Source organism: Cyprinus carpio, chromosome B3, assembly GCF_018340385.1.
Source record: "Cyprinus carpio isolate SPL01 chromosome B3, ASM1834038v1, whole genome shotgun sequence".
Taxonomy (NCBI): Eukaryota; Metazoa; Chordata; class Actinopteri; order Cypriniformes; family Cyprinidae; genus Cyprinus; species Cyprinus carpio.
This window is the reverse complement of record NC_056599.1, coordinates 44004438-44076526: the sequence shown is the minus strand read 5'-3', so window position 1 is coordinate 44076526 and position 72089 is coordinate 44004438. Positions and strand designations below refer to the sequence as shown.

Sequence of the window (72089 nt, the reverse complement as noted above, 5' to 3'; positions counted from 1 at the left end):
TAATCATGTTAGAAATGATGCTGTTCTTTCAATTAATAAAAAAAAAAATCTCTTTTCAAAATTATTATTATTATTATTATAATAATAATAATAATATAATAATAAAAATGTGTTTTTTTTTAGTAACAAATCAGAATATTAGAAGGATTTCTGAAGGATTGTGTGACTGGAGTAATGATGCTAAAAATTCAGCTTTGAAAGTTAGCTTTGATTGTTCCTACTAAACTGTTCAACTGCACTCGCAAGTGAATCTCAAGTTATTTTGTGGGATAATTAAATATATTCTAAATAAACTACAAACATAAAAATATATACATTTATTTCGTCCTCACATTCTTTCTTGTAACTTTTCACTCTCAGTCACACACCTGACTGTGTCTTTGTCTTCTCAGGTGTGAGTCACACAAGTATTCATGATAGTTGACGCCTACTCGCATATGCCCTTTTGAAACAAAAAGTGACTTAGAAAATTTAAATCAATATATTGTTTTCTGTGAGTGAGTAAACAATGATTTTCACATCATTTTGAAGCAAAAACTCTAGGCCACAAGCTCCAGGTTTGACAGTCTTGTGAACGTCTCGGTTACGTATGGTAACCCTCGTTCCCTGAAGGAGGGAATGGAGACGCCACGTCTGTGACCGACGAAAATGGGATATCACTTCGATAGACCAATCTACTTCGAGTGTAAAATAAACGAGCCAATGCACATTGGCATGCAATTATTGCATCCAGCTGCCGCTGATCACAGCGTGAGTATAAGAAGGCAGCAGGTGCAATGCATTACCAGCTTTTCGCTGAGGAGCCGAGCCGGAGACCCGACAGCTCAGCGGCGGTACAGCAACCATGGCGACGGGACGTGGCGTCTCCGTTCCCCTCCTTCAGGGAACGAGGGTTACCATACGTAACCGAGATGTTCCCTTTCAGTTGGTCACTCTCGACGCCACATCGGTGACCGACGAAAATGGGATCCCTACCAAAGTGCCATGGGTGCTGCCCCTTCCAGTGCCCTGTGCGAGCCGCCTGCGCCCCTATTAGGTGTAGGCCGGGGCTCGGAACAAGTAGTTCCACTCACCATTGTCAAAGCACTACCTCACTGGGTGAGATTGGATAACACTGGGAAAACGTACCCGTTCGCTTGGAACAGGGACGCTGCGGAAGCCCCATCCTTCCCGAAGGAGGTCTCGGGAGCAAATACACACATTAGCATCCGTTTAGGTGTATATGGAGAAATTTGAGGTGATTAAAACCCTCTTGGGAAGGCAGAAGTCTGCCGGGGAAACACGGGCTCTAAGGCTATACCGTGGACTATACACATATGAGTGCCGTTTAAGTCTCAATATGGAACCCAGCCTTCCATGGTTCTCACGGATTCATCATGAAGGCCTGGCGCCGGACGTTCCGCCGCGTCCAGCTGCCTAGGGTGATGGAGGATCTCAACAGGGTCTACAGTACGGACACTCTGGAGCGGTTTTTAGCAAGCCGACACTAACCGGGGCCTCTCGGTGCCACTACCCGTTTGAGGTGAGAACACAGGAGGATACTGGCTCTACACGAAGGCTATAGAATCTAGCGAACGTGTTAGGGGTCGCCCAGCCCGCAGCTCTACAAATATCTGTCAGCGAGGCACCACGAGCCAGCGCCCAGGAGGATGCAACACTTCTTGTCGAGTGAGTTCGCAACCTGAACGGGCAGGGCACACCCTGTGCCTGATAAGCCAGGGCTATGGCTAGACAATCCAGTGGGCCATCCTCTGCTTAGAGACGGCATTCCCCTTCTGCCAGCCTCCGTAACAGACAAAGAGCTGGTCTGAGGTCCTGAAGCTTTGTGTCCGGTCTACGTAGCATCTCAATGCTCGGACGGGACAGAGCAAAGCAAGAGCTGGGTCTGCCTCCTCCAGGGGCAGCGCTTGCAGGTTCACCACTTGGTCTTTGAAGGGTTTAGTGGGAACCTTGGGCACGTAGCCGGGCCGGGCCTCAGGATTACCTGGCAGTCAGCGGCCCAAACTCTAGGCACGAATCGTCAACCGAAAATGCGTGCAGGTCCCCTACCCTCTTGATGGAGGCCAGTGCAAGCAGGAGCAGAGTTTTCAATGAAAAGAAACTTTGGCTCGACTGAATGCAAAGGCTCGAATGGGCCCTGCTGTAGTGATTTCAGCACCAGAGTCAGGTCCCAAGAGGGTATGGAGGGGGGCCGGGAAGGATTTACACCTCCTGGCCCCTCTAAGGAACCTGATGACGAGGTCATGCTTACCTAAGACTTTCCATTCAACGGGGTCATGGTACGCAGCAATAGCGGCAACCTGGACTTTGAGGGTGGAGGGAGACAGCCTTCGCTCCAGCCCTTGCTGCAGAAAGGAAAGCACAACCGCAATCGGGCATCTTCGGGGGTCTTCTCGGCGGCGAGAAGAACACCACTCGACGAACAGGTTCCACTTCAAGGCGTAAGCGTGTCTCGTAGACGGTGCTCTTGCCGAAGTGATGGTGTTCGCTACCTCCTGGGGCAGGTCACCTAGGACCCTCCGCGTCCCGTCCAGGGACCAGACATGGAGTTTCCAAAGGTCTGGACGCGGGTGCCAAATGGTGCCCCGTCTCTGAGTCAGTAGATCCTTCCTCAGAGGAATCGGCCAAGGAGGGGCTGTCGCGAGGAGCACCAGTTCGGGGAACCAGGTCCGCGTGGGCCAATACGGCGCCACTAGCAAGACTTGCTCCTCGTCCTCCCGGACTTTGCACAGTGTCTGTGCAAGAAGGCTCACTGGGGGAAACGCATACTTGTGGAGGCCCCACGGCCAGCTGTGTGCCAGTGCATCCCTGCCGAGAGTTCCCTCGGTCAGGGAGTAGAACAACTGGCAGTGAGCGGTCTCTGGAGAAGCAAACAGGTCTACCTGAGCGGCTCCGAACTGTCTCCAAATCAGCTGGACCGTCAGGGGATGGAGTCGCCATTCTCCTGGGAGCATTGCTCGAGACAGCTCGTCGGCTGTATGGTTGAGCAGGCCTGGAATGTGAACGGCACGAAGAGACCCTCAGAACCTTCTGACTCCAAAGGAGGAGGTGGCGGGCGAGTTGTGACATGCGACGGGAGCGCAGACCACCTTGTCGGTTTGATGTACGCAACGGTCGCTGTGTTGTCCGTTCGGACCAGCACATGCTTGCCTCGTAAGTGACCTTTTGAGACGGTTCAAGGCAAGGTGCACTGCTAACAACTCTAGGCAATTGATGTGCCACTGCAGCTGCGGGCCCGTCCAAACCCCTGAGACTGCATGCCCGTTGTACGTGGCCCCCCAGCCGGTGGTGGAGGCATTCGTGTAAACCACAGCATGCCTGGAGATCTGCTCTAGGGGCACCCCTGCCCTGAGAAATGCAAGATCTGACCAAGGGGTGAGGGTTTTGGCGACAGGCCGGTGTAACTTGGACCCGGTGAGTGCCGCGCTTTCCACGCCCACCTCGGGACTCGGCCATAAAGCCAGTGCTGGAGCGGTCTCATATGTAACAGGCCGAGCGGTGTAAGTGCCGCTGCGGCCGCCATATGCCCCAGGAGCCTCTGAAAGAGTTTCAGTGGGACCGCTGTCCTGCTCTTGAATGTATTCAAGCAGGGCTAGCACTGACCGCGCACGTTCCTCTGTGAGGCGTGCTGTCTGTTCGACCGAATCCAACTCCATACCGAGAAAAAGAGATTCTCTGCGTTGGCAAGAGTTTGCTCTTTTCCCAGTTGACCCGAAGGCCCAACAGGCTGAGGTGCCGGAGCACCAGGTCCCTGTGTTCGCACAACTGATCCCGAGATTGTGCTAGTATCAGCCAATCGTCTAGATAGTTGAGAATACGAACACCCTGCTCTCTGGGTGGAACAAGAGCCGCCTCCGTGACTTTCGTGAAGACACGGGGAGACAGGGACAGCCCAAAGGGCAGGACCTTGTACTGATATGCCCGTCCTTCGAATGAAAACCGCAGAAATGGTCTGTGGCGCGGAAGGATCGACACATGAAAGTACGCGTCCTTCAGGTCGATCGCTGCAAACCAATCTCGGGGACGGACGCACCCGAAGATGCGTTTCTGCGTCAACATCTTGAACGGTAGACGTGGCGTCTCCGTTCCCTCCCTCAGGGAACGAGGGTTACCATACGTAACCGAGACGTTCCCTTTCAGTTGGTCGTAGGGGCTGTAAAACCCCGTCCTCATATCGGCTGGAGGGACCGGCTCTATCTCTTCCCGCAGAACAGGGGCATCGGACGCTTTCACTGTAGTGAAGCGGATACCGCTGAACTTGGGGGGACGCCGGGCGAACTGAATCGCATAGCCGAGGCTGATGGTCCGCAGGAGCCAGCGAGACGGGCTGGGTAGCGCTGACCAGGCGCTTAGAAAACCGTACAAGCGGGGACCAGCAGAAACCACAGCCGTACCCGCAGTGGGGCAGCGAGGGGTGGAACACAGGGACCCATCTCGGGCGGCTTGTGAGCAGGCCTGAGTGTGGTGCGAGTGTGGGGTGCAGGGCTCACCTGGTTCCACGGGTTGGCAGAGGGTGCGTGAGTAGGGCCTTTGTTGACGCTCTCGAACCGCCCGCTGCTGCCATCTGGCGAAGGAGGAGGATGAGTGAGGTCCGGTGTTTGGCCGTCCGCAACTCTCCGTGCCCTCCTGGGACCCAGAGATAAGGGAAAATGCTCTTTTGTCGAGAATTTGGGTAACGTCGGCCGTGAGGCCAACGGCGGGAAAAAACGAAACAAAAGATTCTCCACCCGGTCCACCTCCAGGGGAGGGAGTGGTGCGTTCACCATCTCCCGAAGAACAGTTCCCTCCATCTCTGGATCGCCCGTCTGAGGGCCACTTGCTCTTTGCGTTTTACCACCAGGTTTGGCGGGGGCCTGGACAGGCGGGGCGGCTCTCCCCACGCCCGGCTCCACGACGCTGCTTTGCTGGAGGCTGCTGCGGCTGCGGCGCGCGCGGGAGCGTGGGCGGACGCGGGGGCCCGCCCTCGGCGACGAGCTGGCTGGGGTGCTGCGGCCAGCGGACGGGTGGAGGCAGCAGCTGCCCGCCGGGGCAGGATGTGTCGGATCACCTCAGTCTGCTTCTGTGCAGCCGAGAACTGCTGGGCAAAGCTCTCAACTGCGTTGCCGAAGAGGCCGGTCTGGGACACAGGGGCATTGAGGAACCGGACCTTGTCGGTGTCCCTCATGTCTGCCAGACACAGCCAGAGATGGCGCTCCTGGACCACAAGCATGGACATCGCATGACCCAGGGAACTCGCGGTGACCTTCGTCGCTCGGAGCGCGAGGTCAGTGGAGGTTCGAAGTTCTTTCAGAACTTCTGGATCGTGACCACCCTCGTGCAGGTCCTTCAGTGCCTTAGCCTGGTGCACCTGCAGTAACGCCATGGCGGGTAAGGCGGAAGCAGCTTCCCCGCAAGCCGCATAGGCACTGCCGGTCAGACCAGACGAGTGCCTACAGGCCCGGGAAGGAAGCATCGGGTCTCCACGCCAGGAGGAGGCGGACTTAGGACACAATTGCATCGCTACCGCCCGCTCCACTGACGGGATTCCCGAATACCCCTTGGCTGCACCGCCATCGAGGGTGGTGAGGGAGGAGGAGCCCCCACTGGCCGGTTTCTGGCAGTAAAAGGGGCCGTCCACGACTTTGTGAGCTCATCATGCACTTCCGGGAAGAAAGGCACTGGGGCGGGGCGCTGAGAACCAGCGCGTGCCACCCCGAGATACCAATCATCCAGCCTCGATGGCTCAGGACGCGGTGGAGGATTCCACTCGAGCCCTACCATCTCGGCGGCCCGGGAAAGCATAGCTGCCATTTCGGGGATCCCAGTCAGGCTTTGCCACCGTCCCTGAGGGCGGCGGCAGCGCAGCCGAATCTTCATCCGACAGCTCTCCCTCCGATGCTGAGATCGACATCCGGTCGGGGGGGAGGCCCACTGGATACCGCTGGTACGCTCCTTGTAGAGGGCCCAGCGCGTTCCGTGAGTTGCTCCACTGGATCAGAGGTGCAAGAGGAGCGGTGGTCCCCAGAGGGTTGGTTCCCTGCGGGGTTTGCCACCACTGTAACCCTCAAACCGCCCGTGCTACTACCGGAAGTGGTTCTCGTCTGTCGGCCGCCAGAACGAGCCCCAGATCGCGGCATAGCGGACTCCGCCCCCCCTGAAGGTAGCGGAGCCTGGCTCGCAGCTCTGAGACGGTCATCTTCCCGCAGTGAGAACATGACTCGTCCACGAAAGCCACCTCAGCATGCATGATGCCCAGACACGTGAGGCAGCGATCGTGGCCATCACCCGGTGCCAGGTAACGACCACATCCAGAAACGCACGGGTGAAATGGCATCCTTATAAGGACAATCCGTCGTCTTTAAAAAGACACACCCGTGGAGCTCTTTTAAAGGAAATTTGCTCTTAGGAAATACTCTTTTGGTGCTGAGGCGCACAGGGGAGCTGGCCGCTTTGCAACACGACAGGGGGTAGTGCAGCCTGAAGTGTGCAATCCACTCGACGCTGGAACGACCGCCGCTGAAACGCCGTCTCGCCAACACAGAAAGCTTCCCAGAGCGTGCTGAACTCGCATTTCACGTCGACAGTTGAGGTAAGCAGAACGATACTCTCGCTCGGCTTCGAAGCAAAAAAGCTGGTATGCATTGCACCTGCTGCCTTCTTATACTCACGCTGTGATCAGCGGCAGCTGGATGCAATAATTGCATGCCAATGTGCATTGGCTCGTTTAGTTTACACTCGAAGTAGATTGGTCTATCGAAGTGATATCCCATTTTCATCGGTCACCGACGTGGCGTCGAGAGTGACCGACTGAAAGGGAACAAATGTTTTGTATGTGTTTTATGACCTTATTTCAGTGACTTCAAAATTGTAGTTTTTTTACTAACCACGCATAAACATTGTTTTCTCAAAAACACAATCATATACATACATGCTATTTACATTTTATTGTAGCCCAGTTTGTACTGATTACAGTGTTATTAGACTTAAGCCATGTATCTATTTACAAACAACTGAAAAAAGCACAAAAGTCAGGGGATGTCAAAACTTCTCCAGGCCCCCAAAACCCCCTAGACCTCATAGGGTTAAACAAAAGTGATATCCAAAGTACAAACAGAAGAAGACTTGACTTGAACAGACTAGACTTGACCTAACTTGACTTGACTATGACTTGACCTGAGAACTCACTGACAGCAGGATAAATACGTACAATACACGACAAGGAACAATGGCAACTAGTGATGTGTCGTTCTTTAATAATTAGAATCTTTAATGTGACTCCGGACGAACGTGTCGTCTGGGGGAGTGATTCGTTCAGTCATGCATGCGCAACTTCCTGTGGGTTCTGTACTGAAATTAGTTTACCTGTTTTGAGTCTTCGGGTTTTTCGAGTCATTTGTTCATCACATGACAGCTCCATATTAAACCAATGCAGTATGAGCCAGAAAGAGAATTAATTAATTAATCTCTCAAGTCTTCTGGTTTTTCGAGTAGTTCGTTCATCACATGACAGCCCCATAAGCTAAACCTATGCAAGTCAGAGCTGGAAAGTGACTTAATAACCAACTCTTTATTACCTTTTGTTACCATATATGGAAAAGAACTATTATGACAGAAATTCACACATTTATAAACTGTAAGAAATAAAAAGCTACAATTTGAGACCAGAAATGCATCATGTAATTATAAGAGTAAATAATAATTGAAGGAGAGGATGAAGTGGATGCCGCCGCCCTGATCATATCCTTCCTTCTCTATATTAATTATTTCATTAATATAGTGTGTGATTATTAATTAAGTTATTGATCAGTATTTAACCACTTGGTTTGGTGCAAGAGTGGAATGCGTAACAGTAAGCCTTTACAGGGCTGAGTCTATTTCCTTCCCAGTTCACAGGGCCATGTCAAAGAGGTCAGGCAGACGACCTCCCATCTATGTGAGACACGAGAGATTGGACAACAGACTGTGATATTAATGTATCTGCTTGATATTAAGAAATCCTGTTTTAGCCTGTATTTCTACTCTCTAAGATGAGACTTGCATAGTGTGTGTGTAACAAACCATACTGATAAAATTCTAGCTTGGGGCTAGGCAGCCTTGAAGTTCTGATAAGTTCTCTGCGTATGTGTGTTAGTATCTGTCTGTACAGGGAAAAGCTCAGACAGTCCCAGGACAAATGTTCAACTGCCGATGTCCAGCGTATCAGATATACGTCTTTGGAGTGACTTGTCACCAGAATAGTCGTCAGAAGATATGCTTCAAGCTTGTGTCCATATGTGGAAACTGTCTAAGTTTATCTAGGTTTTGGAACCATTCAGAATTTTGCTGACCTATGCATTGACGCAATTAGTTCTCTGTCAAGAGTATAATTGTTGGTGATTTTGAGTTGTACGCAGAGCGGCCTACGAACTCCATCGAGAGTACTGAAGCTGACTTCTGCTGATGAAAACTGCAAACCCATGTTCTTCTGTAAATTTTTCTTTAATTGAACGCATCTCTGACTCCTGGTCTTCATTGCGACACATCTGGTCCTTGGGTTTTAACTGTAAATTCCCCTACATAATAATAATAATAATAATAATAATAATAACTATCCATCCATTTGTAAGGTAATTAATTTCTCTATCCAATGCTGTCACATCATGTGACAAAAGAATGAAAGACTCGAAAGATGAACTAATCAATTCTCTTTCTTTTTATTAAGTAATAGGTTTAGTTTATGGGGCTGTCACGTGATGAACGAACGACTCAAACCCAAAGACTTGTCAGATAAGAGGTGAGGTGAACTAATCATAGGCTGAAGACCCAGGTAAACAATGAATTAATCTTTTCTGTTTCTTATAACATTGTAGTTTTCTATTGTTTGTAGTGTGATCAACGTTTGCATAAGTAGTAGATGTGTTATGGAAGTAACACATAACATTTTAATTACATTTTGCTAAAATTAATGAAATGACTCAAAAAAGATTAGTTCATTTTGCTGAATGAGACTTAAAGGTCCGTAAGTCGGTAAAATGATCCGAACTTCCCATCACTAATGGCAACATAATGGCTACTTATAGCAAACAATCAGGGTCACAAGACATAAACCAACCAATGGGAAACAAGGCACATGACTAAACCAACCAATGAGCAAACAGAACTGATATTCACATGACAAGACAATAACCAATGAGAACATGACACACAGACTAAGGGAGCACATGGCAAGAAGCATGAGAGCAAGGGAAGCATGACACTAGGTGTGTTCGACTTCATGCGGCGCCGCGTAAACCGATCAGTAGTATTTTATAATATATTTTTATATACCGAGCAGTATATAAAAAGAGCAGTATATAAAAATTGTTTCTCTTGCTCATGAAAACGTTTCTGAAACATCTGTGCATTTGACAAATATTGCATGTTATTCACTTCATCTGTGATAGAGTATGCAAACACCGTGAAAGCATCACTACTGGGAGCAGAAATTGTCCGACTTCCGTCTCCGCTTTCAATTCTGCCCCCAACTGCAAGCGGCTACTCTCGCCGATAGGTCTGCTCGGCGCTGCATGAAGTCGAACACACCTACTAACTGCATGAATCAAATTACAAAATAAAAGACATGAAAACAAAAACATGAAACAAACCTTAAAACCAGGCGTGACACTAATGACCTGTCTTTTGGAATCAAAAGATACTCCCAGCAGCTGTTTGCTCTCTCCAGTCAGGTAAGCATTTTAATGGAGAAATATCTAAGGGGTTGTCCTCTAACTTTCTAAAAAAATCATCAGAATAGTGGTGAATTGATTGATTAAGCAGGGCTTGACAATCTAATTAAACTTATTAAAACATATGTGAATAAAGCACCATTTCCATCCAATGAGTAAAAGAGAACAAAATCGTCACTTCCTGGTAAACTGTGGAACTAAATATCACTAAGAATATAGGCGAAGCCACTTAATATAATAATTTTCATATATGATATAAATTTTGGCACCTGCAGTAGTAGAACAGAAAAACAAAAGGTAGGTGTTTGTTATTTTGGAGTGTTTTAGTTTTAGGAATGATTTTTGAAAGATTTTGGTTTTTTGAAAGGGTTTGTGTTTTAGAAATGCTGTGAACAAGATTTTTTCGATGCTAATGAAGGAATTTATTCAGTAAATGTTTTTTAATGTTGTTTATGCGAATTTTTTTTGTAAATGTTATTATGTTTATTGTTATGAAATTTTTTTATTATCAGTTAAAACTTATGCACACATTTATGTACATGGTGTTTCCATCCAATGTTTTATAGATGCTGTGATAACAAGATCATGTGCCTACTGGCTTGGTAGTGTACTCATAAACTTAATTAAACTGATTTCCAGGTCATTTTTGCCTATTTAAAGGGCATTTCCCCCTAACCATATTAAATTTCATATCAAATTCTACATTTCCATTCACTGTTTAATGACACTTTAGGGCTGTTACTTATCCAATGAAATCATATTAACAAATGTTTATGCAGAAGAAATAGAAGCTGTCAGAGCTGTGTGCATGTGTTATTTTGGCCACTGAGGTCCCCAGAATTTCATGTCAAACATGGTGTTTCGTAATCAGTGTTATTGTTTTGCGATTTTTCTCAAAATGGGCTGTCTATTTAAGCTGATCACTTCCTTTGCATCTTTGCTTGGTTATTGTTCCTAAGCAAGTTGCTGCCATAAGTCTGCTCTAGTTCCAAGATCTATTCTTTGAAAGTATTTTTGAGTTGTTTTCCTGTGAATAGTTTTGCTGTTTTTCTCTGAGTTTTTGTTTTGGAGTTTGACTTTACTTTTTGACCCTTTCTGGTCTGAGGATTTTTTGTGTTTGTAACCCCCTCTAACCAAATTAAATTTCATATCAAATTTTTGCTGTTTTATTAAATAAAATTCTGACTTAAGTTAACAAGGGCGTCTGACTATTGGGTTCAACTACCTCCTGTGGCTCAGCGAAATCAGAAATTCAACTCTGGCATCAGAGACCCAGGTTTGAGCCCCAATGAAATCAGTATTAACAAAAATCTTTCCACTATGCATTCACACACAGTTTAATGAAGCTGAAATGTAGCATGAATGCATTTACACTGCAAAATTACAACAGCATAAATAAGGTTATGAGCTTGGTGATTTAATGTGCCCCTATTATGGTTATTGAAAGGTTCATATTTTGGTTTTGGGAGTCCCCAACAACCGAATCTCCAGACTTAAACCCTATAGAGCATGCCTTTTACCTGCTAAAGAGGAGACTGAAGGGGGTAACCCCCCAAAACAAACAACAGCTGAAAGAGGCTGTGCTGAAAGCCTGGAAAAGCATCACAAAAGAAGAATGCAAAAGTTTGGTGATGTCAATGGGTCCCAGGCTTGATGCAGGTATTGAAAGCAAAGGATTTGCAACTAAATATTAAGTCTTAATCACTTTAATCTATGTTAATTCTATCTGTTCCAATAAAAGCTGGCATGTAAATCTCTTGTCTGATATTCATCTTTTGACGTCAAACCCAAATGTTTTCAGTCTACAGCAAAAATAAAGGAATTGGCCTCACTGTCCCAATACTTTTGTAGGGGAGAGTGTGTGTGTATGTATGTATATGAATCAGAAAGAGCTTTATTGGCAAGTATGCTTGCGCATACAAGGAATTTGTTTTAGGGTGCTTTCACATCTCTAGTTCGGTTCATTTGGTCCGAACCAAGGGCAAACAATTATACATTGTAGCATTTTTCAGCTTTTTTGGTTCCTTTTCACACCACACTGATTGCTTTGGTCCGAACCAGTTGAAACGAACCAAAATGCAGTCACATGACAACATCCACATCACTCATTGGCCATGACGTATTTCCTAAACTGCTTTTCGATTGGTCAGAATTTACGTGCGGGAAAATTCCAACATAAGAGGAAAAGCCAGCAAACAACACGGAGACAACCCTACTATGGAGAGACTGCGCGGGCTGGTTTTGTCCCTGGCCATAATCTATTACATTGTTTGTATACACCACAATATGCAAACGATACATTTCTATAATGAAGCGCGGATGCGGCTTGAAAACAACGTTCTAATGCACTGCAAACGGCGAGCGGGCATCGCTCGTAACGTCAAGCGGAGGCATCCATTAATCCACGAACTGCCATGCTAAAGCGCAAACTGTCAACAAACACTTCCTCATCCCATAATGCACAGCGCAGCTGACTACGGCAGCTGGTTTAGTCCAAAAATGATCAGTACTTTTTGCAGTTGGGTCTGTTCGAGGTCGGATCACGTTCTCACCACAAACGTACCGCTCATTAGTTCGTTTGAAAGCGTACCGAGACCACCTCTTCAAGCAGGTCTCGGTACGCTTGTTTGGTCTGCCTTTGGTGCGCACCTGAGTGCGATTGCTGCTTTCACACCTGCCCAAACGAACCGCACCAAAGGGGGGGTAAACGAACTCTGGTACGATTAAACCGAACTAAGTGGGGCAGGTGTGGAAGTGTAATTAGTGACATAAGGTTGGAGTACGAAGGGAGTGTGATTAAACAGAACTAAATAAGGCACAGTGTGAAAAAAACAGACAAAAATTGCAAAATACATCGAAATAAATAAATTGTATAGACAATTATTCCATAGATGATAATGGAATAGAACAGAGTGAGATGCAGGGATGTACTAGGATGGAGGTGGTAATAAATAAATAGAAGGTTATTGCACATTTTTATTGCATAAGTGGGGAACATTTAACTGTTCATGAGGTAGATTACCTGGGGGAAGAAACTGTTCTTGTGCCTAGCTGTCCTGGTATTTGCGGCTCTGAAGCAACGGCCAGATGGCAAAAGTTCAAAAGGGGGGTAACTTGGATGTGAGGGATCCAGAGTGATTTTCTGAGCCCTTTTCCTCACTTTGGAAGTATACAGTTCTTGAAGGGTGGGCAGGGGAGCACCAATAATCCTTTCAGCAGTCCGAACCGTTCTCTGTAGTCTTCTGATGTCTGATTTTGTAGCTGAACCAAACCAGACAGTTGTTGAAGTGTACAGGACAGACTCAATGACGGCTAAGTAGCAGCTCTTGTGGCAGGTTAAACTTCCTCACCTGGCGAAGAAAGTACAACCTTTGTTGGGTCTTTTTAACAATGGAGTCAATGTGATTGTCCCACTTCAGGTCAAGGCTGTGAGATGGTGGTTCCCAGGAATCTGAATGACTCCACTGCAGCCACAGTGCTGTCTATGATGGTGAGTGGAGGGAGTGCAGGGGGGTTTCTCCTGAAGTCCACTATCATCTCCACTGTTTTGAGTGTTCAGCTCCAGGTTGTTAAGACTGCACTAGACAGCCAGCTGCTCAACCTCTTGTCTGTAAGCAGACTAGTCGCCGTCCTGGATGAGGCCGATGACTGTAGTGTCGTCTGCAAACTTCAGGAGCTTGACAGAGGGGTGTCTAGAGGCGCAGTCGTTGGTGTACAGGGAGAAGAGCAGTGGGGAGAGAACACATCCCTGAGGGGCACCAGTGTTGGTGGAGCGGCTGTTTAAATATATATAAAACTTGACAAATGTAGTCTTTGAGAATCCCTTAATATATATTTAAATCCACAACCTAATAAAAGTAAACAATTATGTATAAAAAACAACTAGGGAATTCAAAACCCTCTCTATAGATTCCTATACAGGCATCTAGTGGTTAAACCATGAAATTACATGTTTTTCTTTTGTTGCTCTCACTAGGAGGTGCTAATCTGCCTTAAAAATATTTTAAAGGCCTAGTCTCTATTTTAATCAGAGATACTGCATTGATTGAAAAATAATTAGAGAATAATTAGAAAATTAGAGAATTTTTTTTTTTTACTTTTTTTAATGGGAAAAATGTATAATAATTATTGCATAAATATTAGTTTTTACCATAAAATTCTCTCAAAATACAAAATAAAAAATATTATTGAACAAAAATATATTAGATTGATTTTACTGAAGAAAAAAAAAGTTACATTTCCGATCACTTTTGACCACGAAGACCAGGAGTGTGACTCCCTAATGAGGAGCGCACAAGGGTTAAATATATAAACTACCTTTTTACTGCAGTATGTTTCTTGTGTGTGCAGTTGTGTTCATTTGTTTTGATTTCTCCACAAGATTGTTTCACATACAAACAGGCTGTGTGAACAGTGGCGCCCCCAGAAAATTTTAATAGGGGTGGCCAGATGAGGCCAAGATTAAATCTTGGGGTTCCCATCAAAAAATGTTTTAAATAAATAAAGGGTTTGCAATATTGACAATAAAAAATTATCATCTCTGTGATTTCTGGGATTTTTTCGATAACGAAAATTAGACAATATTTTGTGGTGTTATTGTGCTTATATCTTATTCTACATTGCTGACAGCTGAGGTTTTTTTTTTTTTTTTTAACCTTTACGCCATTTTTTTCTAAAAGTGTGCACCATCTTTTAAGTCAGACAGTTGCATTTGGGCTGTTACCAAGCAATGCGAAATCAGTATCAACAAAATTGATTTTTTGCAATGCAGAGAAAACAGAAACTGCATCTGAAGTGCCATGTTTTTACACACTGTTTAATGGAGCTCTGAGGGACACGGAATACTTTAACCTGGAGTTACAAATTAATAAATAATGTTTTGATATTTTAAACATAAAACATTGAAAACTGTGTGTTTGAAAATGTTTAAAAAATTAAATGGTACCTTAAATGCGAAATTAAAACAGCCAGTAGGTGGCAGCGAGTCACTGTTAATAAGTGAGTCATTGCGATTGAACCGAATCATTTAAACGGTTTGATTCATTCAGGAACGAAAAACACTGTCATTTTGCTCAGAGACGCAAAACAGTTTGGCTGTGTTTACTCCGGGATTTTTGTTTTTAGAAATAGAGCGCAAAAAGTGAATATGTTGTCTAAAACGTAAAACTCTTGATATTAACTTCTTGTTTATTGGACTGTTGTATTCAAATCAATGTCACATTTGCAATGGTTCAAGAAGATCTGGAGAAAAACGTCACTCGTTCGTGCGATAGTAAACTATATTAACTGATATATAAATTGTTATGGATCTAAAATTAATAGATTTAAAAGAGATTTAAATTAATAGTAGCCACTGCAAATCATCCTAGGGGTGGCCACAATGGTGGCCAGAGCTTTATACAGGGGTGGCCGTGGCCACCCCTGGCCACCACTTGGGGGCACCTTTGTGTGTTTGAACCTCAACTGTCTGGACCTTGTTCAGTGTCAACATACATTATCAATAATCAGGGAGCTGAAATTTCTGTGCTTCCTAAATTAAACAACATTAATGTTATTGTTTATACGTTGTGATGTAATAATTATAGATGTATTTTATGTCCTTCCCTAATTAAATGTTTTAAACAGATTAGTTATCCGTAGGGATGCAACAATATAAAAATCTCACAATACAACTTAAAACATTTTATCTACTGCACTCATGAGAGTTCAATTTTTAGGTGAGTCATTAATGACATAATTTTCATTTTTGGGTGAACTATCCCTTTAACTAAGAAACTTGTACGACCTTTTGGACATTTTTGTCCTTTACCTTTTTTTTTTCTTTTTTTTTAATTCTTTGTTATTGCTAGCTGCATACATTTTATTATTGTTATTGAATTCTTTGTTATTGCTAGCTGCATAAATTTTGACACAGATGTGTATTTTTTCAGGAATTTTACTATTTCACCCCCATTTTCTTTAATAAATCTATTTTGCATTAGGTACAAAAAAATAGTTCCTCTCAGGACTTTAAGGACAAAAATATCCCCATTGAAACCCGTTAAAACTGCTATTTTTAATCACAGTGCAGTTAAACTGTAAAATGATGCAATTTTGTTTGTATTATTTGGTTCTTTTTTCTGTTGTTAAGGATTTAAAATTTTTTTTTTTTTTTTTTTTTTTGTGGTGTGGTTTTTTTTTTTTCAGGTTTGGCCTATAAAGCCAGACTGTTTTCTGCTTCTGCATATTATAGAGCCAAATGGATAAATAATGTGTTTTTGTGTTGATATGGATATCAGTGTGTGGTGGTTTGTATGTGTGTCGTGAAAAAAAAATGTGTCCTTGTAAAATTTGAGAGAGAAAAACTCTACTGCAAATCACAAATCCCACCACTGTGTGCACCAGAAAATTTGGTACTGCACCTAAACAAAAACTTACTAAAAGCAAATTTTTTGAGATATCAACCTCAAATTTGGAACACAAATTGTTTAGATTTATGGTTTTGATTTTCTTTGCAGGTTTACAGTTCATCAAGTTTCATAAAATATATATTTTATATGAAATATTGTTCATAAATCATTTTCATTAAACCTCTCTTTCTATTAAAGCACAGTGTAAAGAAACAGAATGACAGCGAAAACACCAAGACTTCAAGAGCGATGTGCAGCGTTATTTAATTTTTGTGAGATTTAAAATAGCATTGACAGATTCTTTTAATCATGGAAACAAAGTTTCAGTAATCGTAGTTACATCATCTGTAAATCTCTGAAAAATCTCTTTGCTATATGAAATGATTCCAGACTCATTTTAACCAGTACATGCATATATCTAAATAATTACTTGAGAATGTATAGTTAATGTATTGAACTGAAAAGCACTTGGTTATCCTTGGAGTTCAGCGATCGTGAAATGTTGATAATCATTGTTGTGCGGGTGAAGTTGGAGGGTTCGGCTCATTGGTGATCTTTAAATCACAGCAGAACAACACTGGTTCTTGACCAAGACACAGTTTGTGCTGCCACAGGTATAAACGCTCCTTTGGCTTCAGCCCAAATGTGAGTTGCTCTTCCTCTTCAGTTGCTTCTTTCCAGCTTTCGTTTTCAGTGCTGACATGTGAATCTCCATATTCTGCAGAAAAGGAGAACTGCGACTTCGCAATTAACTTTGCAAGCTCTTCAGATTCAACCGAGGCTGATTTATCTATCTTCCAGTTGTCAGTGATCTGGGCAATCTTCTCCTTATTGTATCCAACCATTTTACTGATCTTCTTTTGCCACGTCACCGGTGTACTGCTGTCATTAGTTATTGTTTTAATATTCTCCCACATACCAATGGCTGGGCCTTTAGTTACAGACAGCCCACCAGGAAGGAAGTTAAGAACATCAGGATGAACAGAATAGACAGCATTTTGCTCGTCTGTGCTGAGATCAGGACCGGTGCAGTACTCAACTCCCCACTCTGAGGAAGGCTTGAGGAAGCAGAAGCCAGTTTTCTTGGAGGATGGTGGGCCCCAGTAATACAGACCGTATCTGAAGTTGGTATCCAGGGTGTGTTCTTCAGCATCCGTATCTTTGGTCATGTTCGTTGCTTTCCGGTAAGTGCCTTTTTTTTGGAAGATGATGTAAAAATAGCCATGGGCTGCGAAGTAGTGGTCTCCACCCTGACAGTTGGGATGAAGGCTGTAAACTATAGCATCGCTGTCTGTCGACAGGTTTGTGACTCTGCGGCAGGAATTGCCATTAATGATGTGGAAGTAGCTATCTCCACCAATGTAATGGTCTCCATTTTGGCAGGCAGGGTGCAGACTGAAAATAGAGATATCTGCACCTTTATTTAAACTACCTGTCTGCATATAGCAGCCGAGGTCAGAGCGGATTATATAATAGTATTTGTTAAATGCACAGATGTCAGTGCCTTTTGCTTTGCTATTGGGAATAATGCCGCTCATCGTGCCTGAACCTGCAACACAGAATCAATCAAACATTCAATCAACTGCACATACCCAGTGAATGCTGTATGAATGTTTAAGAACCAGAACCAAGCTGAGCAATAAATCTATAGTGAGTCCCTTTATGGTGTCATATTCACTCATTCACTCATTAGAACTTAATTTACAAATATCTCAATTACAATTTAGTAGATTTAAATTGTATTCAGGCATTAAAACAGTCCAGTAATTTATGGTCAAACACATTTTTATATTGAAATAATGAAGATTTCTGTGCCACCCCAGACTGGCTGCTGGTCCCTCTCTGGCCACCCCTATGAAAACATCCTGACTCTGCTACTGCATTTTGGGCTCGCATCCAAATCTGGACTGTTTGCCTGCAGTGCAGCATCATCATCTTAATAAGCCATGTCACACATTTTCACGTTAAATGTTTTAGAATGTCTATTAACAGCCTAATAACCTGCGCAATTAAGCACAACTTAATAAACAACAAATATTCTGAATAGCGAAAAAGAACCATTTAGCTACGTTCTGGGAATGGTCTGACAAAATTAACATTTCCGGTAGGAACCAAAAATGTATTGTTGGATTTTGATTACAACATGTGCTAAGTGAATAAATGTTAATGTAAAAAATGTATTGGTGGGTTTTGTTTAAGACAGCAAGCTGAAGTTTTCTGTATCGCAGTTGTGTCTTGTTTCCTTGAATTTCTTTGCTGTATTCTTTTGTCACTGCAGTGCCCATTTATAAAGAACGGTACATTATTATGCATGATGCAAGCAGTCCAATCAGAATGGATCGGAAGGTGGCAGTGACATCAGATTGCAGCTATTTTTTCCAGGATATCACATGACCTTAAATAAACCTGCAGTCCTGCATAGTCATGGCTCTGATAAACGGGGATGGGAGGGGGCTTTTAAGCAAATAACACACAGGGTAGATCCACTGAGCCTTAGGGACAATGACAAGCAGAATCACTGAAGGAAAGAAAAGCAAGAAAAAATATAGCTGCAAGCAGTCATTGAGGGGCCAAATAAGGCATAAAAAGACATGCCACCATGACTGGGGACGTCTGACCAGCTGCAAAGATGAGCAAGTGACGACATTTTAAGGTGATTTAAGAGAAAATGATTGAAAAAGCATAAATACAAACTAATAATGTGATTGAATGATTTATCACTTTCAAACAATGGGTGCGTGCTGTGGCCAAACTGATGTAGTGTGCTCAGAGTAAAGTGACAAAGACACATGCAAAGTTTGGTGTCAATTTAACAAAGCATTGCAGAGATACAGCCTCAAGTGCCACTTTGGCTTCACTCCATCAAATTCGTTGATGCGGTATACATAAACAGTCTATTCTAATCTACTGACACGAAATCCACATGAAACCTTTTTGCCAGCATGGTCTGAAGATGATCTGGCTCAAATTTGGTGAAAATCTGACCCATTGTCTAGGAGGAGTTTGAAAAAGTATGTTTTAAACAAAATCTAAATGGCAGACATGAAGTTTGGCCGACTCTGGCAAATTGATATCAACATTCTTAGCATAACCCATTGTCTCATTACAATAGGCCAAATTTATATAAAGCCTTTAGCATTTTTCTTCATTATAACTTTTGACCACAAGGTGGTCCTTTTGAGTACCTTGCTACACCAATGCATGTGTAAAATATAACATTTTATATAATAATACTGTACAAGTTTACATTTACATTACATTTACATTTAGTCATTTAGCAGACGCTTTTATCCAAAGCGACTTACAAATGAGGACAATGGAAGCAATCAAAAACAACAAAAGAGCAATGATATATAAGTGCTATAACGAGTCTCAGTTAGCCTAAACACAGTATACGTAGCAAGGGCTTTTAAATAATATAATAAATAAAAAGAAAACCGATAGAATAGAAAAAGAATAGAGCAAGCTAGTGTTAGAGGTTTTTTTTATAATTGTATAATAAATGAAAAGAAAATAGATAGAATACAAAAAGATTAGAAAAGTAGTTACATTTTTTTTTTTTTTGGCATTTTCATGTCTTGTTCAATTATAGCACCACCAAGAGGCAAAATCCCACAAATTTTTACATTTCCTCAGTCTGTCCATACATATGTGTCAAATTTGGTGAAAACATCTAATTTAGTTTTGGAGTTATATACATTTATAAGTATGAGCACATAAAAATTACTCATAGCCAACTTTGCATTTTTTATTATTATTTTTTGCTTCACAAGACCCCGATATACGTCAAACAAAATCGAAGAATGAACTGATGTTACGTCATTTCGAACAAAATCAGTCCAAAATGAAGTTCACTTTGTGTTTGTTTTGGGAGTTCAAAACGGCATGGCAATGCGAACTCTCCAGAAAAGTTAGTTTCACCTGGTTATCGTCTTTGTACTCCCTTTACGAAGTCTCCCTTTAACATCAAGTATTAAATAGTGGCAACAATAGTACATCAGGCAAATAAAATGCTGTTCATAATTATATCTATCTACTTAGCTATATATTCATACTATCTTTCTTTATAATTGATCTAATGTGTAAACTATGTTAAACTGTTTATGTTCATCTTTTAGTGAACCTGGCAACATCTGGAAGGGATTAGGCTATTGTCTAGATGTAGTCAGTTCCTCAGGAGAAGAAAGCTGAGCGGCAAGACGAAGATGGTTCCCTGACAGGTCCCTTTTATCCACTACTGCATTCTCCATTTCATCCTCGCTGCCATCTTGTCCATGACTTTCCTCCTCCTCCTGGAGATAACTTCCAAACACGCAAATTTTGTGGAGGATGCAGCAGGCACCAATCATCTTCGGGGAAAACAGTGGCCTGATCTCCAAGGCCCTCAAGAAAATGGCATACCAACGCATCTTTAACATCCAGAAGGTGCGTTCGATGATGTTTTTGCTAGTGCGTGATTCCTGTTGTATCGGGCTTCAACTTGGCCTGTTAATCAAAAATTGTGTAGAAAATGTGTAGTGTACTAGTGTAGTGAAAGTAACAATTTGTTGTATCTTCTCTCTGTGTGTGTGAGAGACAAAGAGTGTTCTTACTTGCGACAGGCTGGCGGTACGGGGTCATGATTGCAATAGGATGCTGCGTGATTGTTTATCAGGCATGTGTATAGAGACAGTATCTATAAATGCACCCTTGGCATCACAGGTGCCCTGTAGAAAGATGGAAGGAAAAAGTTTTCTGTTTATATAACACTTTTTTTGTGGCTCTGCAGGAGCAAGAATCCTGACGTGGCACCCATCGATGGTACCAGCAACACAGCGTAATGCCTCATGACCAGCAGACGAGCAAAGCAGTGCAGTGCAGAGGAAGAGGCGTAGTTAATCTAATCTCCTCCTGGATGTCATCAGTGGCCTGACAAAGGTTGTGAAGCATGCAGCATGCGGCAAGCACCTTAGGAGCAAATCTCCAAGGCCTTCAAGAAGATAGCCCTATAATCATTTGAATCTTTTAGTTGTCTGTGTTTATTACTTATATGTAAATAAACAAATAATATCGCTTTATAGTAATAACACTTTACAATGGATTTCCTAAACTGGGGGTTGTGCATTTATGAAAAGCCAAAAATAATTATAAATATGTAAAATTTTAATAATCTTAAAATAAGTCAATATTAAAGTTAATAACGTTAAATATTTTGTTAACTGCATGCTATTTGATGAATATCTGAGATCAGAGAATTGAGAAAAGGCAGATGTGTTGATAAATTAATGAAATATTAATTTAAAATCTCAGGGGGACTCAGTGTTCAGCTGACAAAAAGTTTGGGAATCCCTGCCCTACAACAGTGTTCAAATAGCTGTCATCTACTGGGCATGTCACCGCTTTACTATTTGTCTGTTTGTGTGGACTCATAAAATAATTCATGGAATCCTTTAATTATTAGATTACTTGGTGCAAGTCTGTTAGGTCGATTCTCAGCCAAAAAATCTAATAATTTATTAGTCAAATTCATTTTGCAATGTGCATTTTACTTTTACTTTCAAATTAGCAGCAATTCTGCATCAATTGCTTGAATTTAAGCAACAACGAAATACAACGTTGCACATAGAACTTTTATTAACAAAATGAAAAAAGAAAAATACACCATGCCATATGCCTAGTATAAAATAACAAATAACTTGCTCAAGGTTTAGGCATACAAACTGAAGATCAGTAAACACTGTGGAACCAAATAAATAAGACACACTACGTTTATTAGCAAAACGAATAAGAAAGATTGGAGACACGGCATACTTGATGTAAAAAAAATAAAAATAATAGTCTTGACTTGGGTTAAAAATAATTATGATAATTATGTTTTGAAATAAAAATCAGCAAACACTGTGGAACCAAATAAATAAGAAACAAATGACTAAAAAACATCCAATATCACCTTAGATAAATGGCAGAAGACAACAGGCTTTTCAAAATCCAAAATGTTTTTAAAACTGGTGCTTTTGCATGTCATTTTGAAACTCTTCTGTCATCGTCTTGTCTGTCTCACCTCAATCTTCTCATCAGCTTTTCCTCACGTGATAAATAAAATCTGATCTGTGATTATCTTGTAGTGTCTGCTCTCTAAAGCCGAGAACACACTACACGACTGTCAGGCCAATTATGAAAGGAATTTGGTCTTGAGGACGAATCGCGCCCAGTCCGACCAATGCTATCTCATGACCAATTCGTACGTATTTTACGAGGTGGCTAATTCGTACGAATTTGTAAGACCTGGCTCGTATGATTTTATACGATTTATCTAAACCCCAGTGTCAGGTAGGTTTAGGGGCGGGGTTAGGTGTAGGTCATTCGTACAAATTCATACGGTGCAACTCGTAAAATATGTACAATTTGGCAAAAATCGTATGAATTTGTACGAGTGTGGTCATACGAATTCGCAGAATTAGCCACTTCGTAAAATATGTGCGAATTGCCATGAGATTGGGCTCAGTCGCTTTTTGCAGTCAGCAGAAAAAAATCGCATAGTGTGTGGTGTCTAAAGATTATAATCTTAGAATTCAAGAACCAGTCGTTGCCAGTCGTTTACACAAAGATTTTTTTAAGCATGTTTAATATTTGTGACTGAGGCGGTGGCCGATGGCGTCACTGTTACCCTGGAGATGGTATACTGACACTAGGAGATAATGGCGACAAAAAAGTTTGCGATGTAAAAGTACATTGGACAGCTCATATGGAAGAAAAAATGATTGACGTTACATTGTGTAATGTCTTTGAACTTTGGCAAAAACAATCGAAGTGACTAAGAAAAGAGCTGGGCGTCACTTGCTGAAGAATTTAATGTATCAGGTAAGATTTCTTTCGATACAATTCACTCAGACTATCCATGTAAATATTATTATTATTATTATTAATGTAAGAAATAATGTCTATGTATTTAGAATTTAATGTCATTAATGCCCATTTCATATAATGGTCACCTGTTCCATACTACGCAATGTGACTCAAAATAAAAACAATATTGAATAAGATATATCTGTACGTACCCTCAATCTGTGATTGATAGACGTTTGCTGAGAGTAGCGCAATAAGAGTTTCTGATTGGTAACGCAATTTCTAAACCAAAATAATAACCTGTCTCAGAGATACTTGTCGTAGCCTAGATGCATAGCATTGTAGCATTGCGTGAGAGGCTGAAGATTTTCTATTTACATCGACAGTAGCCTATATAATAATAGTAATAATAATAACAATAATAAATAGGCTGCTTTACAATATAAGAATGTCAGTTTGCAAACTCAGTGGTTATAGACATATCTATAGAATAAAAAAAGGAAAAATCAAGAACTGCTGTAATTGTCCTAAAATAACGAGTTCATCTCATTTGCAGTTGCTAAAGTAAAATTAAGAGCTTGCTCCTTGCGGACCCAGTACAGCAGGCTGCTTAAATCAAGACCTAGTGGAAGTGGTGCAACAACTGGTGCAATCATGTCTCTGCAGTTTCTCAAAACCCACATAACTCCACGCCAAAGTGAGACAAGTGTAAGTATTTCTTATTCATATTATATATATATATATATATATATCTATATATATATATATATATATATATATATATATGTATATATATATATATAATTACCATAAAACAGCACATATAATAGACAAACTGTAGAATTTATAGATGCCATTATTTTTTTCTTTTGTTATTTGAGTATTATAAATATGAAAATATTTGAGTTAAAATGTAAAATCCTTTACCAGATACACCTCCACCTGCTCTACAAGAAGGGTGCCACTTCTCTAATTTCTTCCTTGTGTCCTCTATGGCTTTTAAATTCACAATATTGTTCTAAACGTTTCTTTATAGCTTGAGCCATCAATTAAAGAGTATCTGGTGGATGAGGAGTCAGATGACAACCCCCTTGATCAAGACGACCTGTCAGAGGAAAGCAACTCCTTTATCTCTTTTGAACAAGAAAACCCCTCTCAATCAAACACTCTTCTGTTTAATCAGGGAAAAATACTTCAAAACTAACAAAAAAAATACCAGAGAGAAAAAAAAAGGCAATGACATTGAACTTCAAAAATTGTCTGTCCTAAAGCAAATGGCTAATATCATACAAAATACAAGCACTAATTCATTTACTTTATTTGGACAAGAGGTAGCTGATGAAATGAGAAAAATCAAAGACAACATGACCCAGACTATGACTATGATTTATGATGCCCAGGAGTCAGAAATTTACACCCAACTACAACATGCCCCATCACACCCATCCTCTAAATATCCACCTCCTGGGTACTTCAACTTGATACTTTCAATGTTGAAACAACAACTGTCATTATTTCAACCATATTTGGTTGTTGAAGGTTGGTCATGTGCCAGCTGGTTTTCAACCATTCAGCATTTGGTTGTTGATTGTTTTCAATGTTAATTAAAACAACAACGTTTTTTTCAACCATAATTCAGTGTTGAAGGTCAACATGTGCCTGACCATTTTTCATAGATTTTTTCATTCTCCATAACAGAGACAGTGTCCTGAAGGTCGGTCATGTGCCAAATCTAATGAAAACTTGAATTTTGTTCTTAAATTTTTGGGAACATAGACTGTAGAATTAAAGGGTAGTTCTCCAAAAATGAGTAACTTTGTCTCTCAGACTCTTTGTTGTGGTGTAATATTAACAGATTGTAGATCCACTTTTTAAATGTCTAAACTTTCATTCTTAAAGTGGAGCCTCAAACTTGAACACCAGATTTTTAGCCATTGCAAAGGAGAGACTCGCCCATAAACTGTGCACTGGTAAGACATTTGCACATGGGAACAGTCATTTTAATTTCATTTAGAATGAAATTGTGTAGGGATAGTGATTATCTTTTCTAAGGTGAAACCTTTAAGTCCCTCAAGTTTACCAGCACTGTTTCCATGATTGTTGCAGAGACGTGAAGTCAGTCATGTTCTTAAAAGGGACGATCTGAAGGTACATATATTTGTTTACAAAATAGCTTTATCTATCTTTTCAGTTTCTTGATGTGTCATGTTACAACCTCTAGTTTTCATGACTTAATTCTTTTTATTTAGGCGTAGTTCAAAAAATGTACACCTGGCTCAGCCTCCTAAGTTTAGAGTGGTTTCAGACCAATACAATCGTTTTGAAGCAAGTTTGAAGTGTTGATCGTAGTTATCGTAGTTAAAAAAATGTCCTGGCTCTTCCAAGTTTTAGATTGTTGATGGTGTAATTTTCATTTTTGGGTGAACTACGCCTTTAAATAAAAAGAATAAAATAAGAACAAAATGCATCAGCCTGAAAACTAGAGGTTTGTAACAATGACACATCAATCAAACTGAGATAGATAAAGCTATTTTGTAATTATACAAATATATGTACCTTCAGATAGTCCCTTTTAAGAACATGACGGACTTCACGTCTCTGCAACAATCATGGAAACAGTGCTGGCCCCCATCCTGAACTGAAAACTGAGGGACTTAAAGGTTTCACCTTAGAAAAAGATAATAACAATGATCCATACACAATTTCATTCAGAAATGAAATTAAATGGTCTTAAAGCAGCCCAAAACACATACAAATGTCTTACCAGTTGCCAAGAAGCGCAGTGTTATGTCGAGTCTCTCCTTTGCAGTGATGGCTAGTTCTCAATCTGGTGTTCTGTCTTGAAATTTGAGGCTCCACTTTTTCCAAGATGAGACTGAAGTCATTAGACATCATTCAGAACATCTTCCTGAACCCTTCTTGGTCCACAATCTGTTAATATTACACCACAACAAAGAGGGTGTGAGACAGTGAGAGACAAAGTGAGATCAAAGACAGAATATGTAACTGTTGAATATAGTTAGTTGAGTCTAAAGGCTAAAATCAGATAACTTGATGGTTCATGCCCGGATAAAATATTTTTTATTCTGAATTAGATTATGGGTAACACAATTCAGGTATGACTGTAATTTTTATGCAAAAACTTACACTTCAATTTTTTAAAAAAGAAAGAAAACCTGAACTTAAAATAAAGGTTTTTGATAATGTCTAAATATATATATATATATTATCAATGTTCAAAACTTGTTAAAAGAAGTTGTCTAAAATTATTATTTAGGACAGGGAATATGCAGCTCTCTCTCTCTCTCTCTCTCTATATATATATATATATATACACACAGGGGCTGGTCATATAATTAGAATATCATCAAAAAGTTTATTTATTTCACTAATTCCATTCAAAAAGTGAAACTTGTATATTATATTCATTCATTACACACAGACTGATATATTTCAAATGTTTATTTCTTTTAATTTTGATGATTATAACTGACAACTACGGAAAATCCCAAATACAGACATCTAGTGGTTACATCATGGCATTACATATGAAGAGCTCTTTTCCAAAACGCGATAAACGCCACATTTAAAAAAAAAATGAGTTCGTCATGCCATTGTGCCGTGTACTGAACCTATTCTCTGCTCCATCAATGTTTCATGCTAAATCGCTATATTTCCTTGTTTAAAATGTACTGCAAGATGCAGTTTCTCCAAACCGCTATAAGCGCCAAACCTGTTTTTAGTCTAAATGCGATATATCCTCTTGACCAATCAGAATTCGGCGAGTGATCGACGCAATCTTGGCGGCGCTCTGAATCGGGATCTTAGTGTTGCTCAGTCTTCAAAATGAGTGCTAATAACACTTTTGATGGCCTGGATGAGCCAGTGAGACCTACACCTGGTGGCAGAAAACGCCAATTGGACAAAGAAAATCACAAAAAACAACAAAAAAAGAAGCTTCGCCACTCAGGTGGCGCGTTAATACCCACTGTGGGATGTCACCACAAGGCTGATGCAACCAGTTTCTGTCAGGCAGAGAAGCTGTCACCGGACGACCTGATGATCAATTTCAATACGTTTTATGAAAGACCAAACAAGGTTGACCAGGACAGGACCATTCTTAATCTCCTGGACATAACGCGTGTGAAAAGGCAGCGTCTGAAAGTCCTGGACGTTAATAAACAAAAAGACCGGAACATATCTGTCAAGTACAATCTTTTGTGCGGCAATCACCCAGAGAAGGTGCCCGTTTGCAAGGCCACCTTCATTAAAGTGTTCGGTAAGTACAATTTTCATTTTAGATTTGCCTAGTTTAATACCGTTTTGTAGGTTTCTGCTTTGTGACAAAGATTTTTTGCTGTAAACAAGCATGCTAACGTGACATGGAAAGTACTGATAATAATACTAGCCTACTGATGCAAAAGAGGTTCCTGACCCCTGCCAGGGCTGTGCAAAATTCAGAATTTTAGAATTTAATTCAGTTCAATTAATGAATTTGAATGGACTTCACCTTACAGGATGTTGAATTGAATTTTAATTGTAATTGCACTAAGTGGAACTGAATTCATAACAATTCAGAGAAATGTATTATCACATATCAGTGAGAATGTGATACGTTACTTTTAACATAAATTTTTCTTCCTAATTGAAGTACAGACACTAACATTAAGCATACATTCACTTAATGTAGAATAATTAGCAATATCTTAATTTCAAAGTAATCAAATGAAACAATTTTTGGTATTACAATTTTAATAATCTGTTTTATAGAGTATGTTTTTAATGTTAATTTGTGGTTTAAAAAAGGCCTATTTACTATAATAAAGTATTGTGTGTGTGTGTAAAGTTCATAAAATAATAACTGTATGAAATTCATGTTGTAATCATATGTTATATATATTGTAAAGCTTCATTGTTAAATGCACCTTAATTAAGTATTATGAATTTATTTGAATTTTATGGAATTCAAATTCTACTTCGAATTCAGCTTCCTGTTTGCAATCTCAATTCAAATTCAAGGATAATAGCAAGTTAGTTGTGTTTAATTCTTTTTATTTCAATCTAAACTATTTACTTTCACAGGCATCAGCAAAGACCGTGTGTCCCGGGTGGCTAAATATTATGCTGAGACTGCTGAAGCTCGCCCAGAGAGAAGAGGTGGTGCACGGCACAGTGAGGAGCACAACAGGAGAAGGCAACTCATTGTTGAGCACATCCAGTCTTTTACCTGCAGGGCCAGCAATTATGGTCGGAGAGGAGCACCAGGCCGCAAGTATGTCCCCAGTGACTTGAATGTGCACAAGATGCATGAGCTCTTTGAGGCTCAGAACCATGCACAGACCAGCTACTCCCTCTATTACTCGGTGTTCTCCAAGGATTTCAATCTTGGCTTCGTTCACCCAGCTACAGATGCATGCTCTGATTGTGTCAAGTACAAGATCAGGATTACAGATCCAAACCTAACTGAGACAGAGAAGAAGATGGAATCTGCATCATTCATCTTGCATCGTCGCAGAGCTCGCATGTTTTATGACTTGTTAGGCAGGGTTGCTGAAGGTCATGTGACGCTCAGTTTTGATATGATGCAAAACATGGTCCTTCCAAAAACCCCAGTAGGACAGGCCTATTACTCACGGCAGATGTATCTGTACCTGTTTGGTGTTGTTGTACACCATGGTGAGAACAGTCAACAGGAAAAAGATGATGTCCATCTCTATGTGTGGCAGGAGAATGAGAATAGCAAAGACAGCAATATGATTGTTTCTGTGCTGAGTGACTGCCTCAAGGTTCAACTTCAGGACAAAGTCAGCAGATCCAGGGGACTTCGGCTGTTCAGCGACTCTTGTTTTGGGCAAAACAAAAACATGAGCATGGTGTCAATGCTCATGGAACTTCGTCAGCTTTTTCCCAACCTTGGCATAGAGCATACCTTTCCAGTAAGGGGCCACAGTTTTCTTCCAGCAGACCGAGTCTTTGGCAGAATTGAGCAGAAGATCAGGAAAATTGACACAATTCTGCTACCACAGGAATACCATACCATCCTCCAGCAATTCGGCCATGTTCACGTTTATGGCACAGACTGGGAGGCATTTGATTATAGGTCACCCTCAAAAGAGTGCGTTAAGGCTCAGAAGAGCTTTAAAATCAGTGAAGCACGCATGCTTGACTTGAGTACCAACAAGGTTGGTTTAAAGAGTGCTTACAATGGGGAGTATTGTTTTCATAGTGTATTAAAGCGGGGCAAGCGGTGGGCTGACCTAAAACTTGAGTTACTTCCAAAGCGAACCTCTGTGAAGGCAGCAAAGAAGCGCGATGTGCTGGCACTATTAGGAGCAGTAGGTGTGTCTGATGTAGTGAGGGCTTTTTATGATGATGCACTGTATCATGTGACTGACAATGCAGGCCATAGTGATGAAGATGCAGAGTGATCTATACTCACTCACTCACTCTCTCTCATACACACACACACACACACACACACACACTCTCTGTCCTCTCACACACTCAAAGCACATTTCACACACTATGTGGTTAGTTTTATGTATAGCGGACAATGGTCCTACTGTTTACGAGTTTGACACTTTACTGAATGCTAATGTATTACTGAATGACTTGCCTATGAATATCGTTATCATTATTAGTTTTTTTTTTTTTCATGCATATGTAGTGGACAAATTGTTCTACTTGTTACAGGTTTGACACTTTACTAAAAAAAGCCTTTGAATGTATTTCTAAATAACTTGCCTATTGAGTATTGTTATCATTACTATCATTACTTTTTACAGGTTTGGCACTGAATGACTATTAACCTAAATGTGTTACTAAATGATTTGAATGTAATGTAAACATTGTTGTATGTTTATTTAATTGGTAGTATATGTATGCATGTTATTTTTAAATTATTTGTATTATGTGGTGGACAATATTGAAACATAAAATTTAAAATATTTATTTTATTTAAATTTTATTATTTATTTGGCTGCTATTTATTTCATGAATTTGCATTTATTTGATTTATATTAATTTATAGTATGAGTCCCTGTTGTCATATGTTGCATGTTCTTTTGTTGTTGTTGTTGTTGTTTATAAAAAAAAAGACATAAAACCAACAATTAAAAAAAATGGATTTGTAGCATTTTGGAAAAAAATATGGATTTGTAGCGTTTTGAGAAAAAAAAAAATAAACTTTGAATTTATAATCAACAATATTGTCGTTTCATTTAGCAATCATTTTTTAACATGTTCAGACTGAGCCAATATACCTTTTTAACAGGATGAATTAAATATTAACAAAATGTATGGGTCTAGGTAAAAAAAAGTCATTTTCATGAAAACGATTAAAATGGATTTATAGCGTTTTGGAAAAGAGCTCCTCATATTTTCTTTATTTCTCCCACTAGATGGTACCAGATCTGCCTCCATTAATTGGATTTTAAATGTGTTTGCTTTATTAAGGCAATGTTTAAGTTAAAAACTAAAGTAATAAAAATACTAATAAATGTTTATTTTACACATAAATTATGAAACGACTGTCAAATGAAATTACTGCTTTAAAAATAAATGTAAAATGTGTACAAGTTATGTGAAACCTAATACAAGTAGGTTAATAAAAAAAGACTTACTCATGTTTATTATCTCTGCTGGTTCAAGCTGCTGCATCAATAATCCAAAGCTTCGTGTGGTGAATTTTGTCTTATTTGTCACAGCGAGTCTTTTCTGAGGGGAATTCTGTCTTATTCTTCTCAGCGCATAGATCTATCTCTCATGTCTCTGTGTTGAGTATTCACTGAGTTACAGTTCATTTTAATGACGTGTTTCTAAATGAAGCTCACCACAGACCAAGGCGGCAGACAGCACACCCTGTTTGTTATCTTTATTTTATAAATGCACAAAGTTTTGTTGTTATTATGTGTGTATACAAATAAAAGTAGACTCTTTACAGATTCGACTGATGTATTGCTCTTATCTGTACGATCAAAACTGAAAGTGTAATTTAAGTTCTTTTCAGTGTTATCAGGAGAAGATGCCACAAAACGTGGGTTTTTCCTCTTTTTTTTCTGCACAAATTGTGCAGCAAATAAGTAGTGTGCTACCTTTGTATTGATGTCCATGCTTGTTTACAAGATCTCATCCAGTTGAGTTATCGCGAGATCTGTGGATTCGACAGAATTTGTCCAGTTGTGACGTGCCAGTTGTTAAGTGTGTTGTGTAGTGGACTGACTCAGTCATTAGGTTTGTGATCCTTTACGATTGTCAGAGAATAAAATCTGCTCCAGTCGATGGAAACAGTCGTTAAGTGTGTTGAAGTCAGTCTTAGAATGTTTCAGCTAGTCATGTAGTGTGTCCCCAGCTTAACTGAACTTGATGATTTTTATCACTATAAAACAGACAGTGTTTTAGACAGTGACAAAAATAAAACATAAAATTATTTCTGTGACAAAAGGTTGACTCTCATTAGAGTATTAGTATGCTCAAGAATGGTAGAATCTAGTATGGTAGAATAAGTTGATGTACTTGCAAAGACACTTATAGTCAGTTTATCTGTTGGTTGACCATCAAAATAAATTGTTAGCATATATTTACAGTAGCAGACATATTAATACTCCAATGACTGCTAGTTGACATGTAGTTGCAGAGTTACTTATCAACAGCTGTCTAAAGGGTACCATCAAAATAATCAAACTGATATTACAATAAAAATAGTTCAAAGCAAATGTGTCATATTACACATTCATCTGATCTGATATCTGATAAAACAAATATTATTATTATTTTATGTGATTTTATTTTTTTTTTTTATTATTTTTGTAATGTAGTTTTGGATAATTGTAAGGTTTTTGGACTTTTTATGCATTATAACTATGAGAAGTATAATCCATTGTAAAAGTTGATGCAACGTGTTCATTGTGTTATAAATCATCATACTCTTAAAAGCTTAAACCACAAATAAGTAAATATTATAATATATTAAAACTGTTCTTGTGAATATTCATGAGATGATACAACATATTATAAGATTTTTTATAATGCATTATGCATTCATTATAATGCCTTAAGAATACCCTTATAATGTATTATAAATACGGGCTTCATAGAAAGTGTTACCAAACACTCTCCTGATGTTAAGCTTCAATATCACAGGTCATCATAAACAAAATTTCTCAAGAGCAATTTTTGAAGGGGACACAAATAAAACAGCCAAAATTGTACTTGTAATGATAGATATGTGTACACAGCATGTGCACATAGCATGGAGACTGTGTTTAAATATGAGTTCAATTCAATTCAAAGAACTTTATTAATGTTACAATTGCTCTCAAAAAGAAATAAAGAAGAAAAAGAATACCCATCGATAAATTAAAAATGAATAAGACATACAAATAATAATAATATAAAACTATTCCAATAAAAATGGTAGTTTAGATCAAATATAAAATTGATTAGGTGCAATAACATAACAAATGTTGTGTATAATAAGTCCAGTGTGATAATAATAATTAAGTACATTAGTTATATAGTATATATTGCACACTAATCTAGTATTAATAAATAAGCAATAATAATAATAATAATAATAAATTGTATTGCACATGAAAATCCCTTATTGCACATAAACTGAAATTTGCATTGCACAAGAGAAATTGAACATGCATTGCACATGCATTACTCATAAATGAGTTCGGTTCATAGGTTCCCCACGTGGTCATATTATAATTATTAAATTATTTTGCGCCCTCCACATAGTATTTTAGGTTAGATCTGAGACTGATGACATCTCCTATTTAGATATTCAACCTCTGCAAGCCCACTGATCTGCAACTTAACATCATACTGAGCAAAACCCAACACATCGGTAGGTGGAGATTGTCTTATTATAGGGAGATGAGAGGGTCTGTATTACTTACTATTGGAGAAAGTGTAACAGCACCAACAGTAACCAATCATATTACAGCCTTGATGTCACTGAATTTCAGTCAGAGTTGTGTGACACTCAGTAGCCATTTACGGACACCACAGGAATAAATGAGAAGTGCCGTAAACTGAATCCCACCTGTTACAAAAAATCAGTGACTTCTCGTATAAAACAGAATTTATTTCATGGTAAACTCTAAAAATAGTTCAATCCAAAACTCTAGTTCAGTGTGAAACACGTTGAAGATTAGCAGATAAGCTGTCGATTCATTAAATTATAAGCTGTTTCCTCTAAAAGGCTGTTTATTCAGCATAATGAAGCCTCCCCTCCATTGACATCCATGAAAAAAAACGGCCTCTGGTCTCCTTTCTGTAATGCCTTTCAGTACTGCCAGACCGGAAGCGTTAGCATTAGCCATTGTGTTTTTTCACTAATGGTTACAGGCTTGCCTTCTAGTGGCTTTGTCGGGAGATCTACAATTTTAGCCTAGTATCAGTTCACACACAGGCTTATTGCCATGTTAGTTGTTGTGGGTGGCTAACTATCTAACAAACTATGGTATTAAACAAGCTAAGAAACCTTCTGATGGTGATGGGGGGTGTCCTGATTACTAGACTCGCCGCAAAACGATCTACAAGCTAGTGTGCCGCCTCTGCATACGGTTTGAAAGCTCTAATATGTTAACATAGGCGGCAAAAAAATACACTTACTCTCTGTTTACACATGCGGTGTGAAACCGGCATCAGGCCGCACCCACAATACAAATGTGATAAGGGCACAAGAAAAGTTTTTAACTTCAGGAATGTTTTCCCCTTTAAAACCCACGATAAATTACATCCTAGATGAAATTCTTACACTACAGCAGACTTTATGCAAATTTTGCTCTCCACGTCACACACACATGCACCCTAACGGCAAACACATATTTAGACTATGACTTGTGAGAAGGACCAGTAAAGCAGAAAACTAACAGAGAAAGAGCAAAAAGAGATAAAAAGGCTATAAAGACTGTTACTGCCCAAAGAACATGAACAGAACTTGTAGGAGTCATGACACAATGCCTAGGCATGCTTGTTTTAAAGCCACGAAGATCTGACGTGCCTCAATCACTGAGCCACACAGGTCAGCGCCGATGCAGCTCATCCAGGAGGGGATGTACACCAACATTATACATAACCATTCAAAGTGCTAATCCAGTCACATACAGTACCCATGGGCAATGATCAATCCTTTTGCCGTAGGCTAGTGTGATGAGAAATGTCTCATTAAACACGCACTCACTGGCATTTCAGCAGTGTTTTGTGGTGGTGTGGATCTTGGATCTTAAAGAAAACAAGGAGGCATCTAGATAGACATCAAGTCATCCTGCTGGCTTTTAACCAATTTCTTGAGGACTCTAAAATAAAACATAAGGGGAAAAGTTTTTTGTTTTTGTAGAAGGCTTTTAAACCTGGGGTAGAAACCAACCTTTTTAAGAATACATTTCCAAATTATTTGGTACCCTGAAGTGGAAGATGGGTAAAAATGTCTTTAAATACACTGTTAACCAAATACACATTTTAAGTAACTTTTCCTGACCTACACTAGTTGCATAGAATATTAAAACCTACTTTTTAGCATTGTCATTGGTCTTTTCATCCAGGCCATTAGTTGGAGGAGGATAATCTTCAGTCACACTTCTTTTGATGCACAACATTTCACAAAGCCTGTGGTTAAGCTTAAAAATTAAAGAAAATATACTGTGAGCAAATGGATAAAAAGCTCTTTATAACATAATAATTCAATACATATGTGACCCTGGACCACAAAACCAGTCTTAAGTCGCTGGGTATATTTGTAGCAATAGACAAAATACATTGTATGGGTCAAAATTATTGATTTTTGTTTTATGCCAAAAATCATTAGGACATTAAGATCACGTTCCATGAAGATATTTTGTAAACTGGTAGCCAGTGTAACCTGATGAGGAGAGGAGTAACATGAGCTGTTTTTGGCTCATTGAAGATAACCCTCGCTGCTGCATTCTGGATCAGTTGTAGAGGCTTGATAGTACATGCAGGAAGGCCCGCCAGGAGAGCATTGCAATAGTCCAGTCTGGAGAGAACAAGAGCTTGGACAAGAAGTTGGGTGGCTTTCTCTGACAGGAAGGGTCTAATCTTCCTAATGTTGTATAAGGCAAATCTGCAGGACCGGGTCGTTGTAGCAATATGGTCTGTGAAGCTTAACTGATGATTCATCACAACTCCTTGGTTTCTGGCTGTCCTGGAAGGAGTTATGGTTGACAAACCCAGCTGTATAGAGAAGTTGTGATAAAACGATGGGTTAGCTGGAACCACCAGCAGTTCAGTCTTAGTAAGGTTGAGCTGAAGGTGATGGTCATTCATCCAGCTAGAAATGTCACTCAGACAGGCTGAAATGCAAGCAACTATCGTCGAGTCATCTGGTTGGAATGAGAAGTAGAGTTGAGTGTCATCAGCGTAGCAGTGATAGGAAAAGCCATGCTTCTGAATGACAGATCCTAATGACGTCATGTAGATGGAGAAGAGAAGTGGTCCAAGTACTGAGCCTTGAGGAACTCCAGTAGCAAGTTGTTGTGACTTAGAGACTTCACCCCTCCAAGACACCATGAAGGATCTATCAGAAAGGTAGGAGTTAAGCCACTGGGGTGCGGTTCCAGAGATGCCCATCTTTCTGAGGGTGGACAGGAGAATCTGGTGATTAACAGTGTCAAATGCAGCAGACTGGTCCGGCAAAATGAGTACTGAGGATTTTGAAGCTGCTCTTGCCAGTCGCAGGGCTTCAGTAACAGAGCAGGGCAGTCTCAGTTGAGGGGCCACTTTTGAAGCCAGATTGGTTGCTGTCCAGGAGGTTGTTCTGTACAAGAAACATAGAGAGCTGGTTGAACACAGCTCGTTCAAGTGTCTTTGCAATGAATGGAAGAAGGGATACCGGTCTGTAGTTTTCTAGAAGTGCTGGATTTAGAGATGGTTTCTTCAGCAGTAGGCTTACCCGAGCCTGCTTAAATGCTGAGGGAAATGTTCTAGAGTGAAGAGAGGAGTTGATAATGCGAGTAAGTGAAGGTATGACTGAAGAAGAAATTGGTTGAAGGAGGTGAGTGGGGATCGGATCAAGTGGGCAAGTAGTAGGATGACTGGACAGGATAAGTTTGGAACTGGACAGGATAAGTTTGGACTGTAAATATATCAAAAACTGTAAATACTGTAAATATATCAAAACTTGATTTTTGATTAGTAATATGCATTGCTAAGAACTTCATTTGAACAACTTTTTTTTGCACCCTCAGAATCCAGATTTCCCAAATATTGTCCTATCCTAACAAACTATAGATCACATTTTTATATAGATGCGATATACCATATCTCATCGGAACTGTCAGCGCAGGCAACTCAGCTAGCTGCTCACCAACACCAGCTGCAGAAACTCACCACTCTCACAGAGGAATTAGTCAGGACGCTGCAAACGCTGCGTGTCTCTTCACCCAAGCCTTCCAATCCTCCTCCAAACATCCCTGTCATGGTGGCGGCAGCACCCAATTCCAGCGTAAGTCCCCGTTTAGCATTTCCTGAGAAATATGATGGCGATCCAACTCAGTGCAAGGGGTTTCTACTTCAGTGTACCATGTTTGTCAATCAACAACCAGCCCTGTACGCCACTGAGGAGGGGAGGATTGCCTTTGTCTGCTCATTACTCAGAGGACGGGCGTTAGAGTGGATGACGGTGGTGTGGAGTAGTGGGGGCTCACCATTCCCATCATTTGAAGCTTTCCTCCAACGCTTTCGGGCAGTCTTCGATCATTCAAGGGATGGAAGGAGTGCGGGCGATCACTTGCTGGCTTTAACGCAGGGAAGGAGATCAGTGGCAGAGTATGCACTATCGTTTCGATCCCTCGCAGCTCAAACCACCTGGGTGAAGGACACTCTGAAGGTACTCTTTCGAAGGGGCTTGAGTCATGATCTGCAGTCCGAATTAGCATGCCGAGATGAGGAAAAATCTTTAGATCAATTCATCGAACTTACCATTCAGATTGATAATCTTCTCCGATCATGCTGGCCTCTGCCACGAGTGTTATCAACAGTAACCACGGATCATCCTGAGCCCATGCAACTAGATACTTAGCACATCTCCCCAGAGGAGCGAGAACGACGCCTCAACTTGAAGTTGTGCCTCTACTGTCGTGAGCCCACAGTAGAGGTAATGCTGAGAATTGCGTTACTGTCCCTGTCACAATTACTCTCCCCACAAGGGCGGTGTTAGTAGTGACTATGTTGGATTCTAGAGCTGCAGGAAATGTTATGTCTTTGGAGTTTGCTACAGAACAGTGTATCTCCCTAATTAAGTGTGTGTCTCCTTTGGCAGTCGAGACAGTAGATGGACGACATCTGGGCAGCGGGAAGATAACTCACCTCACCACAGCACTCACAATGAGGACTGGAGCTCTACATCAAGAGACCATCCAATTCTATATCGTCTCAATGTCTCATGCACCAATCATCTTCGGACTGCCCTGGCTGTGCAAGCACAACCCCACTATCTCTTGGCATGAGGCTCAGATAATCCATTGGAATAAGGTCTGTTTTACCCACTGTATTTCTGCTATCACCCCACTTCCGCTCCGAACAGTTTCCATTCGGGAGACAGACATCCCCGGGCTGCCTCCTGTCTACCAGGATCTGTGTGAGGCTTTTAGCAAAATCAGGGCCTCCGAATTACCCCCGCACCGACCTTCTGACTGTGCCATTGATCTCTTGCCCGATGCCGTCCCTTCCAAGGGCCGTACATTCCCTCTGTCACAACCCGAATCCAGGGCCATGGATGAGTACAGGTCCTTCTCCAAAAATTAGCATATTGTGATAAAAGTTCATTATTTTCCATAATGTAATGATAAAAATTAAACTTTCATATATTTTAGATTCATTGCACACCAACTGAAATATTTCAGGTCTTTTATTGTTTTTAATACTGATGATTTTGGCATACAGCTCATGAAAACCCAAAATTCCTATCTCAAAAAATTAGCATATCATGAAAAGGTTCTCTAAACGAGCTATTAACCTAATCATCTGAATCAACTAATTAACTCTAAACACCTGCAAAAGATTCCTGAGGCTTATAAAAACTCCCAGCCTGGTTCATTACTCAAAACCGCAATCATGGGTAAGACTGCCGACCTGACTGCTGTCCAGAAGGCCATCATTGACACCCTCAAGTGAGAGGGTAAGACACAGAAAGGAATTTCTGAATGAATAGGCTGTTCCCAGAGTGCTGTATCAAGGCACCTCAGTGGAAAGTCTGTGGGAAGGAAAAAGTGTGGCAAAAAACGCTGCACAACGAGAAGAGGTGACCGGACCCTGAGGAAGATTGTGGAGAAGGACCGATTCCAGACCTTGGGGGACCTGCGGAAGCAGTGGACTGAGTCTGGAGTAGAAACATCCAGAGCCACCGTGCACAGGCGTGTGCTTTTGAACCAGAAACAGCGGCAGAAGCGCCTGACCTGGGCTACAGAGAAGCAGCACTGGACTGTTGCTCAGTGGTCCAAAGTACTTTTTTTGGAAGAAAGCAAATTTTGCATGTCATTCGGAAATCAAGGTGCCAGAGTCTGGAGGAAGACTGGGGAGAGGGAACATGCCAAAATGCCTTAAGTCCGGTGTCAAGTACCCACAGTCAGTGATGGTCTGGGGTGCCATGTAAGCTGCTGGTGTTTGTCCACTGTGTTTTATCAAGGGGCAGGGTCAATGCAGCTAGCTATCAGGAGATTTTGGAGCACTTCATGCTTCCATCTGCTGAAAAGCTTTATTGAGATGAAGATTTCGTTTTTCAGCATGACCTGGCACCTGCTCACAGTGCCAAAACCACTGGTAAATGGTTTACTGACCATGGTATTACTGTGCTCAATTGGCCTGCCAACTCTCCTGACCTGAAACCCATAGAGAATCTGTGGGATATTGTGAAGAGAAAGTTGAGAGACGCAAGACCCAACACTCTGGATGAGCTTAAGGCCGCTATTGAAGCATCCTGGGCCTCCATAACACCTCAGCAGTGCCACAGGCTGATTGCCTCCATGCCACGCCGCATTGAAGCAGTCATTTCTGCAAAAGGATTCCCGACCAAGTATTGAGTGCATAACTGAACATAATTTTTTCGTCGCTGCCCGATGAAACTCACGTATGTCCAAAACGGTTACTTTTCAGGAAGTGAAAAAAACACCGTATTTCAAAAGCAGTTGAATGTAGCGTTGTCATACTTAGTACGACATCTTTACATGTAACCATATTCTTGCCAGTGTAATGATATAATCCACATTTTACCAAAATTGAGTTTAAATGGACATACGTGCATATTTTACAGTAACGGTGGTCGATACGCGTTCTTCCGATCATTGATTAGAATGGCCAAGTCGCGTTTCATATTGACAGATGAATACGCTCAGTTTATTAAATAGCCTACGTCAAGCAAACTAATCTGTGAAGAACTAGATTAGAACTAAACTGTGGAGAGCTTCAATGTTGTACTTTCGTCAGCCAGGTTCACAAATATAAAAATAAATAAAAATATTCGGTGACAATTACTTCGTCTAGACCATTTACCGATAAATAATAGTTGTGAATATATAATAAACTTGAGAACAGTTGTCAAAAACAAACATTTGGTGATACTTTACCTCACAGTGTTATTCGGCTATCCAGTGCTGAGCTTCGATGAAATTTCACTTGACCGGCGAGATGCTTCCACAGGGCGGGGGATACGCGGCGTGATTGACAGCTTTGACACCAACTGGATATACGTGAAAATCAGATGACATGATTTCACAACTTTTCATTGGCCATTTAGATATGTGAAGCATACTGTATACGGAAATGAACCTGGACATTCAATCCGTTGAAAAATCTCAAAATCGGCAAAATGGACATACGTGGTTTTCATCGGACAGCGACGATTTGAAGGTTGACTTTTTTTGTATTAAAAACACTTTTCTTTTATTGGTCGGATGAAATATGCTAATTTTTTGAGATAGGAATTTTGGGTTTTCATGAGCTGTATGCCAAAATCATCAGTATTAAACAATAAAAGACCTGAAATATTTCAGTTGGTGTGCAATGAATCTAAAATATATGAAAGTTAGATTTTTATCATTACATTATGGAAAATAATGAACTTTTATCACAATATGCTAATTTTTTGAGAAGGACCTGTATATCAAGGAGGAACTGGCTAAGGGCTTCATTCAGCCCTCTATCTCTCCAACTTCAGCGGGCTTCTACTTTGTGAAGAAGAAGGATGGAGGCCTCTGTCCCTGCATTGATTATCGAGGTCTCAACGAGATAACTGTTAAATTCCGCTACCCCCTGCCTCTAGTTCCCTCTGCATTAGAACAATTGAGAACCGCCAGATTCTTCACCAAACTCGATCTCTGCAGTGCATACAACCTCATTCGGATTCGAGCGAGAGACGAGTGGAGGACGGCCTTCTTCACAAGCTCTGGCCACTATGAATACCGGGTCATGCCCTTCAGCCTGGTCAACAGTCCGTCCAGTAATTTATTAAACAGTAATTTATTCTAGAACCCTGAAGGAGCACATCCAGCAGGTCAGGGCAGTTCTCAAACGCCTAATGGAACATCAACTCTACGCCAAGGCAGAGAAGTGTGAGTTCCACCTAACAGCCATCTCGTTCCTAGTATATGTAATCAGTCAGGAGGGGGTTGCCATGGATGGGAGTAAGGTTAATGCAGTTCTGAATTGGCCACTACCTGTCACTATTAAGGATTTGCAATGCTTCCTGGGGTTTGCCAATTTTATCGCAGATTTATCAGAAACTTCAGTTCAGTAGCCGCTACACTCACTAATGACTAGGAGGGGTTCAAGTCGTCTTCATTGGTCACTTCCTGCTCGTGAGGCTTTCGAGGAACTCAAGCTCCGGTTCACCACGGCACCCATCCTGCACCACCCAAACCCCAAGGTACCATTCATAGTCGAGATGGATGCCTCCAACATTGGGATAGGGGCCGTACTGTCTCAACGTCAGGGCTCGCCCGTCAAGATGTACCCCTGCGCTTTCTACTCACGTAAATTGAATGCTCCGGAAAGGAATTATGACGTTGGAGATAGGGAGCTCTTGGCCATGAAGGTGGCATTCGAGGAGTGGCGTCACTGGTTGGAAGGGGGCAGAACATCCATTCACCGTCTTAACCGATCACCGCAATCTAGAGTACCTGAAAACAGCCAAGCGACTTAACCCTAGGCAGGCAAGGTGGTCTCTGTTCTTCTCCAGATTTGTCTTCACTGTCACATATCGGCCAGGTTCTAAGAACGTCAAGGCAGATGTTCTGTCACGGCAGTTTGAGGAGTCCCAAGGTACCAGAAACTATAATTTCCCCATCTCTCATTCTGTTGCCCATCCAATAAGACATTATTACTGAGATTGAACTGGCCAATGAGGAGCTGGAGGTTCCACCAGAATGTCCCCAGGACAAGCTGTTCATTCCTGGTAATCTTAGAGAAAGAACAATATCTCAGGTACACACTTCATTCAGTTCAGGCCACCCAGGAATCAACGCCACTGTTCAGCTTCTACAGAATTGTTTCTGGTGGCCATCTCTTAGGAGGGACACCACTAATCTGATCCGTCAGTGCAACATTTGCAACACACAGAAATCTTCACGTCAGCTACTTGCAGGGCTGCTGCAACCTCTGCCCATTCCTGAACACCCTGGTCACACATCACCGTGGACTTCATCACCGACCTGCCCCGCTCCAATGGCCATACTACCATCCTAACGGCTATAGACCGTTTCTCCAAGGCCTGTCGTCTCATTCCCCCACCCAAGCTTCCCACTGTATTAGAGACAGCTGAGAATCTGTGTGAACTTGTCTTCTGCTTCAATGGTTTACCCGAGGATATAGTTTATGACCGGGGTCCCCAGTTCACCTCACGGTTATGGTCGGCATTCTTCAAGGCGTTGAATGTAAACATGAGCTTGATGTCAGGCTTCCACCCAGAATCCAATGGGCAAGTAGAACGACTCAACCAGGAACTAACCAGATTCCTCCATTCCTATTGCAATCAGAACCAGCAGGACTGGAGTCGTTATCTGATGTGGGCAGAGTACGCTCAAAATTCCCTTCACAAACCCTCTACTGGTCTAACCCCATTTCAATGCATTCTGGGATGTCAACCACCCCTATTCCCCCTATTCCCCTGGTCAGAAGAACCGACAAATGTCCCAGCAGTCAATGACTGGATTCAAAGGAATGAGGAGACATGGAACCAAGCTCATCATCATCTTCAGTGTGCAGTCAGGCGACAAAAGGAGGAAGCCGACCGGCTCCGCCGCTCCAGCCCGGAATACACCCCTGGCCAATGGGTATGGTTATCCACCTGGGACCTCCGTCTCCGCCTGCCATGTCGCACACTCAGTCCCAGGTACATGGGCCCTTTTAACATAATTGGACAAATAACTCCTGTATCCTTTGAATTGGCATTACCTAACCATCTCCTACTTTTCATGTATCCCTGCTAAAGCCCACTGTTGGTCCCAGTGAGAGGGGGAGGGGGGGGGGCAAAGGGACAGGGTCCCCTGCCCACCTTAGTGGAAGGCGAGGAGGCCTATCAGGTTCAAGATATGCTCTACTCCAGGCGCCGGGGAAGAATTCTCTAATATCTGGTCGATTGGGAGGGTTATGGTCCGGAGGAAAGGTCTTGGGTCAATGCGGACGACATCCTGGACCCCAATCTGGTGGAGGAGTTTCACCGCGACCATCCGGATAGGCCGGCCCCCAGACCCCGTGGGAGACCCCGGCGTCGACCACCTCCTCGCTTCCGGAGCCACTCACAGGGAGGGGGCTCTGTCACAGAGAGCGTTTCCGAAACTCCATCTCTGGGCCATCAGAGGGCTCCATCACTGGAGTTTTGATAATTCTCTCTGCGCTACAATTCCCATGAGACCCGTTCTTGGCACTGATTACCTCTGATACCTGTAGGCTGTTGGACAGTGTTATTCCTGCTTGCCTTCCTGCTTGCCTTGCTGCTGTTTTGTGATCGTAGCTCCGTGTAGCTTTGTTTTTCTGCAGGATCTTTATATTACTATCACTCTCTGTTGTTTAAAGTGATAAAATATAACTTAATTCCCACCATATTTCTGATATTATCTATCAATCTAATCTGATTAATTTGATTGTTCTCTTATTTTAAATCCACGAGTGCAGTGCACCTGCATCGCGTTAGCACTCGTTAGCTTGTCATTAGCGTTTCCATTTGTGCCTATCGCTGTTTTCTTTCCTCCTCTCCTCTCTCTCGCTATTCTCTCTCTCCGGTTTTTCACAAGTTCATCAAACAAATGTGGTAAGTATCTTTCATCAAGCATGGTGAGTAATAACTTCTCCTGCTATTGTTATTTGCACTGCTTGCCACATGTATAGTTTATCTATCTCTGTCAGTGACGAGGGATTCACATGTGATAAATGCAGGGAAATAGTTAGGCTGACAGAGAAGATTTCAGAATTAGAGACACGCATCCAAACTTTAACTGAGGACAGTAAGAATATGAGGGCTCTAGATATGGCTTTGGATGCGTCTAGCTCAGGGAGTCCTGTACATTGTTCAGTTCCGGTAACAGGGCCTTTGCAGCAGGGCAACTGGGTGACTGTGAGGCGGCATAGTCGTGGGTCTAATGGGTCTGGACTCTCTCTTTTCTAGCATTTTAAATACAGTTGCTCCTTTACACTTAAGGAAGGTTAAGGAAAACAGTCTGACACCGTGGTATAATGAGCACACTCGCACCCAAAAGAGAGCAAGTCGGAAAATGGAGCGCAGCTGGAGGAAAACAAAACTAGAGGTATTTCGTATTGCTTGGAGGGAAAGTAACCTATTTTACAGAAAAGCATTAAAAACTGCTAAATCCGATTACTTTTCGTCTCTTTTAGAAGAAAACAAACATAACCCCAGGTATTTATTCAATACAGTGGCTAAATTTACGAAAAATAAAGCATCAACAAGTGTTGACATTTCCCAACATCACAGCAGTAATGACTTTATGAACTACTTTACTTCTAAAGTCCATACTATTCGAGATAAAATTGTAACCATGCAGCCATCAGCTACAGCATCACATCAGACAGTGCACTATAGATCCCCTGAGGAAAAGTACCACTCATTCTCTACTATAGCAGAGAAAGAATTGTATAAACTTGTTAAATCATCTAAACCAACAACATGTATGTTAGACCCTATTCCATCTAAGCTCCTAAAAGAGGTGCTTCCAGAAGTCATTTTTAGGCTGCATTAATTAGGTAAACCGGAACCGGGAACACTTCACATAACACCCGATGTACTTGTTACATCGTTAGAAGAATGGTATCTATGCTAATATTAGTCTGTTTCTCTCTTATTCCAAGGTCACCGTAGCCACCAGATCCAGTCTGTATCCAAGTCAGAGGGTCACTGGAGTCACCCGGATCCAGTATGTATCCAGCCCAGATGGTGGATCAGCACCTAGAAAGGACCTCTACAGCCCTGAAAGACAGCGGAGACCAGGACAACTAGATGAGCCCCAGATACAGGTCCCCTGTAAAGACCTTGTCTCAGACGACCACCGGGACAAGATCATAGGAAACAGATGATTCTTCTGCACAATCTGACTTTGCTGCAGTCTGGAATTGAACTGCTGGTTTCGTCTGGTCAGAGGAGAACTGGCCCCCCGACTGAGCCTGCTTTCTCCCAAGGTTTTATTCTCCATTCTGTCACAGATGGAGTTTTGGTTCCTTGCCGCTGTCTCCTCTGGCTTGCTTAGTTGGGGACACTTCATTTACAGCGATATCGTTGACTTGATTGCAAATTATTGCACAGATTCTATTTAAACTGAACTGAGCTGCATGATGACATCACTAAATTCAATGATGAACTGCCTTTAACTGTCATTTTGCATTATTGACACACTGTTTTCCTAATTAATGTTGTTCAGTTGCTTTGACGCAATCTTTTTTGTTTAAAGCGCTATATAAATAAATAAAGGCGACCTGTACCTCATTAACCCAGCTATTAATAGCAGGCCCATGCTCAGGCTCTCTGCGAAGTCTTGTTTTGCCTTGGTGAACATTTCTGAGCATTTGTTTCTTTATCTTTGGACTGCCTTCTGTTATTACCCTGCCTTCGTTACCAACCCTTTGGGGGCTGTGGCCGTGGCCCTCCAGGAACTGAGTTCAACACCCCTGCGTTAATGGTAAAGATTTGGTATCCTGTACTGCTATGCATTTAACCATTTTCTACTTGTTTTTTTACAGTGCAGGAAAAAGCAAATATTACCTCTTCTGTTTTTTGCACTGAATTTGGCAGTTTTTTTTCAGTGTAATACTAATCATAGAATCACTAGTTTAACATTTTTTATTTATTTTAATAAGGTTTTGATATACACTTTATTAACACAGACCTGCACTACAATAAGATCACTCACATTTTTATTTAGTACTGAAAAACAACAGCTCTTCAGCATAAAAAGTGGATTTTCAATACACTGAAAACAAGTTTATTCAAAACACAGATATGTGTAATGCACTTTACACAGCCTGAAAAGTATTGTAAGTTATTTTGTTTTTGTTTTTGGTTTCTCTGTCTTTTTCCCAGGATCTCAGTTGACTGTGGTGCTTCATCTTCATCTCATCCCACTTCATCTGACAAGGAAATCAAAAAGTCAAACTGTTGTTTCCAAATATTTGTAATAGTATTTCTCACCAACAAAATAAGAAATACACTACCAATCAAAGGTTTTTGAACAGTAAGATTTTTAATTTCTTTAAAGAAGTCTCTTCTGCTCATCAAGCGTGCATTTATTTGATCCAAAGTAAACACACACAACACACACATATATATATATATATATATTATATATTGCCATATTAATTGCCATAATTTAATGACATTTATTGAACAAAAACTAATTCTTTTATTTTTCAAAATAAGCAGAAAAAGTGTAAGCTTTGCTAAAGTGATTGTTTTGAACAAGTATTAACTTAGACATTATTAAAAAAACAAAAACAAATATTTTAGCCGAAGTATTTGTATCAATACTGTGTGCCCTTTACCCCGTGTGTGGGGTAAAAGGCCCCCCTTCCCACCTCATACATTAATAAGATTTTTAAACAAAATAAACGACTTGTATGATTTATTTTCACACAATATCTGTTGCTCCATTAAAGCTCCAATATGTAGGAATTTTGTAATAAGATTTCCGAAAATAACTTGCACAGTGTGATATATTTCCTCCAGTTGTGTACTTACAATATCTCAAAAGTCTCCAAAGATTTTTTATTTCAGAGAAATTCCGATTTTAAATAACTGGCTGTCCAGGAAAAAATATGTCGCCTCTCAGTGACGCAATGTCCGCTCTATACTTTTTTTCCGGTGTAGACCATGTTCCACCACACCGGAATATCACATGGTCAAATGCGGAAGTGGTGGTTATGTTATAGCCGCGTGTATGGTTTGGTTGTCGTTGTTATGGATCACGATAACTCTTTGGCGAGTATTGAAGTGCCAGTAAAACGTAAGTTATATTGCTCTTTGTACTAAGGTAAGGATTTTTATCACGTGTGGTGACCGAGATTATGGCAGTACAATTAAATACAATCGGATATGTGTTGTTAAAATATATTTAGTCATTACTTGCAAATGTTCGTTCAAATTTACTTTTAGAACGATTGGTTTGAGCACGTTAAACAACACGGCATTAACCATAAACACGTAACACTGCAAAACATTAAACCCAACAAATCATTTAACAAATAGCTGTAAGTTGTAACGGGACAATATAGTATAACATTTCACGTTCCTTGCAGTTCATTAATTATGATGACATAAAATAATACGATCATATATACAGGTAATACAAAAAAGAATAAATTACCTCATCCGTGATCATGATTCGTTTATCCAATTTAGATACATTGCTATGGTGAAAACGCATTAAAAACGACATCTCCCATCGTCACCTGCTTCATAGCGTCATCAAGCTTCGCCTTTGTTATTGTTGGAAATGCGCCCTCTTGTGGTCAATTACAAAAGTCACATACTGGAGCTTTAATGTTCAATAGAAAAGTATATATATTTTCTGCAGTGAAAAGCACTTTTTATCTTAAGGTGTGCCTTTAGCCCCATTGTACCCTATATATATATATATATTTAGCAAGGATGCTTTAAATTGATCAAACGTGATGATAAAGACATTTATAATGTTACAAAATATTATATTTTTGAGCAGCAAATCAGATTATTAAAATGATTTCTGAAGGATCATACGACTGGAGTATTGATGCTAAAAAAATAAAAAAATCAGCTTTAAAATAGGAGTAATATTTTATTTTTTAAATATATTATAGAAAATTTTTTATATTGTAAAATATTTTTAAATGTTTTTGTTTTTTTTGTGTATTTTGGCAAATAAATGCAGGCTTGGTGAGCAGAAGATAAACATTGGAGAAACATTAAAAATCTTACTGTACAAAACCTTTTGACTGGTAGTGTATTTTAAAATGTAAGAAATATTGTAGATGTTTGTGTGTGTGTGTGTGTGTGTGTGTGTGTGTGTGTGTGTGTGTGTGTGTGTAAAAGTGTGCCAGCTTTGTTGTGTGCTGATATTGCTAAGGCATCTGTATTTTTTAATGGAGCAGTAAGAGTTATTCAGACATTAACATGTACAGAATAAATTAAATCACAGAATAATATTTTTTTTAATATTTACCTGCTATATACTTCAACCTCACACAAAATGAGAATTTTAAAAATCCCAGGTAGAACAATGTTGACATATCGTCCCTTAATATGCTTAAACGTATATGTTTCAGTGCCTCCATTTGGGATGGACCAAATTGTTGCAGCCCTATAAATAAGCACAGAGAAATAAGGAAAAAGTATGGTGGCCTAGAGAGCTCAACACACTGCAAATAGAAAAAAGCATCTGCAAAGTAATTAACCCTCTGGAGTCGGCCAAATTGTTGCAGCCCTATAAGCACAGTTTCTCCTGATAACCCCGAAAAGAACTTAAATTATACTTTAAGTTTTGATCGTACAGATAAGAGCAATACATCAATAGAATCTGTAAAGGGTCTACTTTTTTTGTATACAGATATAATAACAACAAAACTTTGTGCATTTATAAAATAAAGATAACAAACAAGGTGTGCTGTCTGCAGCCTTTGTCTGCTGTGATCTTCATTTACAAACGCGTCATTAAAATGAACTGTAACTTAGTGAATACTCAACACAGAGACATGAGAGAGATATCTATAGAAAGCCTGACATGTCTACTTTTAAACTAAATAAGTGCTGCTAAAAACAAATATTCTATGATGAAGTAATCCATATGAAAACAACGCGATGTCCATTTTTCACGTCTCCCTTCATTATCTTCTAATGTGACCACGCCCCCGCGCTGAACGCGCTTTTGAAATTTTAATGGCCCTACCTCGTTATGTGAATAATCACATAAATACATTATTTTAAGGTTGTCCAGTTGCCAGATCTTGTATGAAATGCAGCCTTCTCACACAATAGATACATCATACAATTTTGAACCCATTTGTGACCTCAACCTGGCAACCTACAGCTCTGTTGCGCATTTGATATCTGTGCAGGTAGACGGGGGAATTTGAATCAAGCGTCACTAAAATGGTATTAGAAAGCTCAGGTGGTGCTACGGCGAAAAAAACTTAATATGGCTGCAAATATAACAACAGCTGGTCAGAGGAATTTAATTTCTTATCACGAAGCAGCATCGACAATTCCAACGCTTTTTGCAAATTATGTCGCACTGATTTCAGTATCGGACACGGTGGGAAAAACAACATAACGCAGCACAATAAATCCCAAAAGCACAATCGCGCTGTGGAGGCACAAAGGGGCACACCCGCGATTTCAAACTTTATCAAAGTCTGCTACTTATAACTCTGGACCTAAGAAACTTCAAGTACATGAAATTTCTTGTTACATGTTCCACATGCACCACATTGTTTCCTTTTATGTAATATAAAATTTGTTATAATAAAGATAAAGAAAAACGAAACATGAATAAGTCTCATTATTATCACAATAATTCTTATAAATAATTATGTATTATATATTTACTTATGTGCATTTAACTTGCCTCTGACCCGCCCCAAACCCAGCCCCATCTGTCGAGTCCCGCCCCAGCAACCCCCCCCCAACCGCCCCGCCCCCCGGAGTCTCCCGGATTTCGGTATCCAAATGTTGACAGGTATGGTGAGGACGGAGGAAGGAGACGAGCGGCTTCTAGCCGTAAAAGGGGCCATCCACGACTACATCACTTCCCCATGCACATCCGGGAAGAAAGGAACCAGAGCAAAACGCGGTTGTGAGGTGATTTGCTCTTTTAAGAAATCGCTCTTTTAGTTGAAGCGCCCATGGGAATCGCTGAAAGGGACACCTCTGTTTGCGCCGTACCGCCAACCAGAACACCTTCCCGACACACAGCAGATGAATGGCTTTGTGGAGTATAACAGCTTTTCATACAACCACTCGGCTCCGAAGCAAAAATCTGAATGAGTGGATGCACCTGTCGCCTATTTGGCTCAGGTATGTTAAATCCACTAGCCAATTTTCATTGGCGTTTTCTCTTAAACTCAGAGATGATTGGCCTCCCAAGTGAGACCCCATATGTCGTTCGACATAACTTGTAGTGACCGACAGATAGGGAACCAATGTTCTGTATGTGTTTTATGGCCTTATTCAAGTGATTTAACATTTTTAGTTTTTCACTAACCATGCATAACATTTTTTTCTGAAAAACACAATCATGTACATACATGCTGCTCACATATTATTATAGCCCAGTTTGTGCTGATTACAGTGAGATTAGACTTTAGCCATTAGATGTTTATAAGTAACTGAAAAAAGCACAAATGTCAGGGCATGACAAAACTTCTCCAGGCCCCAAAAATACCCTTAGACCTCAGAGGGTTTTAAACAACTTCATCACTTTGACAACATGCACGCTGCAAATGCTCTAAAACACGACCAAATAAAGAAATGCACTGCAAATACCCACAACACAAACAAACAAATAAACGCGCTGCAGATAAAATTCTTTATTTGGTTGTGTTGTGAGCATTTGCAGGGCAGGTGTTGTCAAATTGATGAAGATGTTTTCTTGATGTGTTTTTTCTGTTTGCCTGTGTTTTCTGAAGTTGCAGCGCGTTGAGCTCTCTCGGTCACCATAAAAAAGACACATGTAAGCTCTGTAAAATGAAATGCCTTTAAAGGTGTAAAACTAAAAAATTATGAGAGTGATCCTTACAGCTCATTGTTGTTGCCGTTGCTATTTAGGCTGTTGCCAATACGGATCTGAGCACCAGATAGCCACTCTCCACAACAGTCTCCACGATTTGTGATGGTAACCCTGGAAATCTTGTAGACACCCATCAAGTCCACTCTCCACCACGGATTATTCTCAAGGTTAGTATGAGTGCATGACCCATACAAAAAATTGGAATTTCTGTTTCCATCTACAGCATGTTTAGCTAATCCAAGGAAATTGAATGTAGAAGATTGGGCCGTTTTGCCTCCAAGAGCAAGATCCCCTGTTTACCAAAGAACAAATAAATTCTTTTTTTTTTTCTTTTTTTTAATGGAATAAATACCAGTATTATGGGTGACATTATGTAAAACTATGCTATCAAAATGGATTATTCCAAATGTTTGACATTTGAACTATTTGTAAGGATATTTGATATATGAAAGCACGTTTAATGTTATGAACAACACTCACTTGAAATCTGTCTTTCTGATCTCCTCATGTCTGCTAAAAAGTTATTTACACATTAATATGAACCAAACTGAATCACAAACTAGAAAGAGTTGGTCTCAGTTAGGTGAATTTTCTCTCAAAGAGCAAAGTACTAAACAACAATCAATCAGACATTGTGGCCTTCAACAAAGTAAATGCATGCTGTTAGACTAACAAATATACATGAATTCCTAATATAATTCCTAATATTCTAAACTTACCCATCAATTTAGTGTCACACAGCCCCGGCAGAAGTGCAAGCAACAGAATCACAAGTACATCCATGCTGACCTTAGAAATAAGAATAAAGCAAGTTAAATCCGCACATTGAGAACTTACTTTGTGTTTCATCCTGTTTTAGATGAACTGATTAGTAGTCCTAATATCAAAGGACTTGTAGTCCATTTGCTGCTAGTTATCTGTCATATTTTAGCAATAATGCAACAGTTTTAAGCCTTGAGAACAGGCAACAACAGTTTTTTTTTAGTATCCAGGTTGACGTATTTCAAACATCATCTTTTGTTTTTTAATTTCTTTTTACTTTTTTACCACCATGATCCTTACCTGTCTCCTCTTCATGTTATGTGTGACTGAACCTCAGATGACTTGAAATGAATAGAGTGATCTCTCACTCTATTTATATATATATGGTCTCCTCTGTGCTCTTGTCAGCACATGTGTTTGTTCGTGTGAAGTATGTGTTGCGAAAACAATTAACTGCTTTTAAAATGACTGGGCAGTATTGACTTCTCTTCTAAATACGTATTGGGAAATAACAGCCTCTTCTGTTTCAGGTGCCAGTATTATCCAGTCACTCTCTCAGATCAAAACAATTTGATGTACAATTATCAAATGCTTATGTCATGTTGATTAAAATGTATTGTCTGTTTAATAGTTATACCCCACAAAACATCTAGGAAATAGTTTAAGTCTTAAGTTCTTAAGAATGCAAAATTGTTGAATCAGTTGTAATAATCTGACAAGCATGTTTTTTTTACACATTTCTATTGGACCTTTTTTCTTTTCTTTTTTTTTTCCAGAGATGTTAGTCAAACAGGCCATGCAGTCCCTTCTAAACTTCAACACACTGAGTTCACCTACTCTGCAACTACTCTGGAGTTCCTAACAGGAAGAATTGAGAGCAGTGAGACTAACTAAATGTTTTATGCAAATTCCTGTACCCTAACCGTTGTTTGATATTTGCCACAATACCTTTATGATTCCTTCTGCTCCTAAGCCAATGTCCAAAATCTTTAGTTGTTTTCTTGCTTTCTTGTCAGTCGTGTCCAGTCTGACCATTTGCAGTGCAGTTATGTCATTAAGAATTTCTTCCTTGATGAACTTCTTCAGCAGGCTCTGAGAACATACATGACATATATAGTACACTTATACAGTACAATGTAAATAAGTCTTAATGTTATTGAATTTAAATGGAAACATCATATACTACTTCCGTGGCATGTTATTTATTACCTTCATGAGCATGATCAGGTCTTTGCTAATGAACGGCATCACAGGCTCATCCGTCTGATATTTAGTCAGAAAGGTGGAGAAGGTCCTGGAGATAGCCATGAATTGGCCATTATAAGAGGGTCATTCTATGCCTCTGCAAAGGAGTCATAGGATGATGTTCTTGGATTTGTGGGTAAAAGAAAACTTACTTTGAAATGCTGAAGTAGATCTTGTGGTGTTGCATGGCTCATACACTGAGATCTAAAGAACTTTGACATTCATGTGCGGTATTGGTTAAATGAACATGTTCAGTCAAAGACAAAACCAATAAAACCCATTACAAACTAGGCATTTGTAGCATCCAGTGGGGACATAATTACTGATTATAGTGACTTATACTGTTTTTTTACACGTTGCATTACGTAGCGCGCCACGTAAACACAAAACCAGGTTCCATGTCTGGATTTGTGAACGAGAAACGACAAACAACAAGCACTACTCTACACTGCTTAAAACTCATGTTTGAATCATCAGTGGCAAATTCTTTAAATATAAAAAATGTACTTTGACGGTCCTTGCAAAGTTGGAACTGCACCACTTTATAGAAACAGCCTTTGTGTGTAGACGGCATTGTAGGCTACTTTAGCAGGTTTAGGAAACAGTTTTCCGTCCTTGCAAATCAAAGATTGGGACAGCTTTTCTGGAACAGTGTGTAAATAACAACTTACCAAACCACTGATTTCTAGTTGTGTCTTCTTTTGAAGGTCAAACAAAGTACTTTCATTTTGTGGGTTATGTTTTGCGGCATTTTGAAGGTCAAACAAAATACACTCACTAAACAAAGAGTGAGAAGAACTTTGTTTTTCAGCCACACACACGTTGCAAAGTTTCGGGAATGACATCTGCATATTTATGTGGGATTCACTCTCGAAGTAGCAGTGATTGACACAATGATGACCAAAGCAATAGACGGGATGTGAAAATGGGCATTAAGACTAAAGCACCCTCACTAATTTTAGAAGCACCCTCAGTGGTTATTTCTGGAGCCTGGTTAATACGCTTTTATTGCAAAACTATATACAAAAACAACAAAATACAAATGCACTTAATAAAACAATTGAATAAATGCATATTTATAAGTTAAGCACTTAACTAAAATAAGTAGGCTATTAAAAAAATAAATAACTAGAGAAGGCTGACTATAATCAGCTTGCTTCTATTTAATGAGATAAGCCTACTCTTCATCTGAATTAGAAAAAAGGCGCTGGGGGTGGCCAGCCAAATTTCAGGGGGGGCCGGTGCCACCCCTGGCCACCACGTAGACACGCCTCTGGGAAATACGTCACCTCCACTAGCGACGCGGCCGGCATTTTGGTCCGGACAAACTATTAAAACAGTACATCTTTTAATTTATTTTGTTAAAACTTTCGTTTTGTATTATTAATTATGTTATATACATGTATAAAGAGTGCTTTGCAAGTTATGTCACATCTTTGTACGTAATGTTAATATTTTCTGTACTTTTATCTTTGTTACTTTTACCTAGTAGAAATAATAAGAAAAATAATAATAAACTAATCTTTTTGGTTTATGACACGATGGCGCTGAAGCCTTCTTTTTTTATTTTTCCCCCAGCAATTTGCACTACAGACATTCACAATCCATATTTTGAGGGCTTCTTCCTTTTTGTTCATGTTTGTTTTACCAATGTACAACTGCCAATGTAACATTACATACATTTTAGAAAGTAAACCTTATGTTTGTGATATTTAGCAGTGAACATTAAATGAAATATTAAATAAATTATTAAAATAATATCGCAGCCAGAATTTTGTGTTGAATTTTGTATTTTATACTAAGTAACAACATATACAAATAAACCACAGTAAAATAATGAAGAATAATTTCCACAATTTAAGTTAATTATTTGTGAGTAATAATAATAATAATAATAATAATAATAATAATAAACACATGAACTGCAAGTGACCATAATTGTTACAGTAAAAACACAATGAGTGAGCACGCAAACACACTTTACTCTTAAAGACCTCCATCATCTGTAAAGCAATCCCAGCTACATTAGCCAGGGTGGTCATCTGAGGAGTAAAACCTCAAAATCACTCCCTGTTGTCCATTTTCCTGGTGACCAGACCCACAGTCTTTGTAAAGCTGGCTGCACTGTAGGTGACTGCACCTAGAGATGCTGTACGGCTATCTGTACTTTTGATAGTGTCTCTTTGAATATCTTCACTGCATATGTTCAGTATATATATAAAAAATACAAAAAATTATGACAGTACATTAAGTCACAATTCAGACAATTTATGAAAAAAATCTGTCAAAAGTTTCATGTTAGGGAAATGGAAGAGAGTGAGATTACCTAGCCTAATTGTTATACCCACAGAGGGGCAACCACACTTATTGAAGTCACTATCAAGCCAGCTGAAGTGTGCCTCCTGTTGAAAATACTCCTGGATGACAGTGTTGTTAAATCTCTGGCATGAACAATTACGTCAGATGCGTCAAGTTTAATTACAATACTGACATTGCATTATCATCAATGTTAAAACACTTTACTTGTTGCTGAAGGTGCCTGGGCCACCACAGTTGTGCTTTGTTGTTTTGATGTATCTGATTGCTGGGCTGGGGACACAAAGAAGACATGAGCACAGCAAAACTGGAACAAAACTATGTCTGTGTACTGACGTTATGTAAATTCAACACAGAAAAGTACTGCATCATTTACCTTTGACAGTCCCAAAGCAGACAAGGTGATGGTGCTCAGAAGTTCCAGTCACTGTCCAGAGTTTAACTGCCTCTCTAAGGTGCTCTATTTGTGGAGGTGTTATGAGGATGGATAACACTTCATATATATTTGATCTGAAACAAAAAAGTCAAACAATAGAATAATAGAACAACAAAATAGAAAAAAATAAATATGTACTTGTTAATGTCACATGTAAAAAGACTTTGACTTCTAGGGTGGAAACATACATTTAAAATGTAAAGAGTGCTGCATCTTCCATGCTAATCCTATCCCTGGAAGTGCATGAAAAATTAAATATGAAAACAACCTCCTCATATGACTTTTTAATGTTATACAAGGAACGCTAGACACATTCACATACAAAACGATCGTGTCCTTTCATTATTCACTACATCATTTTAACACAAGCCACCCAAAACCTAAGTTACACCTATGCTAGCCGTCATGCAACATCACTCAATCACTCTGTATTAAAGGTAAAAATTTAAAGAGCAAACAATTTACAAATAAGTTTATCAGAAATGTATTATCCAAACAGTACTTCCCCAGTCAACTAAAAAGAAAGTATGTTCTTCAAGAATTTAGTGAAGAAGAGGCAAAGAAAATAAGTAAGCGTTATTTTACTTATCCAGTTCCTAAAGCCAAAGAAGTGACATTTAAAAATCTAAATGACATTTATCCATCTAATAACTTCCTACATTAAAGATTTAATTGGGAGAACAATTCATGTGGGTTCTGTGAGAAAGATATTGAAACTGTAGATCATATGTTTTTCCAATGTGAACTTGTACAGACTTTCTGGCTGGAATTTCAAAACTGGCTTCATTCCAAACATATATCAATACAGCCTTTGACTTTGATCTCAGTTAAGGTTGGAGTATTGTTGAAGGATAAGATCCTAGACCTTTTGATAAATAACTTAATTACTTTGTGCAAATACTATATTCATAGATGTAAGTATTTAAAGGTTAAACCCCTCTTCAGCGGATGGAAGAATGAACTAAAAATATCTGCAAAGTCTCTTAATTACAGGAACCAGAAACTCTTATATGCTTTGAACTTGTTTTTGTTGTTAGAATAAGACCCTCATCCTTCTTTTTCTTTCCCTTTTTTATTCTGTTTTATCTTATGGTGTGATTATTGTTATTTGTTTTTTTTTTCATCTTTTTTCTTTCTGTTTGGCTGTATCAACACTAATAATACGTGTTCAGTTGTTGAAATGTGCCGTAAAGGTTTGTAATTGAACTTGATACCTTAATAAATAAATAAAAAAATAAACATTGGTCAGACTCACTGATCTATATACAGTATTACTATATATGATATATATTCTCTATTATAGGTCAGTGGCCAGACATCAACATTACTTGCGATATAAAAGAAATCTATAAATCCATCATATTTATTAATCCTTTTGTGCATAATTTCACACAAGCCCTGTGCGTTTTGCTTACACTGCAAATTACAACAGCGTCAGTTTGCCATTTTAGCGATGATAAAATTACCTGAGTTTTAGTTTGAAGAACTCACGGCGACGCCATCTTGATTAATTCAAGTGGAGGTGACATATTTCCTGTTCGAGAGCGGAACTCCACTCGCCCATGGTCTGCAGCCAGACCCTTCTCTTTTAGGAGGGCGTGGACAAGTCTTAAATTTTATAAAGAATTTCTCTTTAGGTTTGAGACTTTAGTCTTTGCAACTTTAGGGATCTTATCTATTCACAAACAGCTTGTAACACTCCAAAGAGAAAGGAAAATGTTAAATTGTATCATATGACCCCTTAAATATATATAGTTACAGTTTTCTTGTGTCAAACACAACAATGCAAAAAATTTTTTTTTTTTTTTGTTTCATTTATTTTTGGCCATATGAAAAAGATCTGATATTCTATTTGTTGTATTTCTGTTTTGGATAAAACTGAAGAATATTCAGTACATCCTATACTGTATTCTAAAATGATCAGATATTAACTTTTGCATTAGGGTTGCCAACTTCAGAAAATGATAACAAGGGAAAACTGTGATTCTTTATAGAAAAATAAGGGACAGAAAAAGGGAAAATATTTGTTCTGTACCACAGTGTGTCATTCCCGTGTCTACAGTATGTGTATAAAAGGTATATAAAAGGTTCTCAGAAATAATCACATTTGTTTTGCTTAACTTAAGTACAATTATTCTAAAAAAAATGTAATGTCATACAGTACAATGTCATGCATGCTATACACAAAGCATCGGCCTGAATAAATTTTTCCTCTATAGAATTGTGACTACACAAGTGGTGTATTAATTTAGGAGGTTACAATATGTTATAAAATTTTGTAAGGATAACAACTAAACGTCTATGAAACGTCTATCAATAAAGCGTTTTTTTTAAAACAATGACATTTACAATTTTGAACTAAAATTTTATTGCAACCATATGGCCTATGATTTTATGAAAATTAATATTTTTCAATTAAAGAGAACTTGGAGTGTGTGGGCTGCTTTTGATGCTTGAATTTGTTCTTAAATATTAATTTCCAGGATCCAGGTTTAGGAATATGCTAGAAGTTACAATTTTAAAAATGTGTAATTTTGTTTCTCTATTTAACAACATTAACTTACAATATTGAAAGACGTATTTTTCTTGCCTAGCTGGATGTTGTGCTTGTGATCAATAATCACGTTCTTTGCATTCACCTAAACTGATTTGGCAAAACCAAATTGCGGATGGTGACGGGGATTGCTGTTAGCGCGAGCCCAACTCGCTGTGAAGTGGGAGCGACCAGGCGGCAGAGGATTGTGCAAGGTCTTAAAGCCTTTCTTCAGAGGCTACGTTCGCAGTTCAAACAATGATTTGTGCAAAAAGAATGATTAATTTATTATTTATATGGTCTAGATCAGTGGTTTTCAATCCTGTTCCTCGGGACCCACTGCTCTGCACATTTTGCATATGTCATTGATCTGACACTCATTTGAGCTCATGGAGCTCTTTCCTAATGAGCTGATGACCTGAATCAGGTGTGTAAATTAGGGAGACATGCAAAATGTGCAGAGCTGTGGGTCCCCAGGAACAAGTTTGAAAACCACTGGTCTAGATGGCCATACGGCATAGGCCTATGCCTGCGAATACAAGACAAACTGCATTCCATATAGCTTTCATAAAGAACGCTTCTCTGATGCATTAAATACGTGACAACTCCGTTTTAGGCTATATGGAACGGTTGGCAACCCTATTTTGCATAGATTTTATTGAAAAGAGCTTAGGTTCATGTAACCAGAAGTTTTAAGATATATGAATATGCATTTAAGTTGTTCTTGCCTCATGGGCTTACATTATCTTAACAAGGAAAGCAATTCAACATTAATTTCACGGTGTGTCTGTGAAACTTTGAGGTACCATCCTAGTAGTTTCATGTGCTTGTGAAAATCATGGCAATGTACAACACAAAGTACCTTACACGGGAACACTTAACGTAATGCGTAAATGTACATAACTAACGTAAATCAAGTAAGCATAGGCATAGACCACGAAGTGTTGGTGAAATAACACATTAGCAGACCAGAGGGTATAATATGGATTTTTTCCCCCAGAGAACTTCTTGCACAAAATAAATTCAAGAACTTTCAAGGACCTGTATCTATCTATGTATGTATATTTTCAAAAACTTTCCATGGCCTTGAATTTTTATTTTCAGATTCACAAACTTTTAAGGATTTCAAGGACCTATGGGAACCCTGTTTATGTCTTCTTTTGTCTTTTCCACACATAAAAGTCTGAACAAACCCAGAGTCCGGAAACACAGGTTTGAAGATCTCCTTAATCCCGTCATTTGATCTGAATGAGTGATGACTTGTTACTGTTCTCAGCACCCAAATCACCTTAGCTTGGAGTGTTGTAGGCTGTGGATTCCCAAAATCTATGGTGACATCTTTGCTAGTGGTAAGGGTGGAAAACCTAACCCTACCCATAATTTATTCCTAAAATCAGAGGGAAATGATAGCTGATTAACAAGGGTGTAGATGCACCTAATCCTGATTGTAAACCTAAAATTGACATTTCCTGAAAAGTTGTCTCTCAGTTCAGATTGGAATGATGTTCCTGGATTAACAAGGATGTTGATCCAGGAACATGTTGTACTTGGTCAAATCACGCTCACCCAAAGAAAGAAGGCGTAACATTTATTCTCGCTGTAGTATAGTTGCCTCTGCCACCATGTCATGGAGACACTGTGTTTCCAAATATGGTAAGAGGCATAACATTTCCATCACTTGCTTGAGGTATTCCACCAAACACAATGGACTGGATAGCTGGCCAATCAGAGCACACCAAACCTTTCAGAATGATGAGCTTTGTAAAATTAGCCGCATTTCAGAAAGGCACAGCAGAGAGCAGCAACAATAATGTATGTGGAAAATAATGTTTTTTGAATTTTGAATGTGAGTAAATATATTAACAATGATGTCTTGCTAACATTCCCTCTTCCCTAAGAAAAGCAGATGCATTTGCTGATCAGGACAGACAGAAGAGCTGACTGACTTGCAACCGCAGAATATACATTCAGGTAAACTGAAGGCTGCCCCCTGCCAAGGGGGATGTCCAGATTAACTAGTACAGCAAAAGTAGCTGAACATGCAGCACCTTAATATGTGAACTGATTAGTCGATTTGGGCCAACACACCAACACCAGTGAGAAGACTATACCAAGGAAAGACACTATCATTGATAATAAGAATATGAGAAAGAATCCACCAAGAAAGTTCCAGTTTACAGGAGTCACAAATGTGATCATGATGACCAACCTAAACCTTGTATATATGTTAAAGGCAATTTCTGTATTTGGTATCTGAGAAGTAAGTAATGCCGAAATGCAGTAACAGTGTTTACTCATTTAGCTTGGCTTCCAGAAAATAAATATGTATTTGTTTTGCAATAATCTATTTGGTAACACTGCTAAGAAGTAGGAATTGCTATAATTTAGTATTAAAAGTGTTGAAACTTTATTGCCGTTTCTCGATTCCAGACTAGTACAATAATATCTCAGATTTGATAAATCACATGATAAACATTATTGTGGACCCACCAGAGGTACAGGTGCATCTAAAAAAAACTTGAATATCGTGAAAAAGTTATTTTTTATTACAGGTAAAGTAAAATGTTTCAAAAGTGTTTTTTGTTTAATTTTTATGATTAGACCTTACAGCTCATAAAAAAAATCCAGTATCTCAAAATATTCGAATATTTACATTTGAGTTTCACTAAATGACCATTCCTACAGCATAAATTCCAGGAATCTCTTGTTCTTTGCCACAAACCACAATAACTGGCAATGGTCCAGAAGACAATCATTGACACTCTCCACAAAGAGGTCAAGTCACAGAAGGTCATTACTGAAAGGGCTGGTCCTGACTATCTGTGGTCATTAAAAATCCCAGGATGTCTTTCAAAAAAGAGTAGGGGTGTGACCTCGGGATCCTGGCCAAATTCGCCCATTGGCCTCTGACCATCATGGAGTCCTAAAAATCCCCATATCTGCTGATTGGCTTCATCACTCTGTCTCTTCTCCACCAATAAGCTGGTGTGTGGTGGGCGTTCTGGCACAATATGGCTGCCGTCGCATCATCCAGGTGTATGCTGCACAATGTTGGTGGATGAGGAGATACCTCTGACAATGTAAAGCACTTTGAGTGCTTAGAAAAAGCGCTATATAAATGTAAGGATTTATTATTATTATTATTATTAAAGCATATTACATGCAAAGTTGACTGGAAAGAAGAAATTGGGTAGGGAAAGGTGCACAAGCAACAGGGATAACTGTAAGCTTGAGAATACAGTCAAGCAAAGTCAAATCAAACACTTGGGTGAACTTCACAAGGAGTGGACTGAAGCTGGAGTCACCACTCTCAGACGTCTTCAGGAAAAGTGCTACCAAGCCACTTCTGAAACAGAAACAACGTCAGAAGCGTCTTCCCTTGCCAAATTAGAAAAAGAAATTGATTGTTGCTCAGTGCTCCAGAGTACTCTTTTCAGATTTTGCATTTCAAATTTTACATTTCATTTGGGAAACAAGGTCCAGAGTCTGGAGGAAGACTGGGGAGGCACAGAATCCAAGCTGCTTGGAGTTCAGTGTGAAGTTTCTGAAGTCAGTGATGATTTGGGGGGCCATGATGTCTGCTGGTGTTGATCTGTTGTGTTTTATCAAGTCCAAAGTCAATGCAGCCATCTAGCAGGAGATTTTGGAGCACTCTATGCTTCCATCTACTGACAAACTTTATGGAGATACTGATTTCCTTTTCCAGCAGGTTTGCTGACCATAATATTACTGTGCTTGATTGGCCAGCCAACATGTCTGACCTGAACCCCATATGGAATCTATGGTATATTTTCAAGAGAAAGATGAGAAACAGTCGATCCAACAATCCAGACGAGCTGAAGGCTCAATAGTGTCTCAGCAGTGCCACAGGCTGATCGCTTCCATGCCACACCTCACTGATGCTGGAGTTTGTGCTAAATGAGCAACGAACAAGTATTGAGTGAGTAAATGAACATACTTTAAAGAAGTTAGACTTCTCTGTTTTTGCAAATCCTTTATTTGATTGATCTTAGGAAATATTCTAATATTTTGAGATACTGTATTTCTGACTTTCATGAGCTGTAAGCTCTAATCATCAAAATTAAAATAAAACAAAGAAAAAAAAAACTTTTGAAATGTTTTACTTTACATGTAATGAATCTAGAATATATTAAAGTTTCACTTTTTGAAATAAGTAAAAAAAAAAAAAAAAGATTAAAAAATGATTTTTTTTTTCATAATATTCTATTTTTTTTGAAGATTTACCAGTATATGATTGTGTTAAAAAGATGAGACAATGGTTTTCAAATTAGGCCACATATTTCAATTTGCTATTACCTGTTGTGTTGATAATCTTACTAATCATATGTTTTGTTCCATGTGCATTAAAGTATGATTAAGACAAGTGCTAAATCGTAAATGATTTAAAGTGGCCATTGTTAATATGTTCTTATTTCTTAAGCTTCACTTTTTGACTGTCCTTGTGTAATATCCTTTCGCACATAACGGTCACACCTAAACAAAACAAGAACTACAGCTTGGACTTGAAAATGGGCACTCACACACACATCTTAATATCTGTCAGACACAAGACGGGAAACACAGAGGTAGGTGAACGTGTAGCAGTATTTATTGTGACAGAGGTTTCAGACACAGGTGAAGCAACAGGAATAGTCTTGACACGAAGAAGGTTGGAACTTAGCTCTGGTTGTGATGGAAGTAGATGACAGAATCGGAAGGCGGCACAGAGGAACTTACGAGGAAGGAACAACGGGTATCCAGGGGAACAACAATGGTAGCGAGGGTTCAGGTAAGTACATGTGGGTCAATGCTAGATCAGACGAGGAGTGAGGGGAGGTGAAAGTCCTTATATGAGAGCCTGGTGATGATGGACAGGTGCTCAGAATTCTGGTGATTGTGAACGAGTAGGCGTGGCGTGTGGAGAGGGTGTAGGCTGTGACTCCGTGACAATATCCATATAGGTTAATTTGTGTTTATATTTTTATAGAGTCATTTCAATTTCAAATTTCAATTCAGTTTTAAAAGCTTTATTGTCTATCCCTAGTGGGGTAGAAAATTGTTTTCAGACAATAATAATATTAACATAATATAGGCCAATATAATATAAAAATAAAAAAATTAAGCATTTATACTGATCAAAAAGAATAGAATCAGCATAGTCCTAAAGTTTATTTCGTGTGATTAATACAGTTCTGAATTCTGCTTGTCTCACTGTTTTTGATAAATCTGGGAGCACCTATTAAATTGTTTGCAGTTTTTTTTATGGACAAGATCACTAATATTAGAGCGAGCATCTCTAATTCTGCCTGGGTTTAAAGTCATCTTCAGTCCCCTCCTGGCTCTCTTACCTCTGTCCATTTAAGTATATTTCAGCCGGTTACTTCTTCTGACTGGTTAGAAATCACCCAGCAGCTCAAGCCAGCTTACTGCTCAGGTTTGTGTCTCAGCCCTCTTTTATTTTTCTTATATATGCTCTATTTAGGATTAATCAAAAACATGGTGTGGCATGGTGTGATACCCAGTTGTACTTTCCTTTAAAATCTAATGACAACTCAAATTGGTCAGATTTGCTTGACTGCTTGGACAAAATAAAATTGTGGATGGCATCAAGATTCCTTCAGCTGAACGAGTCTAAATCTGAAAGTGGTCATTTTTGGCCAATCAAAGTTAGCCAAACAGCTGTCACTTGATCTGAGCTGTGGCGAGGGGGGCGTGGTTTGGCCGAGTCTGTATTGGGAGAGAGACGAGGGAGCAGAGCGAGGCGTAAGTGGGTCAAGTGCAAATAACGAACACCTGTGTTTGATTTCAGTAATTGGCGTGGAGAGACCGGATATAAGCCGGAGCACGGCAGAGAGAGAGAGAGAGAGACGAGCTGGGACCTCGTGTTAGTGCTGGGGAGTGACAACGACCAGAAGTCTGAGTTATTTGGATATTATTGTGCAACGGGCACACTGTTCGCTCTTGATGCGCAGGATTGTTTACTTATTTTAAGAAATAAAAACGAGCGTCCCAGCCGCAAGTCGACCCCTGTCTTCTTCCTTCCTGAGCATAACTGTCTCGAACCTCATCACACTGGTGCCGAATCCCGGGAAGGAGGAAGATCGCCGCCGCCATGCTGGCGATCAAGGAGGAGCAGGACAAACGATACGAGGCGCTCCTCCGAGCCCAGCATGAAGACCGCGAGATGTTCCGGAGCTGGGTAGACCGGGAGGTCCGGGCCATCCCCTCGTCCAAGGACAGTACATCTCCTCTGCCACTCAACAAAATGGGGCCTCAGGACAAGGCCTCCCTGGATCTCTTTGAGAAATCAGCAGAGGCTCGAGGATGGCCCATGCGACTGATCCCTCTTCTGTCAGGAGAAGCGCAGGTAGCCGCCCACCAACTGCCAGTCCAAAACCTCCTGGTCTACCAGGACCTCAAGCGTGCCATCCTCCAGCGGGTCGGTCGGACCCCGGAGCAACATCGCCAGAGGTTCAGAACCCTGACCCTGGAAGAGTCTGGCCGGCCCTTCGTGATGGCACAGCAGCTCCGGGACTCCTGCCGCAAATGGTTGATGGCCGACAGTAGCGACGTCGAGGATGTGATCGATCGTGTGGTGCTGGAGCAGTTCGTGGCCAAGCTGCCAAGAAAGACGGTGCAGTGGGTCCAGTGCCACCGCCCGACGTCGCTGAACCAGGCCATCAAGGCTGGCGGAGGACCAAATGGTGGCGTGTCCAGGGGTCGGCGATCCCCTACCATCGGCAACTCTCTCTCTCTCTCTCCCTTCCCCTCCCCTCTCTCTCTCCAAACCTGTACCTCTTCCTAGGTCCCGTGGAGGGCTTCCGCCGAAGCCAGCACCCAGGTGGAGGACGGGTTAGGGCGGCCGATCCAGCAGCGGCACCCCGGGCTCCTCCCAGGGGAGGGAGTTCGCCCACGGGACCCTTCCCACAACCGCTGCCCTCTCCGCTCTCTCCCCGCCAATCGCTTGACCCACTTCCTGCCGCCAGGGCGGCGGTTAAAGTCTGGGCCGGCCTGTTGGCGCTGCGGGGACCCAGGACATTTCATTGATAGATGTCCATTGATGGAGGTGGGGACATTGATCCGGGTCCCCGACGCGCCACAGGCTGCCCTCGATCAAGCTGGCCTATACCAAATACCAGTGAGTATCAAGGGGGGTTCGTTTCAGGCTTTGGTGGATTCAGGATGTAACCAATCCTCCATCCATCAAAGTCTGATCCATCCGAGGGCATTGGATAACAGCCGCATGGTTAAGGTTCGGTGTGTACACGGGGAAGTGGTGAATTATCCTATTTTGCCTGTGGATATTCAATTCAGGAGAGAAAAGCATAGAATAGAGGTGGCAGTTAATCCGCACCTCCAGCATCCAATAATTTTGGGTACTAATTGGCCCTTATTTAATAAATTATTGGGGTATTTATGTTCGGATGCCTCTTGGGGGAAAAGAGAGAAGGCTCGAGTAGCGGTTGCGCAGTTGGGAGAGGCTGAACCGGAACCTCCGGAGCCTGTTTCAGGGGAGCAGAGTGCTCTGGAACGGAACATCCTTCCGGAGCGCGATGATTTTCCTCTGGAACAGTCCCGGGAAGAAACGCTGAAAAACGCCTTTGATCAGGTTGGTTCTATTGACGGGCAGCTTCTTCACCCTGATCAACTGCTCTCCTATCCTTATTTTTCAATTTTAAAAGATAAGTTGTATCGGGTGACCCAAGACGCCCAGACAAAGCAAGATACAACCCAGTTACTATTCCCGAGAAGCCGTCGGGAAATGCTTTTCCAGGCGGCTCATTGTAATCCAATGGCCGGGCATTTAGGGCAAACGGCTACATTAAACCGTCTCATGGCCCGTTTCTTTTGGCCGGGCATCCACGAGAATGTGCGCAGGTGGTGCGCGTCTTGTCATGAATGTCAGTTGGTGAATCCACCGGCCACCCCAAAAGCACCATTGTGCCCCTTACCGTTAACGCAGGTCCCCTTCGAACGAATTGGTATGGACCTCATCGGGCCATTAGAGCGGTCAGCGCGAGGTCATCGCTTTGCATTAGTTCTGGTGGACTATGCAACGCGATATCCTGAAGCTGTGCCTCTCCGCACTATTTCCGCTAAAAGTGTTGCGAGTGCACTGTTTCAATTAATCTCCCGGGTGGGGATTCCGAAGGAAATCCTCACCGATCAAGGCACGGCGTTTATGTCACGTACTATTCGCGAGCTCTACGAGTTATTGGGCATTAAATCGATTCGAACAAGCGTCTATCACCCACAAACAGACAGGCTGGTCGAACGATTTAATCGCACGTTAAAATCCATGATTCGTAAGTTCGTACATGAGGACGCCAAAAATTGGGATAAGTGGCTAGAACCCCTCTTGTTCGCCGTACGGGAAGTCCCGCAAGCCTCCACGGAGTTTTCCCCTTTCGAGCTTCTCTACGGACGTCAGCCCCGCGGGGTCCTCGATGTCCTTAGGGAGACTTGGGAGGACGGACCTTCTGATAGCAAAAGAAACTTGGGAGGATAGACCTTCTCAAAGTCAAAACTCCACACTTTGGGGCGGCTGTCAATGGAGAATTTGTTACAGGCTCAAGACAAACAAAGTCGGTTGTACAACAGGGGGGCTAGGCTACGTCAATTCACGCCGGGAGAGAAAGTACTTGTATTACTCCCTACGTCTAGTTCAAAATTACTCGCGAAGTGGCAAGGACACACAGCGAGTTGGGGATCTCAACTATGAGGTAGCTCGAACGGATAGGGGCGGAGCACATCAAATATATCACCTCAACCTGCTTAAAAAATGGTCTGAGGTTGAATCAGTGATGCTGGCGACGGTACTGAGTGGAAAGGAGGATCTCGGTCCAGAGGTGAGTTCAAAGTCCCAATCTCTCGCTCTGGCCCCTGGAGGAGACCACCTCTCGCCCTCGCAGCTCACTGATATAAAGTCAATACAGGCAGATTTTGCTGATGTGTTCTCGCCCCTGCCTGGCCGAAGGAATCTCATTCAGCACCATGTTGAGACTGAGCCGGCTGTGGTGGTTCGCAGCCGGCCGTATAGGTTACCAGAACATAAGAAAAAAGTGGTTCAAGGAGAATTAGAAGCGATGCTTGAAATGGGAGTAATAGAAGAGTCCAACAGTGACTGGGCGAGCCCGATAGTGTTAGTTCCTAAAACGGACGGCTCAGTACGGTTCTGTGTGGATTACAGAAAGGTGAATGCTGTGTTGAAGTTCGACGCATATCCAATGCCCAGGGTGGACGAATTGCTTGATCGACTAGGCACTGCTCGCTTTTATTCGACACTGGACTTAACTAAGGGTTATTGGCAGATCCCCTTGTCTCCCATGACCAAAGAAAAAAACAGCTGTCACAACGCCGTTCGGATTACACCAGTTTGTTACGCTTCCGTTCAGATTATTCGGGGCTCCCGCAACTTTTCAGCGTCTGATGGACAAAATTCTCCGGCCGCATGCTGCATATGCCGCCGCCTACCTGGATGATATCATCATCTACAGTGGTGATTGGCAGTGACATATGCAGCATTTGCGAGCGGTCCTGAAGACGCTGAGGAGGGCGGGGCTCACGGCTAATCCGAAGAAGTGTGCAATTGGGCGGGTGGAAGTAAGATATCTGGGTTTCCACTTGGGTCATGGACAGGTGCGTCCCCAAATTGACAAGACCGGCAGCGGTTGCGACTTGTCCAAGACCCAAGACCAAAAAGGAGGTTAGACAGTTCCTGGGGCTGGCAGGTTATTATAGAAGGTTTGTGCCTAATTTTTCGGACACTGCCAGCTCGCTGACTGATTTAACTAAAAAAGGAGGCACCAGATAGGGTCCAGTGGACGGAGCAGTGTCAGCAGGCTTTCACCCAGATAAAGGCTGCTCTGTGTGGCGGACCGCTCCTAAATGCTCCTGATTTTTCTCTCCCCTTTATTTTACAGACCGACGCGTCGGACAGGGGGTTGGGCGCGGTCCTGTCCCAGGAGGTGGAGGGGAGAAGAACGGCCGGTGCTGTACATCAGTCGTAAGCTCTCTAAGAGAGAGACGATGTACAGCACCATAGAGAAAGAGTGTCTGGCCATCAGATGGGCTGTTCTTACCCTCCGGTATTGCCTTCTGGGGCGGGAGTTCACCCTCTGTTCGGACCACGCTCCCCTGCAGTGGCTCCACCGCATGAAAGATACCAACGCACGGATCACCCGTTGGTATCTCGCTTTAAATTTCAGGTGATCCACAGGCCGGGTGTACAGATGACTGTGGCTGACTTCCTCTCTAGGAGGAGGGGGGGGGGCTGCAGGCCGGATGGCTCCCCGGCCTGAGTCGGGCGGTGGGGGTATGTGGCGAGGGGGGCGTGGTTTGGCCGAGTCTGTAACGGGAGAGAGACGAGGGAGCAGATCGAGGCGTAAGTGGGTCAAGTGCAAATAACGAACACCTGTGTTTGATTTCAGTAATTGCCGTGGAGAGACCGGATATAAGCCGGAGCACGGCAGAGAGAGAGACGAGCTGGGACCTCATGTTGGTGCTGGGGAGTGACAACGACCAGAAGTCTGAGTTATTTGGATATTATTGTGCAACGGGCACACTGTTCGCGCTTGATGCGCAGGATTGTTTATTTATTTTAAGAAATAAAAACGAGCGTCCCAGCCGCAAGTCGACCCCTGTCTTCCTTCCTGAGCATAACTGTGTCGAACCTCATCACATGAGCCCTTTAGACTACAATGTTAATACTCAGGTGAGGAACCTTGGTGTTTTTTTTTTGTGTGTGTGAGCAATGAGCCTGCATGCAAAAAAAGGTTTTTATTATTTACTTTAAACCCAGGGGCTGAAGTGCTTTGTGACAATACACTTGAGAACTTGTGCTTGAACTTTTTAGCTTTTGTTAAGTTTATTTTATCACCTTTTGAGACTGCTAGCAGCAGATTCAAGCCATCGCAGTTATGTAATTGTGTTTGAGCTAGAAAAAATACAACTATAAATTCCACTGTCACAGACGATCAGTTGTTTTGCCCCAAAAATACCTTCATAGATGATCTTTACTTAATGTTTACTAATAAACTACTGCATTTAGATCTGTACCTCTTCTCATCCCTGCCACCACATAACACTTAGGATACTTAACAATCAGAATAATTTCCATCTTAGTGCTATAAAGTCTTATATTTCTATTTTCTATATCATGATGACATTGTAATGTAATTTCTTTTAGATCACTAGTAACAGTGTAACTGTAAATCCTGCCCAGTCTCTTTGAATTAACGCCACACATACAGTTATGTGTAAATCTGCACAGTTGAAATGTATATATGCTATAAAGAACTGCAGCTTTGTGCATTTTTAATCATTGTCATCCAAAACACAGCCATTGTTTACAGGAAATACTGACAGAGTACACTGTTATACTGACAACAATGCTAAGCATTTTGATTTGATCTTATTTGTGAACAGTGACACAAATACTTGTTAATCTGATGGCATTGATATGTTGGCATTGACACAAAAAGTTACTTTTGAGAGATGAACTAAGGTTTTTGAGCAAGTTAAAGGCTTTTTACAGGTAATCCATTGTGTGTCTGTGTGTGTTTACATTGTTTTAAGAAATGTGCATAACTGGTCTGCAAATGTTAAGGATGACTTGAGATGTACCAATGTTTCTACAATTGCTTAGAATTTTTTTTTTTTTTATAAATGCAAGATTAAAAAAAAAATTGCTTAAGACACTTTTGCATCATGTCGTCTTATCTGCACAAGCAGCATCTGTTATTTCCAGAACACTAGTGACATTGCCTAACATATCTTAAAATATGTCAGTGTCATTGTTCTGTGTCAAGATGCACGCCTGTAACATTTTCTTCTAAGGCATTTTTGTAAAGGTTGCTTAAATTTCTTAATTTAACTAAGGCCTAGTCCTGGCGAGACACTGCAGGTGAATAGGGTAAAAAAATTAACTAATAGTTATCACATTACTTACCAAGTTGATGATTACATTGATAATTGCAAACTTTTTTGTATTACAAGTTTTCTAAAATGTTATATTAAAATATGCAAATGAGGCATTATTTAATGAAATATGCGCTAATTTGCATACATTTCTAGTACAAAAATCTGAACACTGGATGAAGTCAGTTTCAAAATTCTTTAATTTTTTGACATACTACAGTCAAATGTTTTTACAGAAGGAATTCTGGGTATCACTTTTTGTCACTCCATAATTCAGAAAATACTTTGAACAGCTAGAAAACAATATATTTTCACCATTTTGGGGGGAATAAAATGTTGTATATAATCAAGAAAATTATATATGAACAAATCCCTCTGTAAAACCTTCAGAATATAGACAGGAATAAATATGTAAAGTTCGGTGTGTTGTAAGTACCACTGAAGTGGAGATTATGGCTCAGAGTTGGAGAAAAAACTCATTTTGAGAGAAAACGGCCTTTTAAAAATATGTATTGTAATTGAAATCTATTGACACAAATAGATAAAGTGCTATAAAAGAAACACTTAACAGTGTGTTTTGGATGTATTCTTTCCATAAGTCTGAAAAAAAAAACTTTATGAAAAGCCAAAAAGCCCAAAATCTAAATATTGACAGGTGCATGAAAAAAACTCTGTTTTTGCCGCAGTGTCTCCCCTTAAGATAAGACCCGTTTGTGAAACCGGCCTTCAAGTTTTTAATCTAATCAACATGGGCAATGGACAAATATGGATGCTTTAGGTAATATATTTTAATCATTAGTCAAACCATAGTTAACAGAGCATGAAGAGTAGACATGTTTCATAGGTCATAGATGTTTTTCAAAGAACTTTTTCGTGGGACATTCTACCAGAAACGTACATTTCAACTTGCAAAAATCTTGGGTGAAAAAAATACCTAAATATTAAATCTGAACGTTGAGTCATATGGGGGACATGCTAATCTATATGAAACAGATATCGTGCCATCTCAGCATGTTTTTATGATTGAAATAAATATATTTTTATATGCATTTCACCCCTAAAATGTCAGGCCCTGTCACAGACAAAGTTGAATACAAATGAATTTCTTTTACAAATAGCATTGGTCACATGTCCCTGATTGTATCTAACAGGGTTTTGTAATTTTCTATAAGGAATATAAGCAACTTTTCGGTCAACTGTAGTACACAAAATCACAGAGTACCCGCCAGGCACTCATATAGTTGTAAAAAAAACTGCCTTTACATAGGATTTTTTTTTTCAAAAACATAGTAGTGGCTATACTCCTACCTTCATCTACACAGTTACAGAGATTAATTTATCAATATTTCCTCAAATATTACATTTTTATAACATAATTTCCTGTGTGACAGGACTGACGGTGCTGTGACAGGACTGACTTTATGAATTTTTTCATTGATGCAGAAAAAGTTATGTTTTGTGTTCTTTATTTTTGATAAGCATTCCTATTTTAAATTATTGTTATAATTTTAATGTTAATGTAATATTAGACTATGGTAAAGTTCAGCCAAGGACATATAATTCATTAGAATATGACTGACAAATTAATAAACTAATTTCATTTTATGTCAGTATAAAAACATATTTCATGTTTAACAATTTATTAAAAATTCCGTTTTAACAAATAATACATGGCCAGATACAATAAAAATAAACAAACTAAGATTGCACAATGGCACAAATGCAGATGGGGAAATGAATTTAACACTAACAGTAACCAACTTGAATGGCACAAACTCAGACAGGAGTGAAAACAATAACCCTTGTTGTGCTATGCGTACGCGGGTGTAATAAATATAAATATAACTTCATAATACATAAAGTATATTTTACTATGATACAGCAAATGTATAGACATTTAACTGAATAGCACACAAAGTAACTGTGGTACCACATAATATTACGGCTCAGTAATAACAGGGCAATACAATGGTAATATCTGCATTATTACTTAGGAAATGACATGCTAATAACGGAAATTGCATGTAATTTCCTATGTAATAATGTAGATAATGCCATGGTATCTGTATGAATTGGAATAATTACAGTCTTCATTACATAAAGCTTATATAGATGACAATTAAATCTATATATGACGGGGTTTATTTGCAAAAAACAGATAAACTCCGTTTTTTGAAATGTCCATCCAAAAATCATGTTTTTTTATTATGTAATCATGTTTTTATGTGTCGTTAGGTTAATTATTAGTTGTTGTTGTTTTTTACCTAATCAAAATAACCCAACTAAAGTTTGATTGAGATTAATAGGAATGCACAATGAAAAACATCAGAGAATTTCAGAGAATTGTTAAAAATTTTAGTTTTCTGGTATTTGCAAATAAACTCGTCATATTTATTGAAATACAGTTAATATACTAATATGCAGTGCTACATAGGCCTAGGCAAAAGAGGAATAAAATGTAAAAAAAAAATTGTGGATTAGCATAAAATGCTTCAGGTTTACGGTGTAGTATCTATTTTTTTTTAAAATAACTGTTTTACTATGGCATGTGTTAAATCATATTATATGCAATAAAGGTAATAAAAAAACAACAATGCCATTCCATTTGTAAGGCAGTGTCAGGAATGTGACAGGGCCTGACGGTCGGCCATTTTAAACTACCATTACTCAGCCTGCTAGCATGCTAGCATAAAAACTGTTAACATGCAATCAAGGAATTTCAATAACTTTTTCACACGTTTTGGATTTTTAAAAAAT

The 72089-nt window shown here is 40.3% G+C and overlaps 1 protein-coding gene across 3 annotated transcripts; it reads right to left on the bottom strand.

Moving 5' to 3' along the window:
• Positions 1 to 45263: 45263 nt before the first annotated feature.
• Positions 45264 to 51337, bottom strand: LOC109078724 (fucolectin-like). Of its 3 annotated transcripts, none has more exons than XM_019093932.2 (6): positions 51184 to 51337; positions 50841 to 50910; positions 50602 to 50631; positions 50131 to 50413; positions 47560 to 47697; positions 45264 to 45493 (listed from the first exon to the last, which is right to left on the bottom strand). In XM_019093932.2, exons 1-6 carry the CDS (start codon positions 51196 to 51198, stop codon positions 45490 to 45492), a joined length of 540 nt encoding a protein of 179 aa, XP_018949477.1. In that variant the 5' UTR covers positions 51199 to 51337; the 3' UTR covers positions 45264 to 45489. The 3 variants fall into 3 exon arrangements, with proteins under 3 accessions (XP_018949477.1, XP_018949476.1, XP_018949478.1); XM_019093931.2 differs by having other exon boundaries at positions 50602 to 50634; positions 51184 to 51336; XM_019093933.2 differs by lacking the exon at positions 50602 to 50631.
• Positions 51338 to 72089: the final 20752 nt, after the last annotated feature.

What these genes read in the sequence shown, in the direction of transcription:
- LOC109078724 (XM_019093931.2), bottom strand. An exon ending in GTGTGACACTAAATTGATGG is followed by an intron (nt 50,635 to 50,840) that starts GTAAGTTTAGAA and finishes ATAACTTTTTAG; the next exon opens with CAGACATGAGGAGATCAGAA. An exon ending in AACGGCAACAACAATGAGCT is followed by an intron (nt 47,698 to 50,130) that starts GTAAGGATCACT and finishes GCTTATTTATAG; the next exon opens with GGCTGCAACAATTTGGTCCA.